The sequence below is a fragment of the Haemaphysalis longicornis genome, unplaced genomic scaffold (genome assembly GCF_048455015.1).
Source record: "Haemaphysalis longicornis isolate Haplotype H1 unplaced genomic scaffold, Haemaphysalis longicornis Haplotype H1 scaffold_7, whole genome shotgun sequence".
NCBI classification, from domain to species: Eukaryota; Metazoa; Arthropoda; class Arachnida; order Ixodida; family Ixodidae; genus Haemaphysalis; species Haemaphysalis longicornis.
Genome location: NW_027526422.1, coordinates 139,215,875 through 139,276,822, shown reverse-complemented (window position 1 = coordinate 139,276,822; position 60,948 = coordinate 139,215,875). Strand labels below are relative to the sequence as shown.

At 48.0% G+C, this 60,948-nt stretch overlaps 1 protein-coding gene across 2 annotated transcripts; it reads left to right on the top strand.

Annotated features, from left to right (window-relative positions):
* The first annotated feature begins 14,877 nt into the window (after positions 1-14,877).
* Mrpl51 (mitochondrial ribosomal protein L51) lies at positions 14,878-34,729 on the top strand. Of its 2 annotated transcripts, none has more exons than XM_077679100.1 (4): positions 14,878-15,065; positions 19,340-19,530; positions 27,360-27,473; positions 34,315-34,729. In XM_077679100.1, the coding sequence occupies exons 2-4, from the start codon at positions 19,401-19,403 to the stop codon at positions 34,527-34,529; spliced, it is 459 nt and encodes a 152-aa protein (XP_077535226.1). In that variant the 5' UTR covers positions 14,878-15,065; positions 19,340-19,400; the 3' UTR covers positions 34,530-34,729. The 2 variants fall into 2 exon arrangements, with proteins under 2 accessions (XP_077535226.1, XP_077535225.1); XM_077679099.1 differs by having other exon boundaries at positions 14,879-15,065; positions 19,354-19,530.
* The last annotated feature ends 26,219 nt before the right edge of the window (positions 34,730-60,948 follow it).

Sequence of the window (60,948 nt, the reverse complement as noted above, 5' to 3'; positions counted from 1 at the left end):
TCCAATCCAGTCGACTGGATTGGAAATCGTTTCCAGTCCAGTCCAGTCCAATCCAATCCAATCCAATCCAGTCCAATCCAATCCAGTCCAGTCTAGTCCAGTCCAGTCACTGCTCCTCACGCATGCGCAGCACGGCTCTCCAGGAGCCACGCGAAACGGCTATCAAGAGGATCCGGTGCACCGTCAGACTTGGCTACTGCGCAACGGAGACGCACACCTGGCCACGCGCTGGCGCCAGTGCGACTGCCGCGGCTATGACGTCACTCCTCTGGAATGCGCAGACCGGCGTATGTGCAGACCCAATTCTCTACTCACCCGTACTCCAATTCCAATTCAATCCAATCTAATTTAATCCAGTCCAATTCAATGTTCCTCGGGCTTGCGCAGTACGGCCCTTCATGGCCCACGCGAAACTGCTCAACCTCGGCCAGTGTAGCTTATGCTACCAAAATTCCTGTGCTGTCTGGCCAGATTTGGTTGGAAGAGCCACTGCGTTGCAGGTACACGGTGCTAACACCCAAACTAAAATTAGCTACTCGGTATTGCCAAATGATGGAAAATGATTTTCGAGGGAATGAAACACACGGGCATAACACTATCCTGACAGGTCAAAAGTTCCGATATATGAATGCGAAAAATAGAGGAAGAGGAAAGGACGGAAATTTTAATCGAGTGAAAGAGGGAGTGAGTGAGTGAGTGCTTTATTGATACGGAAAGTGGAAAAGAAATGGACTGGGGATATTTTGAACTCATTTGGAGCTCACCAGTATACAACCAAGTATAGGTGAAGGGGAGAAAGGGAGAAGGGGAATGAAAGGGGATAGGTGAGAACAAATGAGGAAAGAGAAAGAGGGAGATAGAGAAAAAAAGAGATAAGGAGTGCGCAAGGCTGGCCGGCAGGCATTGGGCTATAGCCATTGTATGAGGTTTGTCCTAGAGGATGGCCAAGAGAAGTCGGAATGCTTCCCGCCGGATGGAGTTGGGGCCCGTCGGGAAAGGCAGGTCCATCAGGGTGCGGCTGGGCAGCCCGAGACGCTGGAGTGCGGCCCGAAGCTCGTCTCGCGGGGCATCGTGCTGGCAGCAGGAGCAGATCAGGTGCTCCAGGGTATCGGGTTCTGGGCAGCCAGCACATGTGGGTTACGACTGGCTCCCTTAATTTGTCGGTGCAAGCGGGCTGCCACGTTGCAGCAATCGAGCCGCATGCGGAGGAGTATGAAGCGGGCTTCCCTGCTGATGCGGCCAGGCAGGACCTGTGGAGCTTGGCCGCTGATAACTCTGGAGTCCAGGTGCATCGTCTCCCCCTGGACATCGAGTCCAGGTGCATCGTCTTGAGGGGTGTTGCCTTCTGCGGGGTTAGTTCCATGGTGCGGTTTGCTGTGGAGCGCGCTCTTGTGTGACTTCCTCATTAGTAGTGTCGCGTGTTTGAGCTTTGCATCGAAAGTCGACATTCTTGAGGACACTTGGTTATATTTGGCTTCTAAGTTATCTAGTCTTGACGTAAGGTTTCCCATTTGCTCGGTAAGAATTCCCACTTGATTGTTGGTCTCAGCTTGTTGATTTGAAATTTGAGACAGCATGTCCATTATGGTTTGCAGGGTAGGTTCTGGTTGCTGTGGTATAGCCGGATGCGTTGCTTGGGACGGAGCCGGTTCTATCCTGTCGGCCTCCATTGCCTCACCTTGCGGTAGTTCAGGGGAATGGGTGTCTCTCTTAGCTACCTTTCTCTTGGTACTATCTTCCGATTTCTCGATTCTGTCGCATGCCTCCATGCGCTCCATGAGCGCTTTAATCTGTTGGTTTCGTTGTGCTATAAGCTTCTTAAGCTCGGCACATTCCTTTCTAAGTTCAGATCATTCTTTGCAATTGCTACTGAGAGGGGAGGGGGTGAGATGGGGGAATTCTTTGTCATTGCTGTGAGCGACAGAAGACCCAGTTGCCCAACCCACCTGTTTTCCGGCGATCCGCTTCGGCGTACTGCTCCTAGTCTTCGACCTCGAGCGTGACTCGCGCCTGCGAGCCTTGGTGTCGGCGCCTGGCGATGACGTCCTCGAACCTGGTCTCGATGCGCAGCTATTGCTCCGTCTTCTTTCTCTCCCCCTGGAGAGTGAGCGCCCGCTCTGGCGCTCTTGGTGAGGGGGCGACGACTTCCGCGCAGCTGGCGTCTCCTCTCGATTTGGCGGTGTTCTGGAACTTTCTTCGTAGGCTGACCTTTGGCGTTCCCATCATCGCTTACGCACGACGTATGGGGTCTTGTATCGGGCCTTGCATACTTTGTCTGCTGTGAGGTGGTCTCCTCCACATAGGTTGCACTTTGGCTTACAGTCGTGGTTGTGGTCTTTTACCGGGTTCTGGATTCCGCAGCCGCGGCAGATACGGTTCGTCGGATTTGGGCAAACGTCCATTCTGTGGCACATTGAAAGCACTTGTCAATTTGCTTTCTGTACAGTAAGCATTCCACCAGTAGGTTGCCGTACTTGACGTAATTTGGCACTTTCCAGCCGCTGAAGGCTATGACGACCGACAACGTTTTGCCGATTCTGTTGGCCTGCAGGGCTGTCGGGTTAAATTCATGGACGATAAAGTCGTTTATCTCTTGGGCCGAATCCGTGAGGGGAACCCCTCTGATGACTCCTTTCACTGTGCCGTGAGGTGCCGATACGTATGCACTAACGTCGTGCTCGGCGCCGTAGACCGTGAGCTTCGACACTGCCGCGTAGCGGTCGGCGTTTTCTTTCTTTGGGTACTGACGATGACGATGTTTTGTTGTTTGTTTGGACATATGACGTCTCTCTTGGCTTCTTCTCTGCTGACGTCAGCGGCAGCGGTGATGGCGTGGCTAATTTCAAAGCGTGATACCACACTGACGTCGAGGCCCCCCCTCGGTCTCATGATGGCCTTGATATCTTCTTTAGGTAGCTCGGGCATTCTCGCGGCCTTGAGGATCTTGCTCTTGAAATTATTAGCCGGCCGACGAGATGAGTCGGCTTCCCTGGTGGGCTTACTTGCTCGGGTGTTGGCCATTAGGCTTCGTTCTCGTTGCTGTTGTTGCAGCGCTTGAAGTTTTTCCCCTGCCACTTGCCAGCCTTGAGCTCTGGTCACTTGGTCCGGTTGAATTTCCTCACCGTCGACTTCAATTCGCATGGCGCCGGCCATGTTTCTTTGGGTCTTGATGAAATAGGTCTACCGTGAAGGTCCGCGCCGGCGACAACTCCGGCGTCAGGCCTAGGCGTCCACGAAGCACGCCTAGGCGAGCGGCTACTTCGGCCGGCAGGCCCAGCTGGCGTTATAAGCTTAGCGCCGGTCGGCGTAGCGATTCCAGAAAAAAGATTCCGTAAATGCATGAAAAATGGTCCCCTACCTTAAAATCGGGCATCCACCTTTTGCTCTCAACTTCCCGGATCACTTGGGGAAAAAAGTTGGGGGATTCAAGTTGAATTATCGGCGTAATCATCGAAAATCGACAGATCCGAAGTGAAGCACGTCCGATCGGCTCCCGCACGTGAGCAGGAGTGGCGGCTTTTTTTGTGATAATGGTGAATAGTAAACCGCATACGGAAGGGCGTTTCAGTTTGGAGGGTGCATAAGGTATGCAACATTGGCGGAGTTACAGTTAACGTTACCTTTTACGTTAACACAACAGTATGAAGACGTGCTGGCGGTGCGCTCTCTGGTGGTCATTGTGGGCATGCCTCAAGTCGTGGTTTGTTGTAGGGCATGCAACCGTTTTTTTTTTTTTTTTTTTTTGCAGGCGACTGATGCTTGATTTAGTGAGGAAGTAGCCCAGAGTTTTGTTCCGTCTGTAAACAGTGCGTGCCGATTAGGGAAATACGCTTCTTTAGGCGTTCACTTCGAACAAGGATGTCGCAGTGTTTTCTCAATATGGCTGACATTTTCGGAGCGGAGGCTAAGTGGGTTAGAAAGAAAAGTAAATGAATAAATGAAAATAACTGAATAAATAAATAAATAGGTTTGTTTGCAAATTAAAATTCGGAGTTTGTTTACGAAGAATTTAGATGTGGCTGAATCGTTTGGCTCGTGTAATCGTGTCGTCAGTTACCTGCTCTTGGTATTTTTTATTCAGGAGAACCGTTTAAAATTATCGGCAGTTTGAGTCGAAATCCGCTTGATTTGTACAGACTCTCCTAAAACGGTAAGCGTGGCTATGACGCATTGCGATCTTGGAGGGCGTGACACGGCTGCTGCGGAAATGCAAAAACTGGCGTGTCTGAAGCCTGCTCCGAAGGACCTGCTGCGTCCTTCTCGGAGCTGTCTGAAGCCTGCTCCGAGAAGCCATGACTGTGACATTAAATAAATCTACACTGTACTAAACCACTCTACGCACAGTGTAAATTTCCTGGATGTTACATTAAACATTAAACACAAAACGAACACGAAGAAACCAGGGGTCATGGTACCAGGATTAACTTTCGAAAATTCGACTGTCTGCATGAAACCAGGGACCCAAGCGGGCCTGGAGGTAAATCAGAGGGCGGTATATAGGCAGACTGGCCTTAGGGGCCCACAGCAAAACTACGAACGAAGTCGTACAGGGGGATATGAGCTGGTCGTCCTTCGAGGCAAGGGAAGCGCAAAGCAAGATAAAGTTTGAGGAATGACTTGGTGACGTGGATGACGAAAAATGGGCCGCGAGGGTGTTTAAGTACCTGTATTTGAGGAGCATGGACGCGCGTTGGAGACGGAGGGCCAGACAGCTGAGCAAGCGGTACGGAAAGTCGGTAGGGGAAAGTGCGGCGACAGAAAAAAGAGCAAGTAAAGGCAGCAAAAACGACGAAGCGGGCACAGAGAATGGAAGCGAAAAAGTACCCTGGAGACTTATAGCACAGCAAAACCAGAAACCAGGAAGGAGGGATTCTATGGCAATACGAGAGGCAGTGCACTGCTTTTAGAAGCACCGGTGGCGTGCCCGAGAACCCGGGCATTCACGGGTATCTACAGGCAGCAGGATGAAACGTGTATGCCGAGGCAGAGATCGGGAAACCATAGATCATATTGTCAGAGACTGCACAGAGATACGACAGCCGCAAAGCGATGGGGAAGCGACGTAGACAGAGGCTTTCGCATTCGGTGGGAGGGGGAGCATCAACTTCGGGGTCATAGAAGTGACGAAGAGGCGGCTGTAATGGTGGTGAAGGAAAAGTATAGGTCAGAGATCGGTGCGCAGGGTGAGTAATCATACGGATGAGAATTTAGAACACCGGGGGTGAGTAAAAAGGGGGCTTAAAACGGGGGTAAGCGGAGCTAGGGGGAGGAAATTTAGTAGCTTGGCTAAGAGTAGGACAAGTAAGTGAAATACAACATGCAAGTCGGTTGCTGACAACCGACGTCTCGATTCAAAGGGAGAGCCTCTACTCATCATCATAATCGTCACGCTTCCGACGCATCGTTCAAACGCACTTATCCGCAGTGGCCCCACGCTTGCCGTGTTGGCGACGCCGCGAATTTAAAAAGTTGTTAATGCGAAAACAAAGTACTATATCCCTCTAAATGCGTGTACGGGGAGTAACCAACCACCAAATACGCTTATTTTCCAGCTAACGAGTTGACAATAGAAAATTAGCCGAAATAGATGCAGCAAAACACGCACATGGCTTGGGAAAAACAAAGGAGAAAAATCCCGGGCCATCTCCACTAACGTGAATTCCGGGGAGGGGCGAAGCATACGGTGTTAGGTGCATACTTGGCGCCTTGGCGTTTTTGCCAACGGAGATAAAACCGTTGGGGTGTAGAGGTATCCAGCTTTGCTGTAAAACTTTTTTGGCTTTGAAGTACGAAACTCTCTAGCGCGAGGCGTAAACTAATGTCCCGGTGTTTTTATTACCGTGACTACATGAGACGACGATTACGACAATGACAGAAGATGCCAAGAGGCCCAGCCCCTAAGACATTTTCCTGCTTCTTTATCACACTGGCTTCACAGTTCAAGGTACTTCAGGATATTCGTTGCTAGGTACATGCACACTGTCTTTCGGTGATTCCTCACAGTTTAAGGTAATTTCTTGTCAATGGTTTTTTGGTGATGAAATGGAAAGCGCAACATGCCTGTCTGTGACCCCGAACGCATAGTCTGCGAGGAGAGGCCTTACAAAACGCACCGCGATCAGCTTCATTAACGTGAGTCGGTGCACTTCATTGCTGCGCGTGCACTTGAGTGGCTTGGGGCTACAAAGAACAGGAACTGCGTCGTCCCCCAGCGTACTAAGGGTTCTTGGCAGTGTAGGGTTCTCCTTGAGTGCGGCTCGGCGAAAACTCGCAATGTGTCGAACGCGAATAGCAACTGGTCTGAGGGGTAAAGGAGTCCATCCCAGTCCTGGGCGCGGGTGAACGTGAACAGGAGTTGGTTCGTTCCAGGATTTGTAGAAATGGCGTCACCACTCTCGAAATTTACCTGCTCGTGTATGACTCTGGCAATGTAACCACAAACATACACTGTCGCTGGTAGCTGCTGTGACGGCAGCTGAGACAGAAAAACATAGCGTTGAGCCTTTAAAGCTTTTGCAGAGCACACCTTTCCAAGTTGAGAATTTGGCTGAGAAGAAGTTGGTGGTTGCGGGGACTCGGAAGGTGGCAACTGAGACTGCAGCTGTTCTTTGGGCGTGAGAGACATTCGAAAGGGCAGTCGATGCTGTGATTCCAGTTTTAAGCATTTTCTGAAGTCCCGAGAGTGCTGCACGGATATCCAAAACGTCGTTGTAACCAGCACACATGCGCAGCGTTCCAAAAAGCGACTCTATCGAATCGCTGTTGAAGTTGTGAGTGAGCACGAACGCGAAGTTCTCGGTTTTCAGGAGGTAGCTTATAGAGGAAACACTAGAGTAGGTGGTGATTATAAATGCCTCGTATGTCTCCTCCGTGAGGAACTCGCTTGGATCGCTACCCTTATATATCTTTCAGGCACACAGGCATGGCAGCATCGAGCCACTCAAGCCAGTCATCGTCAGCATCGTAGTAATGCCGAACATCGGCGAACTTTTGGCGCAGATGCTGGGTTGAATTGCTCGTGTCCGGAAGTATGAACCAGCGATAAAAGCTCCTCATGAATGTGATGGTGTGACCTGCAGTTGCAAACGGCATGCTGAATGTGTGACCGGCTTGTTCTCTTAAGTGTTCCAACGCAGCGGTCGCCGCCGGAGACAGATCTTGGGTGGCCCTTGCCTGTTCATCTTTTCGATTTTATTCGCATTGACGTGCTTTCAGCTGAGATAACGGACCGGTTTCGCCGTCAGATTTTTGCGCAGGTCATATACGTACCCTTCAGATAAGAGACGAAATTACTCCCTTCGGGCCTATGTCATGAGCTAATAACTGAGAGCATACATTCTTCCGCACAAGGGTTGGGTCTAAACTTAGGAACAGAGGTCTTTTAGTGTCGCACGGCTGTTCTATTTTGAACGCTAGAGTACCCTGGCCCAGCATCTTCATGTAATTTACGGTGTCTCGGTGGTTGTCGGTGACAAGTCGTACAATGCGGAAACTACAGGCTTCTACTTTCTTATCGCGAAGATCACCGGCTCATCGCGAAGATCACCTGTTCGACCTTTAATGAAGAAGTAGCCTATACTGCGATCCTGTACGACGAGGCCAAGCCAATTACAACAAACCAGAGGAGGGAGTTGGCTAAAACAACACTGCTGCTGCTGCTGCTGCCGCCCTCTAATGGAACATCCGCTTGCCCAACAAAGCGGTGCCGCTGCTTGTTATACTGAAGCTTTTCCTTAATGCGCATTTCATCAACAATCAGATAGCACACCTTTAACTGTGGCTTGCTTAGGTTTCCTGCCTCAGTCTTAAAAGGGACCCTGCAACACTCTTTGAGCAGTGCAAGTAAACCTGCGCGACATTTAGATTACACTGCCACGAATACCTGAGCCAAATATCACACCGGCACGTGAAGTGGTGAACGCGCAAATCGCTGTGAAAGACGCGGAAAAACCAACCGCGCTCCCTTCAATTTTCCTCATTATGCACCCCTGGCATGCCTTAAACGACGTCGTTGAGGCCATGGCTGCCTATTGGCTGTCGCTGGTAAGCTTCGCGGCTAATTTCTCCCATTTCCTGTGACGATCCGCCGTTGTCGGCACTGTGTACCAACCTCTTCTATGCCTGAGCCTGTACGCACAGTTTTGACGTTTCTTTTGTGTTTTGAGTGCGCGTGGAGTTTGAGCGACAAACTAATACTCCCCTTTAAGCTAGACCACATGACAACAAACGTTTATTGCTTCACAAACGCCCTGCAAGCCTGAGCGCGCCCTTGCGAACAGGCAGCCCTGCCTGCTTTTTTTTTTTTTTTTGGCACCAAACCGGAAATAGACCCCTCCATGCTTCGGAGAAAAGGGGAAAACTCCCCTGCCTGTCATATGTCGAAGGCCGCCGGAAAAGACGCCGCGAGCCGCCCCCCTCTCCGGTAGCGAGCGCGCAGCTTTCGTCGCGTTTTCTGCGGTCGAGTTGAGAGGGAACAATTATGCGGGATTTCTCATCGCGCGTAGTTTCAGTGACAGTGAACGGATTTTCATAATGCTTGCGGGAGTAGATTGCTTCAACAATAGACTTTACCAATACATTCCGAGTAGTCGATGGTAAGTGTTGCAGGGTCCCTTTAAAGGGGCCCTAAACAGGCATCCGAAGGTCGCCATTTCAATCGCGTAATCGCTAGTGTACCCCTTCACGACGACGTATACCAAATATTACTCCTCTGCGTAAAGCAGGGGTCGCCCAAGCACGCAAAAAAGATCCCTTCTTTCTTTCCTTGTTCACCTACCGCTTTCTCCACGCCTTACCGCCGCGCTCTGACGTGCGGCTATTGGCGGTGAGATGGTTTGAGTGGCGCCCCCTGGCTCTGACGTCAGGACTCGCACCGCTGTCGTCTGCTACACTCCGCTTGTGAGGGGCAGCCGTGGCTGTGCTAGAAATGACCCGCTTTGATGCTTGAGTGCATTAAAAAGCGTATTTTTAATAATTCAGTCATTTTTGCAAGCTTATGACTTGAATAAGTTCAAGCTGTATCCCCCACAAGTTTTCAACACACGAGGAGAGAAAGAACAACTTTCTTCAGAGAATCGGTCAGAATCTCGCGTTCAACCCGTCCTTTCTGGCTTATTCGCGAGGTTCAACGCACAGATAAGTTTCAAAAAGCGTTGGCTTCCCTACAGTATTTTTGAGATGCTCTTATGACGACTCAACAATCTAGCGCTACGTACACGCGCATACCACAGCAGAAAATAAAGCGTGTCTTCCATTTTTCTCCATGTTGTTGACTTGTATCCAATTAATGTTTTTTTCTGTGCCCAACGCATTCTTTTATATTAATTATTAACACCACAAACGTCTTATAAGTAGGTTTGGAGATGTTTGGGAGGCTCACAAAGATCGTAAGGATACTTTCTTCAGGCTGTATGCATGGCATACATTCCCTTCTTCACAAATTGGCTTCCTGTATGGCTACTTGCCAGAAAGTGCACACCCGAAGCCATGCGTTGTTTATTCTCATGCAAATACAATGAGAAGGTTTTTGCTACGCCACCGTGATCACGCCCCAGGCAACGTTGCCCAGAGGATTCGAAGGCGGCTTTTATGCTCCGAATTTCTATCGTAACCATTGTTATCGTAACGAACTGACCCTCAACCCGAACAATTATGACACAACGAACGCAATAAATAGTACCCGTGCAGATATTACAAGAATCGAAACCGATGGATATTTCCAAGGAGCTCTCCTCAACTGTTTTCAACTCTTCCAGGCGTATAGAACAAACCCGGCATGGCAATCTATTAAGAATTGGAAAAAAATGCTCTTACTCATTTGTCCTGGACTGAGGACCCGAACCACTAATCAGCTCGATTTTACTGATAAATAGAGTTTTCTCCTCGTCTCCCTCCTCCTCTTGAGTGCACATTTCCTGTAACGCAAATCTGAATACTGGGAAGGCATGGATGTGGGGAATGTACTGAAATGAACAAACATAGTGTTACTGCATCTTTACTATAGACGTGACTCGTTTTGCTCAATAAACCTCCATACTGGTTAGAAGCGTGGTATAAAACCAGCACGCGCCTATACACACAGTGGGCCATTCGGAACTCAACCTACAGTTCTTGCAGCCCCATAATGCATAGTGCAGTATTGGGCGAGTTGGTTATCCATCATTACTAAACAGCGCAACAAAAACACGGACTTTAGCTGAGGTACACAGGACGAGCGCTGACTTTCAACTGAGCTTTTATTGAAAAAACACATATTTATACCCCACACACCTACACACACGTGCTATAAACGCACACAACAAAACAAGCGATTCATCATAGCGGTGCTATGACGCGCCACACACGCTCTACAAATTCCCATTAAGAACACACGCACTTGAAATAATAATAAGCCCTCTCAAGCCATGACACACGTGTTGCGTCCCCAGGTTACTTTCTATGTTGCGTTCCTTCCCCCTTGTAGAAAATCAAGTTCCTTGGCTGACAGAGCAACCGAAGGTACGCTGACGCAATTTTCCCCCAAGTCAGCGCTCGTCCTGTGTACCTCAGCTAAAGTCCGTGTTTTTGTTGCGCTGTTTAGTAATGACCCATAATGCATGCCGGCATACTTTCATGCCATGGCAACGTAAAGGGACGTGATACAATACTTTCGAGCGTTCGGCAAGCGTTCGGCAATACCAGCCCTGAAGGCCTGGCATTTGTTTTGGTCTAGCAATTTCGCTGTTCTCGGTTATTAGCAGCTGACTGTTCCCTTTGTTCGAAAGATTGCTTAATATAGAAGCTGACCCCTAGCTCCGACTCTTCGCGCTCCGCACAGGACCGGCGTCGCAAGGAATGGGGCGACGCCGGCAATGTTTCTTCCGTAGCGGTACCCAAAACTGCGAAACTCACGCCTTGAGCTAGTGTATGCGATTTTATGTCTATTATTATGATAAAAAGTTACGGACATGCCAAATCTGGTGCGGACAAGCGTCCGACGTCAACTGAGCGCAAAGAAACAGCAGGGAGAGCGAGCCCGGGTGAAGCAGGCGACAAAGCGAGAATCCCTAAGCCGACGTCACGGAGGCGCGCTTCGCAGCGCCGCCAGTGGTCGCGCTCACCGCCAATATGCTCTAACGCAGCCTCTATGACATACGAAGCACTGAACAGTGGCGCCGCTATTGGCGGGCCCCTTCAAATGCTGTAGCCAATCAACGTTCCTGGCTCTGAGGCAAACGCGGGTGTGGTCCCGGCCAGCGGCGCTCCGCCATCGGCGGCACGGCTTATCATAGGGGTGACTGTCGATCGTCGCTATTCGTCACACGATCTTCGCTGAGTTTGTAGATTATAGCGCGTGATTTACAATGCATCAATGCCGCTGAAGAACATTGAGAGTCTCTGCAGGCGGAAACGCCGCTACACGCGCGACCGCGGCAAGCATCTGCCTGCACGGTCGACAAGGAGCCCACTCTACCGGCCGCGGGGGCTAAGGCGTTCTGCTTCTGAGCACGAGATGGCGGGTTCGATTCCCGGCCGCGGTGGCCGCTTTTCTGATGGAGGCGAAAAGCAAAAACGCCCGTGTGTACGAGATTTCGGCGCACGTTAAAGATCCCCAGGTGGTCAAAATTAACCCGGAGCCCTCCACAACGGCGCGCCTTATCGCCTGCGTTGCGTCGCTGCGTTAAACCCTACAATCAATAAATTAAGGAGCCCACTCTGCGGTGTATGCACGATACGGCATACACCGCAGCAACTAAAACTTGTCACCGCCCGCCAGAGCGCGACTATTGCTGAAAATCAGTTTATAAATGCGCGTGGGGGGTGATAGTGCAGTGAAAGATTGCAGTGGTGATCGTCGTCGGCGCGGCTTCGTAAAGCGGCGGCTGTATAACTGCGGCGATGCTAAGCCTTTTCTGAGCGTCGGCCTCGCAGGGCGAGCACGGACGCTTGTCAATTCGAGCGGGGCCGAGCCCGTTCGGCAGTTTTAGGATGATATCAAAAAAAGCTGTCGTTTATTTCTCGGCCATAGGAATCGGTAAAACACGAAAGTGAAATGTGCAGTAAAATCTGCAGCTGAGCATGATTGCTGGCGTGCTTGGCGAGCGACGTCCTGCTGGCGGGTCGCTTCGGCAAAGGTGTACTGGCGTCATTTCCGTGACGGATATGTCGTCAGTGAAATCTTGGTGTAACCCGGCATAAAACACTTTCGTGTTAAAAAAAAAACCCGAAAACGGATAAAGTACTCTTTTCCCGCAAGAAGACCCTATGTGCAGGGGTGCACCCTTTACAGGCCGCTTGCTTCGTTGTACTGTCTGGCGTCACTTCCGTGACGGATATGACGTAAGCGAAATCTTCGTGAGTCCCGGAATAAAACACTTTCGTGTTAAAATGCGTGACATAACGCCGAGCGGAGCCATGGGATGTGCGTATCTCGAACCCTCGCCCTGTTTCTCTGGGTGGTCTTGCGCCTGGTTGGTGACGTCACAGCTTCCACAGTGCTTTGGAGGCGTGATGAAAGGGTAAGAGCTCCAGACCTTATTTCTGTCCCTTTTAAGTGCGAATGCACTTCTTAAGCGAGCCTGAATCGTCCGCCGCCGTCGTCCGCATAGCAACAGCTGCGGGTGCGCGCGCTCCGCGTCTTCCTCCTCGTCTTCCCTAGCAACGGGGGGAGATGGGCGCGCGCTACTCTCCTCCTCCTCTCTCCACTCAGTGACTGCGGGTGTTGGGCGCCTCCTCTCCACTTCGGGCGGGAGAGCTCTCGCTCGCGTAGCGGGCGCTCCGCATTCCGACGGGTGAGGGCGCTCGTGTAGCCCTCGCCGTAACGGCGGGCGCTACTCTCCTCCTCCTCTTTCCGCTCAGTGACTGCGGGTGTTGGGCGCCTCCTCTCCACTCCAAGATCACGATATCCACCGTAATCGCGCAATCAACAACCGTGCATTCGCACTTACACACTCTCCCCCTCGGGGAAGTGTGAGGGAATTTTTTTTAAGAAAGATAACTGGGCTAATACTCAACGCTTTTAAAGGGGCCCTAAATAGGCTGCCAAATGTTACGATTTTGCGTGCGCAGTCACTGGAGTACTATCCAAGGAACGTCATCCCGCAAAAATTGTTTAAATGCGTTAAGTATTAGCCGAGTTATCGCTCATTAAAAGGGGCCACCCATAAGGCCTGGGGCTCTCCTCCTCTAGTAGCTCCTCCGAAGCACTGTGGAAGCCGCGACGTCATCGACCCGGCGCAAGACCACCGAGAGAAACAGGGCAATCCATCACCTTCCTTGATGTACGTGCAGTCATTGGCTGCGCCAAGCCCTGCGCGCGCTTTTTTTTTTTTTTTAGCACTCGACGCGCATGCTCCGCCCACCAGATTCCGGTTGCACGGTGAGCGCTGTCGCTGTGGTTCGCGTTCGCGGCGCCGCACTGGGCAGTGTCTCGTGCGTCATAGAGGCGCGTCACAGCCGGAAAGAACTGCGTCAGAGCGCGCAAGTGTGGCGGCAAGGTATGGTTGGTGAGCCAGGGGAGGAAGTGAAATCTTTTTTTCGTGTTTGTGCGGCCCCTGCTTTACGCAGAGGTGTAATATTTGGTACACGTTGTCTTGAAGGGGTACTCTAGCGATTGCGCGATTGAAATGGCGACATTCGGAAGCCTATTTAGGGCCCCTTTAAACCATTTTCGCGGCAGGACGTTCCTTGGATTGTACTCCAGCGATCGCGCACGTAAAATCACAACTTTTGAAACCCTGTTTATGGCCCCTAAGGCGAGCTTCAACCGGTTTTGTGGAGCCCGTATCACCGCTTTAGATGCCGATATACCCGGGCAGAGTATTTCTGCAGGGCAGCTTTAAAAGAGCTTCACCTGGTATATGATATGCCTTGGTAAATAAGTGCCTGAGAACAACACCGCGACTGGTTGTTTCCTCGGACCATGTCGGCTTTATTTTTTTTAAATATTCCTTACTTGTTCAAGTCAGGATAATTCGGAAGGCTCTTTTTCAGCGACCTTTTGTCGCATGTAAGAAAGGTCCGCCGCAAAAGATTTTTCTTTCAGCTGTTTCAGTTATTGTTTGTGTCTGTCAAGTCTGCATGGTTCAGCCACGGAATTTGACTCCTGAGGTCTCTTTCCTTCCTCTCAATTTACTTTTTTCTGTAGTCAACAAGCTTGACGCCGATCTGCTGTCAACCGGAACACCTCGATCATGGTTGTCTTCAAGGTTCACAGCCCCAGGCTGTTCCGAATATCCATCTGCTAGCGCGACGATGGGGATCGTCAGGCAAGGATTCGGTTAATTATAGCAGTACACGGAAGCGGGATCCAGCGAGATGTAATAGCTGATGAAGCGTCTGTGCGCCCTTTGCCCCCAAAAGGAGCCATTTTGTTCGAGCGCTCTTGTTCTTCCGACGAGCTCCGGTCCGGTACAGGCTTCGGCTGCAAACACTAAGAGTAATCATCAAAAATGGAGGGCACAGTTCCGTCCTTCAGCCGCCGCATTTTGCCTTCGATGAAATCATCGTGCTTGAAGTGCCGAGTACACACTTTAGTGTAGCAAGACGAATCGTTCGGTGCCCAGCCATCCCGACGAATCGCGACAAGCCATTTGCTCCTCAAGTCTATGTCGGATGGAATTTCGTGAATGTCGGATGGATTTGCACAGAGGCGCACAAAAATTAGCCATCTTAGCGAACCGCAGCCATTCGCTCACAGAAAATTGCCCGCAGACGACAGCGAACGCGAAAATACGATGAGAATTGCGAACGCGCGCGCCTGTCGTCTGCTCAAGCAGCTCAGCTGCGCCGCTAGAGCCGCTGTTCACCACCATGTTTACGTAACGCCCCCACGCGGTTGAAAAGTGAGGTTGCGGCATGCGGAAAACGATGGCCATCTGACTGCGAACTGACAGGCATACAAAAATTATAGAGGAGGCTCAACCCATCGTCATCATGACCAGCATCATGGCGGCGCACACGACAAAAAAATTAGCGTGCGTGTGATCGCGTTTGGTGCAAAGATATCGGACTTCTTGGAGTCGTGAGTCCCTTGAGCATTTCAGCCACGAATGCTTGCTCACGGCTGTACCTAGGAGAAGCAACAGGTAAGGAATGGAGGGCATTTAACGCCCACAAAACTGTGTTAAAAAGTTTGTTCCAAATTTGTGATGGCCGTGAAGGTGTATGCGTCCTTTGCACTAGAGCCGCGAAACAATCTAGATGTTTCGTGTAGAAAGGCTAGCAGTAGCGAAACAGCAGACGGTAGCTCCGCGCAGCTAGGGATCAGCTGGCCGATGTAAGCTAAACGCGCCAGGTTACCAAATACTCGAAGGGGATCTTCTCTAACACGTGCGGGCGAAAGCAAAAAGAAGCGAGCAATGACTTCGAAATCGCGCTTTAGTGTCGGATTGTCCGTACGCGCAGTCGTGTATGTACGAAACTGTGGACCTTTGGTTGAATAACTGTACGGGGCATATCACAGCACGAGTGTAAGCACACTGCTGTTATAAGCATTCTCTCTGTAACCTTAGCTTTACCGGCCTCGTTTAGAGCAAAGCAGCGTAGTCATATTTGAGTTCTAAGCTATCACGTTTTACGTCGAACTTCTTTCTCTCGTTATGTGACTTCGCGTGGCCCACAAAATTAGGCTCAGGTTACTACTTGCATTGCATGTCAAATGCCCAAGCCAGCTGTTTGGCCGGTAATAATGCGAGTACAACAGCAGTGCCATTCTTTGCGCACTTTCTCTCCCGGCACGTTCTGGCCTCTGAACGACGGCACAACTTTTACAGCGGTGTATTTCTAGTTTTACCTTGATTTATCGGGTTTCGCGCGGGTTGTGCATCTCATTTGGTCAGCTACGGTCACAGAAAAAGTGAGTCTTGAAGTGTGCATTCATTTTTTTGCTCTATAAAATTCAGCTTCCGGCAGTAGGCAGACATGTTGGCATTGTACACCGTAGAGATACAGGTGAACGGGGCTGTGTCTGCAAGTAAAAACACCAGGTCAAAACTGGCCCAAGTGGAAAGAATTGTTTCAGAATCTCATCCTGAATTCAGTTTGCACGTTTGAGCCTACAGAATTTTGAGGGGTGCCTCTGTGGTATCATTTCGTTGCTGCAGCAGATTTTGTTCCTTATGGGTGGTTTCACATACGAACTCAATCTGGGTGAAGCTGAACTATGAATGGGCATGTGATTGTAAAGAATTCGTACAAGCGTGTCCGCTTTATGCAATAGCTTTGATTCAATCTTTATTCATGGTTGCGCAACCATATCAGGGAAACTCCAGTGAGGAAAATGGAGGCAAATGTCCCTTGTGTTTACTTTTTCTGGTCTTTTTTTTTTTTTTTTTACGTAGAACTTGTACAGCTGTAAAGCAGATGAGCTAATAAGCAGAAAATGAATTCATTTTGAGTCTGAGGCTCAAGGGTCTTCTCTTCCTTGCCAGTTTGAAAGTAGAAAAGAAGCAGGAAAGAAACATTGGACTTGTGGCAGTAAGTTGTGCCTCGTGCCAGCTTTCTGGAACTGTGTTGCCATGATTTACGTTCTGTTTACCAGTGCCTTCTTTGGGCTGTCGTATTGCGTCTGGCTCACATTGGGGGCTTCTTGTGTGCTGGGTGCCCAAGTAACGTATTCGTAATCGTTCTAGGTGAATGGCAAACTGGTCTTGCAAAAAACAAAAAATACAACTCTTGTTTTACACAGCGTACCAAAAAACTCATGCACCCCTTCGTCAAACAACGATGATGGTTGATTGCAAAACTATGTCACAAGGGATTCCTTGGTTGTCGTCCGGGTTAGGACTGTGACTGGCAGATGGTTTGGACCTTGACTCGACCTGTCGAAGTTTTATGGACTTTTGATCGCAGTGGCTTTGACTTTTACCCTTTGCCATTTGATTTCACATGAAGAAAGCTTCAAATTGAACTATCGACATCATTACACGGAGGTTTGCATGATTTCTCTAATTTGCACGTCCATGCACCCATCTCCAAATCCCAAACTGCTTCGACCGTGTTAAAAGGGCTCAATCGGATAGATGTTGGCTTCATAGTGCAAGGGACCCAGTTTGGATTCTGGCCATGGGTAGCATCTTTCCTTTCACTTCACCCGCAATACAGTGGCTAGAATAGGAAAGTGTGATTGGCGGCATGCAGCGCCTATGAGGCGCTTTGAAGCCGCTGATAGGGATCCGCGAGGGGGCGCGCGCGATCGTTTACACGTCGCCTGGTGAGGCGCGCGTGGATCGTCTGCAATGCGATTGCTGCTTTGACCAGAGAGAAGCACCGCTTGTTTCCTGTGCCGTAGCAGGTTTAGCTGCCACCAAAGCAGAGCCACAATTTTGTGCCGGGCCGCTCTACGGTGTACAAGTCCTGCAAAAAGAAACTGTCGTTGTTTGGCGTTCCGAAGAACGCGCGTCTATATTGGCGCAGTGGCGATGACGAGCAATACCACGTACTGAGAAGCGGCTCAAGGAAAACACCGCTATGTGCGAGCTACACTTCGACGTAAGGTAAATCTCCCGGCACATTGAACGTACTGTGAACGGAGAAGTTGTCTCAATCTACAGGGGCAGGCCTCGGTTGCCCCCGGAAGCTGTGCCCACGCAATTTCCCAATCTTCCGAAGTACCAGCCAAAACAACTTCCCCGAGCAGGAAGTGTCAAGCGAGAAGCGCACCCGCGGCCCCGCCCAGCAATAAAAACGCTAAGGATGGTGACTCCTCTGTGAGTGCAGAGTTTGAAGAACCCCATGCTCCTTTTCTGTGAAGAACTTGACCTTCGGAAACATGAGGGAAACCACACGCTGAGTGTTTCGCCCTTCACAGTACCTTACAGCGTGTGTCGCACTGCGCAGCATAAAGCCAAAGCCCGTACACGTACCCTCGCAGACATTGGAAGCATTTACGAAACATCTGACATACTGAAGAAGCCTGCCACTCTCCCCGTCCATGACTATCAAATTCGTTTTGGTCCTCTAGCTCCACTTTTACACGAAGGCATTGAAAAAGGAGAAGGCATGCCTTTTCGTGAAAGGAAGAAGCATTTAAAGCTCAATTGCCTCACGTAACAGCAGAATCGAACGTCGAAGTGCTTGAATTCTTCACACACACACACATGCACACACACAAAGAAATAGCAGCAAAAGGCAAGGCCCATTGAGCAAAGAAAATTGATGGCTTCGAGCCTTTCAATTATGAACGAATCATGAGAAATTCACCAAAAGTGAGTAGTTTTTGTCTGTTTGTAACGAGCACTTCGAAAATAAAATGCGTGTTTACCAGTTAACAGTCCACAATTCTCTGATTTGCTTCATAAGTGTCCGAGCCAGCCGGCTATATTCGGCTGTCAAAGTGCGCCCAGTCGGTTGCAAGCTTCGATTGTAGTAGTTTAAAATACGACATTCATTGCATCTCAGTTTGCGCGACCACGTAGAATATCTATGAAAGAAAATATATTCGTACTTCATATTCTGCCGCCGTCGCAGCGAACGTGTAATCGTGCGACAGCGCCACCTGGATTTTCCTCCTACAGCGTCACGCGGGAGAGGGCCCGATCATCACACTTTCCTATTCTAGCCACTGTACCCACGATTACCATCATTGGCGGAGAACGCTGGCTTTCCTGCTGGGTGTTTTCGAACGACGTACCACATCAGGGAGATGTAGAAATCTTCGCTTAAAACGGAATCTTTCTTACTTGCTCATTTCAGGCTTAGGGATACAAAGTTGCCGTTTCATCCCCCTAACAAGCGTGACGTTGCTTTCATCCAGATTCCGCGCTCTTGTTGGTACCAAAGTCTTTGGCCTTGATCTCATCTTGATCTCTCAATGTCTTGATCTCACCTGCCCAGCTAACTTTCTTGCGCCCCCTGCCACGCTTGCCTTCTCTAGGAATCCACTCTGTTACTCTTAATGACCAATGATTATCTTGCCTTCGCATTACATGCCCTGCCCATGCCCATTTCTTCTTAATTTCTACTAGTATGTCTTTAACACGCGTTTGTTCCCTCACCCACTCCGCTCTCTTCTTGTCCCTTAATGTTACACCTATCATTTTCCGCTCCATTGCCCTCTGAGTCATCCTCAATTTAAGTTGAACCCTCTTAGTGAGCCTTGAAGTTTCTGCGTCGCAGGTGAGTACCGGTAAGGTGCAGCTGTCATTCACTTTTTTCTTCAGGGACAACTGTAGGCTTGCCTTATCATCTGGGAATGCCTGCAGAATGAACTCCACCCCGTTCTTATCCTTCTAATTATCTCTGCCTCATGGTTGGGACCCGGGGTCACAACTTGGCCTAAGTAGATATACTAACGCTTACCACTAGTCTTACCATGCATTTTTCTCCCATGGCGTAATACTGTGGCGTGATGCACTGGCAGTCTTTCTATCGCAGGCGTTCGTCTAGCAGCCAAAGACGCGCAAGTAGCAGCACCGGTGGCAATGAGCTCCCTGCTGCAGTGGAGCCTGCAGCGGCTTACCGCCCGCAGCCCCTTGCAGACCTCGGTGCGCTTCTGGGAGCGCAGGAAGTACCTGAGGCGCCACGGCTACCGGAACCCCCTGCACCCCCCTGGTGAGCACCCACAGGGGGCTGGTGGGTAGGGCAAGGTTTCCCGCATTCACCTGGTTATGGAACTTGCGATTTAGGACGTTTTGTTCCAATCATAGTGGTGGTACATGACACCGAAGTGGCTGTAGGGACATTTCAAGGGAAACTAAAATGGCACTGTATAATTGGCACAGCATGGCAGACTCATTTGTTTACACATCGAGGTAAAACAAATCTTTTACTGATTTTTAACGTGGTCGTCACTTGTTTTGAATTGGTGCCGCTGAACGGAAGCGGGATGATATTGCCTGGACTGTCAGGAAGGCGTTGCTGGGGGAACAGTATTTTGTGCGAGCATTAATTGCCTGATAGTTGGGTCAGGTATGTCGCGCCGGCCTAATCAGCGGACTGTACGTGGTTGTTCACACTGTTTTGTAAAGAATTTGAGATTCGGGGAAAAAAATGTTTCTTGGGTTCTTTAAATGACCAATCCATGTTCTTCATTTTTTTTTTTTTAAGGAGGTTGGAGAGGTTATTGATTGATTGATTGTGGTGTTTAATGCGCCGACACAACGCAGGTGATGAGGCGTGCCGTTGTGGAGGGCTCCGGATTAATTTTGACCACCTGGGGATCTTTAACGTGCGCCGAAATCTCGTACACACGGGCATTATCGCTTTTCGCCTCCATCAGAAAAGCGGCCGCCACGGGCAGGAATCGAACCCGTGACCTCGTGCTCAGCAGCAAGGTCGGAGAGTTCTGTTTCAGATTGAGATGTACTGTCAATAGGCGAGAAACAGCAGTTTCCTAAGGATGATGTGTGAATGTCTGAAAGGATGAAATTTTCAGCACCCAAGGTAGTGAAAGGAATCCTCACTGTACATTGACAGAAGTCATCTGCCGCGGTGGCTCAGTGGCTGAGGAGTTGTGCTGCTGAACACGAAGACGCGGGTTCGATTCCCGGCTGCAGTGGCCGCTTTTCTGATGGAGGCGAAAAGCAAAAACACCTGTGTGTTTGAGATTTCGGTGGGCGTTAAAGATCCCCAGGTGGTCAAAATTAATTTTGAGCCCTCCATTACGGCACGCCTCATCGCCTGCATTGCGTCGGCATGTTAAACCCTACAAACAACAAACATTGACAGAGGTTACCCCACTCTGTAAAGGGGGTGTGTTTTTAGAGTAGCGTGTGCCATGGTAATTTTTTAGCATGCGTTGCTAGCCTCTTGCCACATAATAGGGAAAGAATTGGGATGGGAATTTTTTTTAATTCTGCAAGTTGTTATCCTCAGTACAGGACTAAAAGGTCATGCTAGATAAGCTTTCACATTCCGACGGATGGGAATCTATGGTATACGGACCCCCACACCAAACTATTTACAATGCCTTTAGAAAAATCGAGTGGTGACGAAGAAAATATGTGCCTTGCAGGGGTGATGCGAAGGGCTGTCTGCTCCACACTTGCCCTCGATAACTCCCAGCACAGTTATGCATGCATTTGCATTTTGTTTTCCCTCTCTTTCTGGCAAAAATTACCCTCCACCCTCACCACTAGGGTTGCCACCTGGCCGGTTTTTGACTGGCCCGACCGGTTTTTTAGACAGCGGGCCGGTTGCCGGTCCATACCTAAAACCGGCCGTCATTGGCTGGTTTTTTGGCCATTGTGCCACGATTATGATCGTTTTGGCGTTTCATAAGCATCAATTTCAGCGACTACGACAATGAATATGTGCCAACGAGCTGTGCAAGGACACGTGAGCAAAGAAAATATGTCATGTGTTTCCAGAAAGTCACGTTTAGGTTTCCTTTTTAGACACTCTTAAGCAATTTCTGCGCAAATTTTATGTTGATTTCTCACTAGGAAAACGCTACAATAACCGGCATTGCATGGCAAAAAACACGTGGCTTCTGTTTTCCAACACAAATTCAACTTTCTATACGCCCCCCTGCCCCCCCCCACCCCCTTCCCCTTGAGGGCCAGTTTTCTTTTGGGGGAAAGGTGGCAACCCAACTCACCACATCCCACTCCATGTCCTCAGTGAGCTGAATCTTGAGCTGGAAAGGAATCGGGCAGTCTGAACAGCATGGATTGAAGTCGGTGCACTGGAGGCCTACTGAAATTGCTCACCTTGGATGGCAGGAATTCGTTTTGTGCTTTTTTTTTCATTTCAGCCTGTTCTTTTGTTATGGTGCTCAGCTAGGGTTTTTTATTTTCATTTAGTGTTTTCTGTGCGTTTCACATTTTTTCATGTTAATTTTCCCGCCCTGCTTAGTCTATTCTCTAATGGTGTGCGAATAACAAATACAGTGGAATCTCGGTGATACAAACCTCAAAGGGTGGCCAAAATATTCGTATCACCCGAAAATTTGTATCGTTTGAAAATGAGAAAAAAAAGTTCTCTGCGGGTGGATCAACAATTTCTCATGCGAGAAAGGAGCTGAGACGTGTGTGAAAGTTGCACTATAAATGTCATCTCCGCCAAATGTCCGTCGCGGAGGTGGCCCAGCCAGCTGCTGCGAGCGTTTCCAAATTGCCGCCATGACACGCTCGTCTCCCCATTGGCCAAAGTTGGGAGGCTCCTCCCACTGCGGCGATTTGACGGGTGCAATCGCCGGGGCACTGTCTGCCGTCTTTTTGTCAGCAGGGCGACAGCTGTTCAATTTGTCACAGCGCATTTTTCTCTTGTTTGCTACTTCCTTCACGTGTTCGTGCTTCGAACATCTGGGTTTTATGGACTGCAGAAGCATGGAGGCTTGCAAGAAATGCGACCTAAACGTTGCCAAGTCTGGTTAATGTATTATTTCTGACCCTTGAAATAATCAGTTGCATCATATGAAAGGCGCATTGAAAAGGTACATGCCACAAAAGGGGTGTGCCTGCAAAGCCGCATTTCCGCTTTTCTTGTCTTTGAAGAAATTTTTGTTTGCAGTGTTCATCACAAAGATTGACTCTATGGATTAGAGGGACAGTATTTGGAAACAACAGAACAGCTTGTGGTGCATAAACTTTAATTACTATTAATCCACAACTTATGGTGTATAACTTGTTTAAGTACTAGTATTAGGAAATGTAGAGAAAAAAAAAAAAAACAAGCAGCTGTCAGGTCATTTTAATCCCATCCAGAACAGAAGTTACAGTAACAATGAACACAGCTGATACAGCCAGGCATATTGGTCGAAACTATTTTTTTTTTCACCCATACAGAATGTGAACCTATTGTGCCATATATGGATGTTATCGAACGGCACCACCATTATGGAAAACAATCAGTGGTAGCACAAATTTTTTAACAAAATGGAGGGGGGGCTCGGAATAATTTTAAAACACTAGTTTGCATTTTGAAAAACAGGAAACGTCCAGCTTATTTAATTTTTTGAGCTGCAGTGATCCATGCTTTTCGTCTTTCCATTTTGTTCACTTTTGCAAGGAATCTGTAGAATTTGATGGGTGGATTCTTCTCTTCTGCCTTCTTTTTACTATTGTGGCAGCCAACCGCGCAACAATAGTGGAGGTTTGGCTTTCAGCTTTACTACCTTGATTTATTGAAAGGTTTAATGCGCCGATGCAACGCAGGTGATGAGGCGCGCCGTAGTGGAGGGCTCCGGATTAATTTCGACCATCTGGGAATCTTTTAACGCGCACCGAAATCTCGCATACACACGAGCGTTTTTTTTTTTTTTTTTTCCCCGACTCTTTTAGAAAAGCGGCCGCCGCGGCCAGGACTCGACCCACATTCTCGTGCTCAGCAGCACAACGCCTTAGCCACTGAGCCACGGCAGGTAGTTTTACCACCTAAGACATCGTGAAAGGACGTCCGCTCTTTCACGCGCTTCCAAACCAAGGGAGACGTTCGGCGGCCCACCCGGCCCGTCTGACAACCGCACGTGCAACTTGGTGTGCACGCTGTTGCACTCCCCGATCCATTTCTGTCTTCCCGCACCACCTGAGGCACCCGTCCACGAATGCGAACAAAGTGGCCACCGACTGTACGAGCCACTCAACCCAGCCCGTAGAAGGCGCGGTGGAAACCCCTCTGATGCCCGGGAAAGTACAAGGCCGTCACTTCACGATAAAATCAGACAGCAAAGCGATGACAGGACAGCTAGAGCGCCGGGCATAGAGGGAAGTGAGGAATGTGGAGACCACGAAATGGTTTGAGTACTCACCATCAGAAACGAGAGGGAACGCCTGATTTCCGCGCTGGCCATGGTTTATTCAAAAAGTGTAACCCAAAAGGGAAGCTAGAGGCACCCGAGCTGCAGCCAGCAAAAATGAAAGGGACAGCGAAAAGAGGAATTAGCAGGAGATGGAAGATGGTAACGGACGGGAGAAAGAAGGGAGGGTGAAAAGTTCTGTTCGTTCGGAGCAGCACCTCCCCCGCTGTATTGTAAACACCCCACAATACTGTCGGTGGAGGAGGAGTGACGCGCAACCAAGGCCGCATGGCAGCCCCAAAACTCCCGCCTCTTGTCCGTTTATGCCACGGTCAGCTGCTCGCGGCTCGCGCATTTGTATCACCCGCACCACAGTGATGAATGTGTATGGGTCATTCGAATGTTTTAAATGCGAATGCATTTATTAGCCGGGGTTTGTCTTGCTCCGTTGGCCGGCGCGCGCCTGCATTCCTCCAGCGCGAGCGCACGTGAGCGTGCGCCTCGTAGTTCTGCCTTCGTCGTCGTCGTAAATGCGAATGCATTTCTTAGTCGGGGGTTCACACAATGCAACGTGAGCATTACGCCTCTCCCTGGCGGTGACGTCACTGCAGTTGCTTCCACGTCATCATCATCGGTTGGAGAAGAAGAAGAAGACAAGTGTGCGAAGCGAAGAGCGCGTAATGCCGACCGCGTTACGTGCTCGGGAACATCAAGAAGGAGTCTAGTCGTTTGAACGCGCTTGGGGTTCTTTGGAACGAGTTTGGAAGAGGAGGTGATGACAACGGTGACGCCATCATCGCGGTCTGTGACGACAACCCTCGTCTGGCGCCGTTCAGGTCGTACCTGGTGTGTGCCTCGTGCTGCGAGTCTCTGGTCAACGGGCGCGTTCCTTCAATGAGCGTGAGTTTCGGCTACCGGTACCCTCCTCGTCCGGCGCACCTTCCCATTACTGCTTGCCGACTGGTGCCTTGATAACGATGGAAGTCAGTGAAGTGGAATCCCTTGCAGCAACGATACCACCAGAAAGAAGTGTGACACACGTATGCTTCTCAAAGACCCTTTGACCGTGCACTTTAGCGATCACAAGGCAGTGATTGTGGCCGTCAGGTACAACGATAACACAAACAGGTGCTGATGAATAAATTATTACGTTCACACTCTCGTCATTAATTACGGCATTACTCGCAACACACTCATCGGTGCACCCAATGCATTCGCATTTCTGCACGATTCCCTTCGGGGAGGTGCGGGGGAATTTTTTTACTTTATGTACTCTGCATTTTGGTCGAGGAATTTCGAAAAGTTCATATCACAATGAAATTCGTATCAAGCGACTTCGTATCACTGAGATTCCACTAAGTAGTTTTCTAATAGAATGGAATTAGGAAAAAAGAGGAATACCAAATCAAGTATCAAAGGTAATCTTTTTTTTGTTGTTGTTGTTACAGGCCTCGAATTTTTACAGGTTTTTGCACAAAAAGAGAAGCAGCTTTGCACTTTTAGGAGTCCTGACATTTTTTATGACTCGGAGGATGCATTTTTCAACTGTCATTCAGCAGCAGTCCAGGTTACGTTGCAGACTAACAGCTTGCATTTAGTCACACTATGAGGCGGTACTTTAGGAATCTCGAACGGGCGCGATACGCGCTGAAGAACAACTTGCGCTGCTGTTGCTGCACTGCAATCACAGGAAACGACCAGGTGACAGCACCTTGTAACTCCGAACACAGCACTTTATGAGCATGATCAATGGGCGCGAAAACACGGCAGAGCCATGAAATTTGCACTTTTGGAAGCACAGGACCAGCACTGGTCCTGCGTCTTCCTCCCTTGTGTCCTGTCTCTAGCAGCGCTGTTTTTACCACGTTTCATTGCTCCAACCAACTCGCCCACATTCAAGCATTAGCATTGACAAGGAGGATGGAGGGATGACTTGCACTGACCGCTCGAATGTTCGACAAAGACTATTAATTAATAGTCTTTGTTGAACTGCTAAGACTATTGCATAGTCGTAGCGGTTGTCTTAGTCTTAGTGTAGTCTTAGTGTTGTGTCAGTGTTGCCTTAGTGTTGTCTTATTGTTGCAGTCTTAGCGGTTCAACAGAGAGTAAGTCTATTGCGCCAATGTGTCCCCTGTGGTCTAGAATGTAAACAAAACAAAAAACGTGCAACGAGCATACACCAACTGCATGCGTAAAACTACCAGAACCTCTTTTGTATTTAAATTAATGGAGGCCCAGTGAAAAACACAAAAATGTCTGAAAAGTTGTCACGATTGCTTTACCGAAGTTGCCATAACATGTAAACATCTGGTCGCAGAAGTCAAAATCGTGGCCAGAGTCGACGGCATGTAGGAGAGGTCGATGGGGGTGTCATTGACCCAATTGAAAATTACTGTATTTACTCGCGTAATGAACCCACTTTTTTTTTTTTTCGGAAAATTCGGCATGAATTTGGGGGCAGGGTTCATTATGCGGGAAAAAAATTAAAACAGATTTTTAAAAGTTGAAATTTCATACAATAAAGCTGCTAAGAGAAGTGCTATCGGAGCCTTACCATTTTTGTAAAAACATGTAGGTAATTATGCAATCAATTTTTTTTTTATTTCCGACATACCCCCTACTTGCCATGGATGAGCTGTCCTCACTCAAGTCGCTTGCAGCTTCACATTCGATGTCAGCCCGCACCGTGTTCCGTACCGTCAGGGCACTCGAACACTTTTTTTCCCACACCGGGAAACTTCACTTCTTTGGGGCCATGAAACACACGGGGATCCCTGTACATTCATCGCCCAAATGTCTTGCACGCACTGGGTCAACACTGAAGTGCCGCCAAGCCACGCGGCTTCCATGGGCATCAACGCATGCTCCACAACCTTCAGTTTAACCCTTTGAGGGTTTTTGCCGTACGTGTACTGCGGCAGTTTTCCGTCCCGCAAGGTCTTTGCCGTTCGGGTACGATTTCGAGCATCCGTTTGAAATTCTGCGCCATATTCATTTGAAATTCCGCGCCCGCAGTCGCTATCTATTATAACTTCAGCAAACACGCAGTGCTTCAGTCAGCTGTGAAACGACGACGAGAAGCCCTGCCAATAGAAATGCAACGTGCAGAGCACGACTGCGCATGTGGGATTCTGCGCAAGCCAAGAGTATTGGGAGTGTGCAGTAGGCTCTCCCAATCGCGTCGCTCTAATCAAGAAGCATCGCAGATGTTGAACCCTGCAAGCCTGATGAATAGCCCGAGCACACAGCGGAAGAAAGCCTGTGCTCTGACTATTCATCAAGCTTGTGAACTTGACATCCACGATTCATCTCCTGCGAACAATGAAAGAAGAGAAAGTTTGTAGAAGCTGTTGTAAAACATAGTGTAAACACAATCATGGAGCAAAAACAAGGATTCAGAACCACTTCGTAAATTCTGGGGCAACACACGAGTTAACCCTTTTTCAGCATGCTGTAGCATTATTTTGCACTTAGGTATTCTAGTTGTACAGTGCCCGCTTTGATGTATGGGTTGATCAGCTAGTGAGAACATAATTCCCTGCTTGTAAGAGACATCTGATTTCATATAAGAGACAGGAACTGCTCCCGAGTACGTGTCTCTTATAAAGGGGTTCAACTGTAGTGGTTCTGTTATTGATGGGAGCCTGGCACGTGGGATCACGGAGCACCGCACATACTTGTCCTGTGTCCCGTTCGTGCCCAGGTTTCCTGCCCCGGCTGCCCGATGAGAAGGAGAAGCTGCGCAGCCAGCCCGTCTACACTCCCAAGGACGTCTGGTGTGAGCGCCGGGCCCTGTTCGGACAGAACGACTACATCGGTGAGGGTGGGATGAGGCGTTCAAGCTGCCCCCTTATCTCGTACGAACGAGGGGCAGGGCAAGCTCTCTGTGGCTTAATTCTGAGATGTGTCCGCTCAAACAACGTCCACTCCGCGTCCACTTCAGTCATGACGTAGTTGCATGTGCGAAGCCGCTGGCCAATGATGTGCAGAGAAAGCAACGTCTGGCTTGCACGTTGTGGGATATGTGAGGGGTTCCTCGGGGCGACCTAGCCAGTACTCCGGCGTCGGCCACCACGCTAGCTCCCGGCGTGTCAACCACGCGGGCTCCCATGCCTACGGCAGCCCAGCGAGGTTCACCGATACGAGAACACAGTAGACAGTAGTGCCGAAGCACTGCCGTTTATTTGGGGAATCCCAAAGCATGCAGCACAAGGCTCGACGGCATTCACGAATCACGCCGTCCGGGTCGTGACCGCGAACGGGAGGTAGGCACTCACGGCGCGCGACAAAGTTCCCACCTGAAAGACATGTATCCGCCACCACCGCGATGTTCCGCCAAACCAGCCCCGACCGGGTCTCCGACGAGACTCTCCCGACTCCTGCGCGCACACGTTCGTGCCGCCCGCGCCTGCGCGCCTATGCCCGCACAGATTGGTGGTGCCATCTCTCGGGGGACGCCGACGAACCAGCGCAGCGCCGGACCGGTTTCAGAAGCGCACAAGTCTCTCCCGAAGCGCGCGCCGGCTTGGGATCGCGGGTCGCGGTTCTCCACAATTCCCACAACGTCTGGCTCCAATTGAAAACCTGATGCATCACGATGCACCAGCATATTCACCACCTGCTCCCAAAGGACAGATTACAAGCGTCCCTTGGGCAGAACAAACAGGCAGATTGGTATTATTCAATGTATGAAAAACAGCCGGGATATGTCCTGGTCTGTGAGCCTCCATTTAGAACAAATTTATCCTGTGATTTAAACATTTGCCTCAGTATGTTCAGGTAGTGCTGTGCTGTAGGTATGAACCTTGCAACCGATTTGTGGAATACTGTATTTACTCGAATCTAGTCCGGCTTTGATTCTAGGCCGTCCCCCGAAATTCAGAAGGTCAGAAAATAAAAAAAAGCCTACCTTGACTGTAAGCCGAACGCAAGAAGGCACTGGACTGGAACTAGAACATGCACTTTATTACGCTTGTGGTACTTGTCGTAACATGTTCAATGTAGTCATCGTCGGCATCGCTGTCCTCTTTCCACATTGCACTGTCCTTACGTCCGTGCAGCACGTTCGAAACGTTGCACTTACGAAGGCCCGCGCAATTACGTCGGCCGGAATTTCGGCCCACGCTGCGGCGACCCAGCTCGCCAGTTCTTCATGCGCCTGGTCAGTGTCAGTTGGTGATCTTGCAGCGTCAGCCAGTCATTGTAATGCTTCCGCAGCCTGTCCCTAAATGGCTTGTTGATGGCCACGTCGAGCGGTTTTAGCTTGCCCGTCATAACACCGGGTGTCACCGCAATGTCCGTACCACCCTCTGAAACCACGGACCTAACGGAATGTGTCAAGTGGCTGCGATAGGAATGCAGTCCTAAACAGCTGAGCTCCCGCACAGTAAACAGTCTTAACCCAACCTTCGACGACGGCACGACTCATCCACCCATTCTCGTGGGCTGGTACGCCAACATTTTTAGGGAAAACTTCCCTGGCTGGAAGAGTCTTCCTCTTAAAATGCACACCGGCAGCTTTTGCCCATCGGCCATGCAACACAACATCATGGGGGTGCGCTGCTTCTTGTAGCCCGTAGTTTTGACTTTCACTTCTTTCGCACTCCTGTCGTTCATGGTGTAGGTCACAGGCATGTCAAATATACCGTATTTACTGGAATCTAACGTGCGCCTTTTTTTCGGAAAAATACGTCCCAAAATCACATGCGCGTTACAGTCAAGTACGACATAAAACTGCGGTGCGGTTCACCATCGACGTTTCAAGATGGCCGCTTGACTACTGAACGCGTAGCTAGCGCTTCGTAGTCGGCGCATGTTTTCCTTTGATGTCTGTGTAGTCTTTTTTGCATTCCCCTGTTCTTTCTGCCATGGAATTTCCCACTGCGAAGACACTGTGGGTTCACCACGATGCTGCGTTTAGAGAAAAGTAATGTGCGCAGAAAGCGATGGAAATTGGGCTGCATCACGTGCGTTCAGTGTTCTGGACACTCGTGTGCGGGACTAGCGCAAACAGAAAGAGAAAATTTTCGCAAGCAAGGTGACACAGAACGGGTTCAGCGGACCAAAGAGGGGGTGATATCCCCAAATAGAAGACTCGCTGGCGGAGTACGTGCAGCAGCAGCGAGCGGCGCAGAGACCCGTAACGACAGAGCTGCCGGGGCAGCGACGCTGCTGCCTTGGACCGTTGTCGTGGTGGCTGTCTTGCTAGCAATAACCGGCACATTTCATTTTGTGCCACCTGAGGAATATACATTGCTTGCTCTAAGGGAGAGAAGGTTGCATTTTAATATTAATTAATGAAAGTCTAGTGCGCGTTACAATCGAGTACATAGCGTTTTTTTCTTCTTTGGACCGCAAAAAATGGGTGCGCGTTGCAATCGGGGGTGCATTAGATTCGAGTAAATGCGGTACACCAGGGTTTGATCGCCATCACCGAGCTAGCCCAGCTGTACTCCTTTTTCAGCCGCTTCTTGCTGACAATGTGCTGGAATGCGACTGGCTTCTCCTCTAAGTCAGGGGGCAGCTTTTGGCACACAGATGTCCACGTCGCAGGCTGAACCCGATCCGCTTCATAAAACGAGTGACCCAGCCCCTGCTGGCCTTGAACTGAGTCTGCGCGACGCCTCGAATGTTTGCAATTTCCCTCGCCTTCGCCTGTGTTATCTCCCTCATCACAGGCATTCCATCCTCTCTTTGCTACTGGATAAAGTCAGCGACTTCCATCTCCACCTCTTGGTGTCAACATTCCTTGGGTACTGTGTAGGCCAGTCGCTTGGAAGCGCAGTTAAAAAGTTCGTTCCGCCGCTTCCAACATCGATGCGTGTTCTTCTAATCAGCACTGAAGTCATGCTGTGCTTGGAGGTTTGAAGTTCTCTCAGTGTCCAAGACTACCCTCCGCTTAATAGCCGCAGTGTAGTGGCACCGCTTGGTGGGCACCATTGTGCCGCAAACATGGGTGCTTCTTGAGGTCACACAGGGATGTAAGCAAGCAAGCACAGAATGCTGAGAGATGGGTTCGCAACATTCAAACAAGTGAAATGGAGCCTGTAAACCTGCAAGCTGCAAGCCTGTGGCTGCAAGATGGTGTTGAGTGTCAGTAGCGTCAGGGAAGCCGCATCTTCGAGTGTAAGCCTACCACCTACTTTGTAAGCGACTTTAGATTCGAGTAAATATGGTATCATCCGCCACATTATGAGAATCTACTATTACCCACGATGCGGACAGCGTAGTCACTGTACCATAGCCACCGTTACTTTTGTCAAAGGGCCCTCAGTAACGTGAACACCCCAAATGATTTCCTTGTGGACAGTCAGTGTCGCTGCTGACATCCAAGAAGTCTTCTACCTTCAGTTTTTTTCGAGAGTTGCTCTTTCAACAAAGAACTCCGGTGGTGACTGCAGCTCCTCCGTACAGCTCCTGTTTTTCGGAGTTTATTTTTGCTAAAATTCGGAGGACGATCGAATCGTGTGAAACGCATCCAAAACATCCCGTAGTTTCACCTCCTCTGCATGTTTTTCTACTGGGTCCTCTGCACTGAGTATGTGCGAAGAGCATGCAAGTGAAGTCCAGCTTTTTCTGTTAACAAACTTGACCAGACTGTGGCACCTTGTTGTTCCAATGCTGGCCACAAAACTAAGTGAGCACCGCTTTGTTGGCACCCTGAAAGGCCACGGCGGTCAGTGTATTGTATTGCGCACGTGGGCCATTAAAGAGTGACGTCTTTGCTTTTCAGAATGGTAGAGCGATCTGCAGGCGGTTCCAAACTCGTCAGCGCTACCCTCCCACCTTCTATTTGGGTCACTGACTTGGTCAATGGTGGCTGCCTTATCTTGTAGCCATAAAAACTTCCACTCTTGATTAAGAGGAAACATGCTGATTGCTGCACATGCAACAAACGCATGCCCACTGTTCAGCCGGAGCCGGCTAGCGTAGCCCAAGCCAAAGACGTGCTGTGAGTCACCATCTGTCGCCCCCTGGTGGCATTGCTGTGAGGCTGCTCCATGGCCGCCAGTTGCACGTTTTTTAATGTAGACAAATATGGCGGTAGCCATGCAAGTGCTCTGTTGCAGAAGTTTACGAACTGTGAGTCTGAAAAAAATGCATTTGGGCACTTTTTGGACACTGTTAGCCTCAAATTGGTAGATCAAACACTGACTAGGCTTCCTGCGAATTTCGTTAATGCAGGATCGCTTTCCAAAAAACATTTCGTTGCCAGGAGATATGAAATACACGGGCTTCTACGGATGTTCGCGGGAATTTCCTACTTGCGGGATTTCGTTATCGCGTGGTTTGACTGCATTCAAAGGTTCTGAATATTGATGGGAATAACTTGATATCCGATTCGGCATCAAATTGAATGCACTAGTATTCGAAAACTGGGAATAGTTCCAAAATGCAGAGGGATGGTTGCTTCAGTGAAGTCGGATAGCTGAAATTATCTCTTGTTGAAAATGGGAAGGTCCCCTCTTAAAACAAAAAGTATATTCTTTATTGATCTAGTTGGGCACCGGGTTTAACGCACTTTGAGCGCTAACGATGAGCCATTGCAAACATCCACCGGCTCGCTCTACTAGCAGTGACAGGCTTTCCTGCAACACATCGGTGTCGTGCGGTTAAACAGTAAGACGTGGGTAGTTGCGGAGTGCACCTTGTGCTTCTCTTATGTCATCCTGGTAACACGGTTAAAGTGAGCTAGCAGCTTCACAGTGGCCAGAGAGAGTACTGACCAACTTTATTTTTCTGCCGAGGACCGTTTTGTGTTAGACAAAGGAGAAAAAAAAATCGCTCGCGTATCATTTCACTTTGCTGCAAACGTCGTCACTAGACAACAGTTTTCTGCAGCCCATGTCACGTAAATGACTCTCTCCTTCCCTTCCCCACCCGCCTCTCACGCTCTGCCCCTTCCTGTCTCGCTCTTCCCAAGATAAACACAGTGAAGGTTTTCTCAAGTGATTTTAATTTTCTCACATTCTACTGCTCGCATGCCATCTACTGGAGCCTTTCGTTGCTGTTGCACTTGGAACACCACCACGAGGTGTGTGCTCAGGTCCAAGTGCTTTTATGTTTTTGGGTCGAAAAATGCATACCGTCTACGCCCGTTACAACGGACCCTCATAATCCGGAAAAAAACGTCCGCTGTAGCCGAAGTATGCAGTATCCGTCCGAAGAGGGGGTACTTTCACTGATATTGCGTATACATAGTACAAACACTTTGTTCTTTCTACACGCCTGCAGCACCTCTGTGCAGTGTTTGCGCAAGGGCAAAGAATCGCCTAAACACCATTTCCAAAGCTTAGCACTGGCACTTGGAAAAGGCTTTGCTCATGCGGTCTAGCGTGTAACGACGCATGATAAGCTGAGCAAATAAAGCAAGACTATAACTAGGAGCAGTTATTAACCAGCTATAAAAATCAGTCGTATCCATCAGAATTAGGCTCTCTTAAATCCCTTCCTGACGAGGCAGGTTTTCCCGAAACAGTTTGTCAAACAAATCGGATCGCTGCCTGATGTCCCCCAAGGCAGCCTCCACATTTTTTGTGATTTTAGTCTGGGCATTGAAACAGCTGATACGAAATAATCTGACGAAGGACAGCCGTGAAATCTGAAATTAGACCAGTTGCACTGCGCACGGTTACTGGCAGATTGCACGCAATGGATGGAAACCAACCCCCTACTCGAGGCATTTCTTACCTTTTTCACCTAATGGAACGGGAACGATGCATGCGTGGGAATAATAAAGACCGAACTTTACTAAACCCGAGTTCTTTATTACATAAAAAAAAACTGTGACGAGGGCAGACTCAACTTCGGGTGCACCACTTCGCGTATTCGACAGCGCTGTTGTTCAATCTCACCAGAGTCGCGTTTATTGGCAGCGGCCTTGTTCTTGACGGGAGAGCAGACCGTCTGCTTAGACAGGCCTGTACTTCTGGCAATGTCAGCCTGTTTTTCCCCATGTTCGACAGCGTTAATTACGCTTAATTTACCCGACTATTAATTTATCAGCTACCTTGCCACTTTGCCGGTGGTCGCACAACAAAAAAAAAAAAGGCCACTGGCACTGGTTTGGCTTGGCTGTGCCAATGACCCGGCTGCCAACAATGTTGCCAGACATAAGAGTTTTCTTGCCAAAATAAATAAATAAAAAGCATATTGGGTGCTGGCCCTGCGGAAGTCTGCAATAAACATTCAGTCAAAACAATTGTCGCCTAAAATTTAGTGTGCTGTAGCCGATAGTCTGCTCTAGCCGGGTCCGTTGTAAGCGGAGCGGACTCCATTTAGAATGCATGGGGACCAGACAAACCAACAGAAATGGTCTGTTGTAACCGAAAGTCCGTTGTTGCCGGGTCTGCTGTAACGAGCATAGACTGTACATGGATGGAAGTTGCTCCCATGGGAAATACGCTATCATCAACGAGCCATTGTTCGGCCTCAGCTGGAATCAGGGCTCTGGATTCGATCCCAGCTGTGCTGGCTCCTTTTCAGATACAAGCAAAAATTGAAAACACCCGTGTGCTGAGATTTGGTTGCACCATCTTAAACGTGCCCAGGTAATCAAAATTAATCAGGAGCTCCCCACAATTATTAGAACTGATTCGTGTAACATCCTGCCGATGGTCTGGCAGTGTGCTGAGTCTTCCTTCTTACCCACCGCGCAGACATCCTGGGCAACGGGACCATGAAGCCGATCCACATCATGCGCGGTGTCCCGGGCTGGCTGCAGGGCTTCCAGGGCAACGAGTTCCAGATGCTGCTGCGCAAACGGCCCCAGGTCTACCACTGGCGGGAGACGCGCCCCACCGACTTCCACAAGCTCAACAAGCGCATCCGCTTCCTCTACAAAGTGCTCAACCACCGCACACGGTCGTGGTGACCGGTCATCACGCACCAAGGGAGCGCCCACATTACTACTGTTTTCTTGAAAGCCGGGCTAACAAAGGTGCAGGCAGGAAAAATGAAAATGGCGACCGCGGTCTTGAAGTCTTTGCTTGCACTCAGCATAGTTCAGTCATACCTCTCGCAATGTCAAGATGTATAGTTATGGTCAAATAAAAAGCAAGTGTGAAAATATTAGCCGGAATGCAAACATTTTGCAGTGGTTCATATTTTTGTGTTCAGTTTCCATTTGTCCACGACTGTACAGCTCATGTTGTTTCGTGACATGCAGTGCCAGTCAACAACATGGAGAGAGAGAGAGAACAAACTTTATTCGCCGTGGGATCTAGGTCCAGGTCCTAATTGCAGGCTCCAATGCGCCAAGTCCACGTAGTGGTGAAGAATGTTTGTGTGGATCTGGCACACATGTTCACAGAGAGCTTCCTGGGCAGTCCGTATGTTCAATGTCAGTGGGGGAGACAGCCAGAGCTCTCAGGAAGGAGATTTAGAATGGCGTTGTGCATTGCAAGTGGATTGCATGTCAGGTTAGTGAACAGTGTCAGACTCACAGGAGGGGGTTCAGGCTTTATTAATGTGCATCTCGTGAAGGCCCTGTGGTCAGTCAGGTTTTTCCAAACTAGCCGGGTAGTTCCTGTGGCCTCCATTGGTCCTGACATTGCCGCCACTACAGATAATGGGTGACACTGCCAATGTTTTTTTTCTTTTTTGATGAGACAAGCTTTTTTCTTCTCTTGGCAAGAGGAGGTTGATACTTATTATTCTTGGCGAGTGGAATACTTCAACTAATGGCAGTTGTTAAAAACAGTCGACACCTGTTACAACGGACCCTCTTAATTTGAAAAAAAAAAGTCCTTTCTATCTGAAGTGTGCAGAATCCGAACAGGCAAAGGGGGGGGTATATACACGTAAATTGAAAACTTTGACCAGTATTGCATATACAATTTGTTCTTTCTACATGCCTCCAGCATCTCTGCTCAGCGTTCACACGAGGGGAAAAAGAATTGCCTAACGCTGTGTTTGAAGCTTAGCACAGGCATTTGGAAAAAGCCTAGCACAAGGAGAAGTGCGTGCTAAGCTAAGCAAATAAAGCAAGCATATAACTAGGAGCAATTACTAACCAGCTATAAAAATCAGTCAAGGCCAGCAGACTTAGCCAGACTTTTTTCAAACCTTTTGTGATGAGGCAGGTTTACCTGAAACTGTTTGTCAAACAGTTTGGATGGCTGCCTGACGTTCCCCTATGGCAGCTTCCACAGTTTTAATGACCTTAGTCTGGTCAGTAAAACAGCTGATACGAAATAATCTGATGAAGGACAACTGTGACATCAAAAGTTAGAGCAGTTGGACTTTGCACAGCCAGCGGCAGATGGCACATAGTAGATGGGAACGATCTCTCTGCTTGAGGCATTTCTTACCTTTTTGAACAAACGAAACGGGAACGATGCGTGCATGGGAATAATAAATGCCGTACTTCACCAAACCTCAGTCTTTTATTACATAAAAAAAAGTGTGTCAAGGGCAGAATCGGCCTCCGGGTGTGCTGCTTTGCGTATTCCAAAGCACTGTTCTTTAATCTCCCTGGAGTCGCGTTTTTCAGCTGTGGCCTTGTTCTTGACGGTCAAGCAGACCGTCTCCTTAGGCCTTTACTTGTGGCGATGTCAGCCTGTTTTATCATGGGACAGCATTAATTGTGCTTACTTTATCCGAGAGTGAAACCGGCTATCCTGCCACTGGTCACACACACACAAAAAAAGGCCACTGGCACTGGCTTGGCTTGGCTTGGCCGCATCAACGACTTGTCCTACGCTGACAGTTTTGCCAGACATAGTAGTTTCCTCACCAAAATAAACAAAAAAAAACATCACGTGCCGGCACTGCGGAAGTCCGCTATTAACATTGAGTCAAAACAATTTTCGCCTAAACTTTAGTCTGTTTTAGCCGATAGTCTGCTATAGCTGGATCTGTTATGAGCAGAGGAGACTCCACTTATAATGCATGGAGACAAAATAAACCAACAGAAATGGACTTTTGCAACCGGAAGTCTGTTGTTACTGGATCCACTGTAACGAGCATAGGCTGTACTCAAAATATAAATATAAGCAGCTCTAGCATGGTTTAGATGCCGCACTTATTTGAACATTGGTTCAGAACCACTTTAAATCCATCAGACCATAGGAGACTTTTCGTCGATTACATTGTAGTGTATACATGGGATTTAAATGTGGTGCACTTGCAACTAACTGCAACGTTTTTCAGCTACAACAGCAAACGAGGAGAAATTAGATTGTTTTGAAGTGAAGTTATAAGCACAAAACATTAAACGAAGACCACGAGCTTGTTTTGGATAGTTTTTGGGCACTACAATGCAATAACATGCTAAAAGACTCAACAAAAAGCTAAATTTGATTTTTACCTGTTCCTAATTTAAATGTCCTTTTTGTCACGTACGAACAGCATCATTACGAATATTTTGGTGTAACATGTACACCATATTCAAGTTCACTGCCATGTGCCAAAAAGTGCTGTGAGAGCGTAATGCAAAGCAAGACCGAAAAATAGGATTAATATATGACTAACTGGCTGACCATTTCTGGATGCCACTATAAGGATAATTAGAAAGGTTGTATTGTGCCGGCAGGTGTCTGCAGTTGATGCCTTTAAAAATAATAAGTTAGGAAGAAAGATTTTCCCCTCAAAAACGACTTTTAATTCTTTAAAATCCATTAGAAGCAGTCCTTCACACACTACGCTGAAATCCGAAGGGGTCGGTACTATTTATTATATTTCGCAGGAAACGATGCGACCATGTTGAACTATTGCGCTTATCCTAAATTTGAGGGCATGTTGCTCTGCATTCATACAAAAGTATCACCACAAAATTACTTGAATTTTTTTCATGAACCAGTTCGCGTCAATCCTGACCCATTTACTTTTTGCTACCGCGCATAAAGTATTTATTGGGGGATTAATACGTCTAGATTAGTGAAACATGTTATTTTGATTGTCTTTGTGACTTCTCGGCAAGCAACCTTTTTTTTTTTTTGCAGCGAAACATCCTAATGATGCCAGGTCTCTTTTAAAAGCATGCAGATTGATCACTACAAATGCATTTATGATTGCTTTAAATGGATTTATTGCACTAAACAAACACTACTGCTGCTGTGAACACAGTCACTCACTTGCTCAGCATTTTAAGCTTTATTTCTTTTGTTTTTGCGCTAGCGTCCGCGATCTTGTCATTCAGTCGGCAACAAAAGTTCTTAAGCAGAATGTTTGTACTGCACCAGGGGCGGTATTCTTGAGTTTTGTCCCTTTTGTGTCCCTTTCAAAAGTGTCCCTTTTGGCGAGCCCTGATTGGCTAAAAGCAAACAACCGGAAGTGACGTAATGCAAGCGCGCCAAACGTCCTGCCAACCTTCCTCCATGCTGCCAACGTCCACTTCTTAACGTGAAGTTTGTCACAATGAAAGGGACGCAAAAGGGACGTTTTCAAAAGGGACAGTTACGAGAATACCGCCCCAGAGCACATGCTTCAGCAGGAGCTCACCCTGGAGTTCTGTGTAGGTTGAAAGTCTTCTCGGCGTATCGCACGTATCCGTTTTCGCCGCAATTCGTCCTCTTGAGGAAACCGAAACACCGGCACTTTACACTCTGGTGTGTAATTTCCGCAACACCGCGGAAATGAACACGTACTCGTAATCAAAAATTTTGCGCGGCACCATCCTGGCAGAATGACAAATGACAGGAACGAAAAGAAGCGTGGTCAGGATCATGCGTCCAGTACCATGCACGTGGGCGCAGCGAGGAAAAAAAAAGCTGACCGAGAACACGGCAGTTTCAGCTTATAGGCGCTGTCGAAAATAGTGCGGGGTAGGTATTATTCAACCTCCGCCGAACTTGCTTGCAAATAAAGGTTGTAACTTATAAATATAACTTTACGTTATCTTTGTCCACGATTTACCGAACAATCTGTTCTCATTGTACCGCAAAAAGTGCATCGATATTTGTTGTCACTGCGTGAAGTGACACAAACACAGGCATGCTGTGTGGCACTACTTGAACATCTTTACCTTGAAGGAAACATGTTGTAAGATGTGGCTTTGAAACTTGTGGCAAGTTGTTAGTGAACTGGCCCCATCGGGAGGCAATTAGTGTGTCTCGCGACAATGGTTGTCTTTCTGCTCCTGCACGTACCTACCTGTGCCGGGACGGGGGACAGTGGAAGGGGGGGGGGCAGGGCCCCGGGAAAGCTTGCAGGCGACGCCAGCAGAAAAGGATTTGAGCTTTGCAGGGAAGACGACCCTGTGCTCTGCCATGAAGCCCACTTTTAAATGCAAAGCATTTGTCAGTCGCACAATGTCCGGCGTGGGCGTCGGCGCCGTCCACACGCTCACTGCGCATGCGCGTCAAGTCGAGGCGATAGCGAACACTCTCTCGCGAGGGGCATTAGGTTGGATTCGATTGGATTGGATTGGATTTGGATTAAAGTGGATTGTGTTGCGTCATAGCCGCGGCAGACGCGCTGGGGCCGGCGCATGTGCAGTACTCTCTCTTCCACGGTTTCCTCTCCTTCGGGCACGCTGCGCATATAACCGGTGTGCTGTTCTCCGGCGAAGCAACATCCGCGCTTGGCTCAAACACCTAGAGTCCACGCCGCTTTACAAGTACGCCAACGTCATCATCGACTGGGACCGGCTTACGCAGTCCCCTCATTGTATATAAGCGGCGGAGCGCGCGTTCGGAATTCAGTCAAGGGCGTCTTTGCTTGGCTTTCGCTTGACGTGACGCTTTGCTTGACTCGACTAGATGCGACGCATTTACTCGAGTTCCCCCCGAGGGAAGATGCGGGCGGGTTTTTTCAATCAGCCCCAACCAGCCCCAGCCCGATGATGTAGGCTGCGTCGCGCAAAAGAGAATTTCGGCTTTATAGTCTAGGTGGTGTCCTGCGCCCCCTCCACCACTTGCACCCACTTGCGCTCTCGTTCACTACTTGCTGTCACGTCACCACCCGCACTCATTCACACTCACGCTCACCACTCATTGTCTCCCCTTGCATGCAAGTGTATGCAGCAGACCCTCCACGAGTCATGAAACTGAACAGTATTAGTATTGCATCATGGCATCAAAAGGCCATTCAAATCATATTCCCAATTTAACAAGCCACCAGAGAACTAAATCTAGGGTACCCCATAGCAGGATCTCAGTGACGACATATTTCCAAAGCTAAAAGCGATCCCGCAATTAACAACCATCACAGCGCGTGGCTCCTGCGACGAATAGCCAACAGCGAGTACTAGCGCAATAGTGTGCACTCACCGCGGTAAGCGCCGCAAATGGCACGAATAGCGAGGGTGCACTAGGGTTGCCACCTTTCCGCGAGAAAAAAACTGGCCCTTCGAAGGGGGGGGGGGGGGGGGGGGGGAGGTGAAATATATGGACTATTTAATTTGTGTTGAAAAAAAAAACGCCATGTTTTTGACATGCGGCGCCATTTATTGTAGCATTTTCTTAGAGAGAAATGAACATAACCTTTGTACTGAAAGTGATTTAGAGCTTGGTTATTGCTCTGTATGTGCTTCAAAGTAACTGCAATTTCTTACCGCGGCCGCAGCATTTCGTTGTTTTGTTCCTACCTTAGCTCCCCCTCCATCTCAGGCAGCGCACTCGCCCGCGTATTTTCTCTGCTCGCGTGTCTGCGCAGCTTGTCGACACGTATTTATCGTCTTAGTTGTTGAATTGACGCTTATAAAACGCCAAAACGGACATAACCACGGCACAAGAACCAAAAAACCGGCCAGTGACGGCCGGTTTTAAGTATGGACCGGTAACCGGCCCGCTGTTTAAAAAAACCGGTCGGGTCGGTCCAAAACCGGGCAGGTGGCAACCCTAGGGTGCACTCGCGAGTGGTGAGCAGGGCTCACTGCGCGTGGGGCTCGCACTCGCTTGCACTCGCACTTGCTAGTCCAAAACGATGGCAAGGATCACTCACCACTCACTCATGAGTGGTGAGGGGGGTGGAGGTGTGAGTGCACTTGTGATTGATCCTGCCAACCTGTGATAATACCAGAATATTGCTTTGATCTTCACATGGGAAGTGTTTTGTTAACGGGTTACCCTTTCAACCTCCAAAAGTATATAGCTTTTAGTATACCATGTTAAGTGTAATTTTACCACAGAATTAAGGGAAGCAAAGGTCAGCTTCTTTTTTGCTGAAGTGATTTGTAAACATTGCGGGATTACGAACGCAAATTGTAATCTGAGTCTGTTGTTTGGACCGCTCTTGCTGTCTTTACGCGACTTTATTCTCTAGAAAAATTTGAAAATGCTGTCCCCCCTTTGCATCCCCACCCATTTTCTGCGGCATTTCTTATGACATCAAAAAAAGGTGGCTTGGCTTGACTGCGCACGGCTCGCCGACCCTCCGACAGAGTCAGTCGGCCGAGCGTTTAGTCTGCTGGCTGCCGAAGGGTCGTCGCAATTCGCTCACTCAGTTGAAACTAAGCCACAACACGTTTGTGAATGGAAGAATGTGCCTTTGTTTACTTCGTTAGTTTGTATACTCTGTATCTAGCTCCAAGTCAAGGTCGCTGAAGCGCTGCACAAGCGCACATGCGACGCTTCGCTGACTGGTACGCCAGTGGGAACATATAAGGCCTCTTGAAGGGGTAGAAGAGTCAGCGAAGTCAATATAGGTACTAAGAAAATAAAATAAACTGGAACTTTTACCATAGAGCGTAGGACACGGTGCAGGAAGCACTTTTTTGCTCTGGGTGAACAAGCACAGCGGTCAGCAGCGCGACCTCACATCTGCGAATGCTTTTCCGTCTAAGAAATGCAATTGCCAGACGTGAGATATTGTGAAAATTGGGGGCACGCTTACTGCGCGAGTGCTATACAAGAAATAGTCATCTAAGTTTCTTAAAATGTGAAGCTTAAACAAAAATTTCAACTGGCTATACGTTACATACTTTACATTACCGTCGCTAACATCGCTGGCCTTTGGCCGAGTGGTCTCGAGCTTCATGTGGATTGTTTTGTGAGTCACAAGTTCGCATCCCCGATAGTGCTCGTTTTCTTTTTTTTTTTTGAAGTTGATTTATTTGTTTTCGGGAAATGTTTTCTATACTAATTCAAAATTTTTGTGCGGCAACGTTTATTGCTTCACGAGCGAGTTCACAGAATGTGTGCAGACTGACACTGACACGTTGGCGAGTTCTCGTTGGCATGGTGTTGCCATAAGCACCGACTGCTTGCGGGCAGTGGGCACAGTTTAGAATCGGCTGACCCATGGCCTGGTGTGAACACGCCTCTTACGATACAGGCACAAACCAGGCTAGCAACAAAGGTGGGGGAAAAGCGCATTGCATTTGAGCATCCCCAGTGCCGCGGAGGGCATTCATCTACTGCGTAAGCCTTGGCAAGTGATCATTTCGATTCGAAGTCATGCTGATTAGCTTATGTGATGCATGTTACAGTCGGCTACATGGCAGAATCACGGCATGCCGATTAGTGAGATATCAAGAATGTCCCTTCAAGGATAACTTTGGATGCCAAGGATGTTTTGTCACAGAACTGAAACCGAAACTGGTTTGAATGATAATCTTGGATATCGTCCAATCACGTAGCACCTTGTTAAAGGGAAGGTGAAGCGGTTTTAGAATTAAAAGAAAAGTTGACTAGCAGCAAGTACACATTGAATAGTTCATGTGTACGAAATATTTTCGCAATACATGCAATAGAAGCGGCGCAATGAGCAAACAAAAGTGGCCCGATGCCCCGCCCCCATCTCGCCGGGCGATGCCGGAAGACCGTAGAGCGCGGGCGAAAACCGGCTGAAAAACGTCATACCTGGACTTCCGGCCGGATCGGCCGCCTCGGCCATGCTCTTTTCGCCGTGTTTCCTTGTGAATGATACTTGTTGTTGTTCTGGTTGATAGCACTCATTTGTACAATTTTCGTGTTCAAAAAGTATGCACGAACGCCAAACGAGGCATACGTTATCTTGCCGTATTCCTAAGCAGAATAATGCCTCGCCGGCATGCTTGATAACTACGGAAGCGACAGCCGAGGTGGCTGTGCTTGATGACAGAGAATATACTACACTACGTTAAATACTTTGTAAACCGCTCCAATACGGTTTTTTCTTTTTGATGCGACGGACGTGAATGTTCACATTAGATTCTAGATTTAGGAAGGATGGGGACTACTGCTGTACTTTGGCCGGGGTTGTTTCGTTCCATTCCAGAAACCAAGTCACATTTGTTCAGGAAATACTTGTTTCGTTAAACGCGTTGGTTTTCTTTCCCTATGGGCTCAGGACAGTGTTCAAAAAAACAATTTTTTGGCGAAACTACAACAAGGGGCCAATCCTGATAGAAGTTCTCTCCCGGCTAAGAGGAAACAGTATTCCTACAAAGTAAAAGAACCAAGACAACCAGATTACTTATTTTGCAAGTATACATGTCACGATAAGGTGATGTTTGTCTGTAATTAAAAAAAAACACCACAGTGCCATAATTCGTGTTGACGGCGGGGGCCTAATTTTTGCCCAAGATTCCGTGTGGCTGCATATTATAACCTGACAAGCACTTGTTGTCACTGAACCTCAAGTGTGCTCCAGTGATAGTCAGTGATATATATAATGATGATACTAAAAAAATTAGGAGCGAAGAGTAAATATACGGCCTCTGTCCGACTAGCGCGGTAAATGCTTAAATCTAGAAATGCTGAAACAGACCAACGATTCATTATCACAAACGTTTGGAGATTGTTACCTAAAGTAACGTAACTACAACGTAACTGCCTTGTACGACTGGTCTGTAATTATAACGAGGTGGCCGTAATATTGTAGCAGAATGCGCAACGCACAAGCGAAAATCAAGCCCTACTACAGCCAATAATGCTGAGCAGGCACTAGTATGCTGCAGTGTTTTCAGAATAAATGCATGTGAAGCAGTAAGACGCCACTCATCGAAGTGCAGCTAGCAATCACGGAGGCGCCGTAGCGCCGCTGCCGAAATCGCGCGCGCGTGTGGGTCTGTGTACGGGGATGAGTAACGGGGCTGGGGTGGGCGACAACGAACAAAGGAAATGCGGAAGCAGAGTCTGCTTGTTGGTTTATGCGTGTACCGGGAAGATGTGTCTCGCATATACGTTTACAGCGCATGAACGCTGTTTTTTCGCGCAGTGCACGTACGTGCTTTTCGCTGGTAGATTGTTCATAAAACGCCCATTAATCTTCGGCATAAATGGTTTTGTGTATAATAAGAAACCGTTAAGGCAGTACCTAATATTAACATAAGGTATAAAATCCCCCTATGCTGGTTGCCTAATTCAAAAATATGTTGATGGAACCCACTAGTCGACGTCACAGTCACTGCTTTGGGGTTCTCTGTCGTGTAAAGCAAATTTAAGCTCCAAGATCATTGAACCAACAGCACGGGAAATTATAAAACAAACTTCCAGTCATGTACAAAAATTAAACTGCAAGCTAAATTGCCGCAAAGGCAGCCGTGCGATCGTTCGCAATGCTTCCGACAACCCGCGCGGCCGAAGGGTGTCCTCCTTTGACGTCATGACGGGCGCAACCAATCGGGGGCGTCAAAAGACGAAAAGCGCGCGTGTTTCAAACGGGGCCGCGCTTTTTGCAAGATAAATGCCACTTGGACTCATGTACGATAAATTTCAATGTGATATTCGGAATCAGCGCGCAAGAAACTATATAACTGTTAATCTAACTCATTTTTTTTGGAAAGCGCTTCAGCTTCCCTTTAATTCGTCACTGCTGTTGGTGCGGCCGCCGCAAATCGCGCATTGTAGTTTTTTTTTCTTTCAGGCTCATATTCTGCTCTTAAATGACCTTGAATTTTTTTCAATGTTACCAGTCTTACCCGCAAGTGCAGCTTACAACTCCAGTGGTGAAAAGTCAGAGAAGCGTTGTAAGCCAAAATAAGAATCGCATATGCATACGCCCTATGGACTAACAAAATGGAACTTCATGAGCGAGTTGGTTAATACGTGAACCAAAAAAACAAAAAACGTGGCGCTACAGAGATGTGGACGAAGACAAGAAGCCTGTTTCTGTCGTATCTTGTTTTTATTCACGTCTGTTCAGCGCCACATTTTCTTTTTAACAAAAAGTAGCCGCATTGTTCGGGGCACAAATATTGTGAGGACCCAGTTTTTACTACGCTATTGATTTCCGACGACCCATCAGTGCATCGGACAGCCACACCTTCAAGTTCTACCTTCCCACACTCCATACACCTGGGAGAGCCGGGCCACTCCTCCACAGGATCTGCGCTCGATCCTCTGTCCTCGCCTGGCCTTACCCTGCATATTGTCCACTTGCGGGACCCCGAATCCCGTGCAGAACCTGTTTTAAACACATTTCCGGCCCACTAGAACCCCATTTTCCGTAGCTTGGACAGAGGTCGCCAAGTTTTATAGCCCTCTCTCTCCTGAGCGAGGAAAGGCCGAGCTAGCACAAAAGAGGGCGATGCATCTCTGTTGCTAGGCGACGCCCAAGCACGTTGACCATGCGCAGAGCGGCTGGTGTGCTCAGCGAAAAAAATTCCTAACCAGCAAAAAAAAAAAAAAAAAAAAACAAAAAAAAAACCATCAGGACGCATCATCCTTGCTCTCAGAAGTGTTCCTGGCGCTGCAATGGACCACGCCGCCGCCTCGTTCGGTTATCGCTGCTCAGTGCTGTATGTGTGCGTATATGTGCGGGTGTCACTGTAAATGTGAATGAGGCATAGCATTTGGCAGAGGGAGAGAGAGAGAGAGAGAGAGAGCTTTATTGTTCGCTGCAGGGTTCAGGGGTTGGGGTGGCTTCAGGCGCCAGCCTGGCGGTCACTAGTGTGTCCCTATGCACCAGGGGGAGTTGTGTCCCCATGTGAGATCTACGCAGCTCCCCCTACTACTTGTTGGAGGAAATAAGAGGGAAAACGTCAATAGCGCAGCCCAACAGTGGAGCACGTGCCACATGAGGGACAAATGGGAGAAAGGTAGAGGTAGGGGTGCACGCAGTGAAGTACCACCTGGCAAAAGAGAGGGTGAGTACGTGTATGTACATAAGTGAAGGATTGCTTGGTGGAATGCCGTGCAAAACCTGGGTTAAACTTGAAAATTTAGCGCGTTTACCTTATAGGCAATTTGTGTTGTCGGCATTGTTTACTTGTCATGATTTAGCCACGGGAAATAACGCCATACATCCTAACCTGGAATAAACTCTGTGCTGTGTGAATGTCTTTTCTAATTCGGGAATGGATAACCACCCTTGAGACAGCTATAACTGAGGTAGAGCTAACAATTACCAATAAGCACGAGATCACTCTCTCGCTGAATTCGAATTACCAGGTAAAATGATGTTCAGCTATTTTTGAAGTCCCTGTTACTCTCTTGATTGTGAGTGGTCAAATTTCGGTAGCACTTCGGCTGGCGTACCCGCAAATTTTCCTGCCATTTTTTCGCGGGGCTACCATTGTTGCCAGACCAGGACTGCCCTCCGCTTTACGGACTGCCTTTACGGGCCACATACGTTTGTAGTACCTCCCCTTGGGACGAAGCGAAAATAAAAAAAACAAACCCGGGGCCGAGCCCGAGCCGCGGCGCGAGCGCGCAGGGGGTTTGTAACCAGAGCGGGCTGACAGATCCGCGGCCTTTACGGGCCCCAATATTTTGTAGTAACTCCCGTGGGGACGAAGCGAAAAAAAAAACCCTGGCTCGAGCCCGAGCCCGCGGCGCGAGAGCGCAGGGGTTTGTAACCAGAGCGGGCTGACAGATCCGGGGCGTTTACGGGCCCTAATACGTATGTAGTACCCGCGAATGTATGATGCGAGCTAATCAGCTGAGGGCAGTCCTGGTCTGGCAACCATGGCAGCCCCGCGAAAAATTGGCGGGAAAAGTTGCGGGTACGCCAGCCGAAATGCTAAATTTTTTTCATGCGTAGTTTGGTCGCAAATTCTCGAAGGGCCACCTGGTAGATGGTAATATGGTCCGTTGCACTTAACTTCCTTCTTTTTGCTTCGAATAATTAATTCACCCATTGTAAGGACTGTGCAGACAACACAGTCAAGCTTTTAGTAGAACTTTGGTAAGAACACCTTGTGATTTGTGTTCATAGACAGATCAATACGCTTTGCGGTAAAGCCAACTTTGCAAAAGCTCTGTCGCTTTCAACTAAATGTAGACATCTTGGACGAAATCATACAACCCAGATGACGACCACAAATTTAAGTTACATGTCGTTTGCAACGGAGTTACACCGTTTCAGAATTCCTACCCGCTGTCAGTGCATGGGCCTGTAAGAATGTAGTGTGGTCGCAGGAAACAGCTCAACTCGTCTTTAACTGCTACTATTCCGAAAAATTTGAAGTTTGCCTGCTCGGATGGCTGAATTACCGTTAATATCTTATGCCAGCCAAGATAGTGGAAAGTAACAGAAGCAATTAAAAAACATTTAGCCCTATGCCCTGTGGATATGGCTGGCTGGTGAAGTTCGAAAGGGGCGGCCACGGTTTATCACGTAAACGGTGATGTTAAAGTGTATATTAACTGTGTCACGCAGTCATGTGTCAGTTTCCACGCCCCTTTATGTTGAAGAGTGAAAGTACGGGCACAATTGGCCTTGGGTCAAATAAATAAAATCCACCAAAGTGACCAAAGCCACCAAGGCATTGCTGGCGTCGTCGGGACGTTATGCCGTTATTTCAGCCTCCTCGGGGGCCGGCGGCCCCATAAACAACAGGTGCGGGCGCGCATGCGCGTGCTCCTACGCTGAAAAAAACATCCCCCTCGCGAGGGGCACGATCAAATGCAGAGCATTTCTGCGGGGGGGGGGGGGGCGCCTGCAAGTCGTATGGATTACGTATTGGTTGTTGTTGTTGTAATTGTTGTCTTCCAGCGTAGACATTGTCGATGAAGTCGATGGTGAAACGTGCCGTGAACCCCCTGCCGCGGCTATGACGCAACGTGGAGCGGCTATGACGCAACGTGGCGCGGCTATGACGCAACACAATCCAACATAATCCACTTTAATCCAATCCAATCCAAATCCAAGCCAATCCAAGCCAATCCAATCGAATCCAATCCAATGCCCCTCGCGAGAGAGTGTTATAGCGCCGAAATCGCCACCACGCGAACGCGTGATGCTGACGTCATGATCACGCCACAGCTGTTAGCGACCGCAGCGCGCGCGAACATGAATCCAGCGTAGCCGCCGTAAGGCGCCGCCGACCGAAGCGCCCCCACCGCGCGTCGGCCGCCGTCGGAAGCGTGGCGGCGAGGCTCCTTCACTCGCGACGGGCGGCTTTCCCGCAGCAATCCGGATAACAAAGATGGCGGTCGGTCGTGCGACTCTTAGCTCCCTGCGGGAGCTATATACAGGAACTCTAGATGGAATGACTCCCAGCGCTTTTTCCTGCTCCGTTTTTTGTGCGTGACGTTCTCTCTCCCCTTGCTCTCTCACACTTGGTGCGTGTGCATTACCTGCAGGCAGCGCTACAGCGCTACCTGAACCAGACTTTCCCTTCCCTCTCCTTCCCTCACAGTTGGTGCGTGTGCATTACCTGCAGGCAGCGCTACGTGAACCAGATTTCCCTTCTGTCTCCTTCCCTCACACTTGGTGCGTGTGCATTCCCTGCAGGCACCGCTACGTGAACCAGATTTCCTTTCCCTCTCCTTCCCTCACACTTGGTGCGTGTGCATTACCTGCAGGCAGCGCTACAGCGCTACCTGAACCAGACTTTCCCTTCCCCCTCCTTCCCTCACACTTGGTGCGTGTGCATCACCTACAAGCAGCGCTACGTGAACCAGATTTCCCTTCTGTCTCCTTCCCTCACAGTTGGTGCGTGTGCATTCCCTGCAGGCAGCGCTACGTGAACCAGATTTCCCTTCCCTCTCCTTCCCTCACACTTGGTGCGTGTGCATTACCTGCAGGCAGCGCTACAGCGCTACCTGAACCAGACTTTCCCTTCCCCCTCCTTCCCTCACAGTTGGTGCGTGTGCATTACCTGCAGGCAGCGCTACGTGAACCAGATTTCCCTTCTGTCTCCTTCCCTCACAGTTGGTGCGTGTGCATTCCCTGCAGGCAGCGCTACGTGAACCAGATTTCCCTTCCCTCTCCTTCCCTCACACTTGGTGCGTGTGCATTACCTGCAGGCAGCGCTACAGCGCTACCTGAACCAGACTTTCCCTTCCCCCTCCTTCCCTCACACTTGGTGCGTGTGCATTACCTACAAGCAGCGCTACGTGAACCAGACTTTCCCTTCCAAATCCTTCCCTCACACTTGGTGCGTGTGCATTCCCTGCAGGCAGCGCTTCGTGAACCAGATTTCCCTTCCCCCTCCTTCCCTCACACTTGGTGCGTGTGTATTCCCTGCAGGCAGCGCTACGTGAACCAGATTTTTCCTTCCCTCTGCCTCACACTTGGTGCGTGTGCATTCCCTGCAGGCAGCGCTACGCGAACCAGACCTTCCCTTCCCGCTCCTTCCGTCACACTTGGTGCATGCCCATGCGAACATTGTGAGAGCGTATGTACGTCACCAACACATGCTACTCCCAGGTGAAAAAACCAGACATTTACTCTTTGGCTCCCAACTTCTCTCCAACTCACGCTTTAGCAATGTTCCTGCTGGGGACCTTCGTGAGTACGGATAGGCATTCTGCCTAAACATGCACAGCTTTGTCGTAAAACAGGCCGCCATTTTGGGGGTGGTGTGTTCGGGGGCTATGCATCGTTTTACACTAGGGTTATTACTCGCCGAAGCTAGTCTTTTGCTCGCGCCATATCTGCACAAGCTGATATTTGTTTTTCGGCATGAGAGAAGTGGATGGTGCATATGCCAGAAAAAAACGCCTAGGACTGCAGTTTATTGCCATGAGCGTGCCACTTCTGGGTGGCAGGAGCAGCGGTAAACAGTTTTTTCCCCTGTGAAACCAAGGGCATGCACGCCTTCAGGTTTATTGCTGACTATTGTGACACTGACTAATGTATTTGTGCGTTTACTTTAGGCGCCATCCTTACACAACAGCTATAATTGAACATTTACTCATGTTTTGTGCCTGTGGTTTTCTAAGCGAATTTTTGTTATCAGATAAGTACAAGCCGGGTGTTACGTGTGCGCACCTAGCACCATCTACTGGTTCACTTGGAATAGTACCTGTGTTTATTTGAGCAACTGTCAAAAAAACGTAGTTGTACGCCCTTAAGGAATCACGGTTTTTGGAGCCAACAGCCAGGGTTCAAGCTCCAGCAATGTCAAGATTTTTTCCAAAGACCTGTATTTGTTTCTGTAATCTATTTCATAGGTCTTTAGGTTGGTTTAGACGTCTAGAGCCCCATATAAACACGTTTAACTTACGATGTGCATCACAACAGTAGTGCCAGGCTTCTACCAACCTCGGGACACATACAACGTCTGCAGTTAACATTTGTGCCTGAACCCGGTTTATGTTGCGTTTGTAAATATTCCACCAGTCTCCAGTGAGAGGATTATCCAATGCAGCAAAATGTCTTGCTACGAGTCGCAAACATTTATGGTGGCCAGAGCCTACAGATAGGCATATACAAGATCCCCGGAACTGCAGCACTAAGAAAGTGCTGCAAGAACACACTTCGGAGATAAAACTGCCACGAAAGGGGAAGCCGATTTGAAAATATATCTAGAAAAATTCTGCACAAGGTGGTGCGCTATAAAAATGTTGTTGGTGTAAGTTAGTGAGACAATCTGCAGAAAAATTTGAACAGCACATTTCGTAAAAAGAAATATGCAAACGCTGTGGCACAAAAATACACAGGCATGTTTTCTTGTGACCTCGGTGTTCATGCACGCCAAAAGGTATTGCACAAAATGCATTCACGGTAGAAATTCACAAAGATTTCGCAATATAGGCAGTTTACAAGTACATCTAACCACGTCAGAATAGCATGCACATGTCTTTTCCGATATTGTGCCCACATGAGGTCATAATCGGGTATATAATATCCTCTACACAATGGTCCATGTTGTAAGGACAGTATGCAAACAAGCGAGAGAAGTATTTTACAGCAAGCAATTGTTGGCCGAGGGAAGATTATGCCGTGCGCTAAAACAACGTGCATTTCTCTGGCGGATTGAGGGGCGTTCCGATGTTGCACTTGAAAGCCCGGCTAAACTCCGGAATGTGTCGAACAATGCTGTCACATCCATCACTGAGTGCTTGCAAGCGGCCGGGACACCGGAGAAAGCACCACGAGACAAACAGTAGCTTCATTGGCGTCAAATGAATTGCATCTTTGATGACGTGCTGAGAACCTTGGTCACGGAAAGCGGCCACGGCAACGTCGAGGGCAGCAATGCTGGTCACAATCTCAGCTGCCTCCCTTTGCGGGCTCGACCTGTTTACGCACGTCATAGAATCTTCCACAGCTGACGAGGTCACGTTTGTGGTCCTATAGTGGCCAAAAGCTAGGTTCGACGACACTGTGGCCACCAGCCCTCCGAAAGCCCCGTACTTCACAGCGTCCACGAGGCCTACATCGTAAATTGGGAAGGTCAGAACATGGGGTGCAAGCACGAAATCCCCCCGCGATGCCGAGTAGAAGGCGAAGGAGAACTCCTCCCCCCGCCTAAATGTTCGGGAGAAGATGCGTTCATTGCGGGAGCCGATCGTCTTCCACAAGGCCTGCCAATTTGCCACCAGTGAATTCGTCATACTGGGAATCGTGTGCTCTAAAGCGGTGCTGTGTTTGCTTCCCGGCGCCCCTATACTCAACGCACTCAATAGTGTGTCCAAAGAACTCCACTCTATGGTCAACGACGAGTCGTCAGCGTATGGCGCTCTCGTGGAGAGGCGCTCCGCTAATTTACTTCGGACAGACAGCACCAGCCTCTCTACATCTTGGCGAACGGTCGCCGTGTAGACGTGGGCGTTGTACGGTGCGAGGAGAAGGTCGCCGATAAATTTATACGTGAGCATGTAGCACCAGTGCCCGTGCCTATATCGTATCATGTTGCCGTCACCAGAGTCGTAGTGGTTGGAGATGAGCTCCGGGTTGGCAAACATGCCCGCATACCTTACGGCCATCCAGGAGATGAATAGGTGCGTCTCCACCTCGCCATAATGTTCACACAGATCAAGAAACGCTTCCACAAAGCCGAGGTTTCTAGTTGTAAACTCTGGTACCTCTGTAACGTTGAAATCGGCCAGCGTGTGGATCCATTTGCTTTCTCGCAAACTGCCAGAAGGAAACTGCTCCACGCTACCGTCTTGTTTGTTGTAAGCAAAGGCCAGAGCGGGGAAGAAAGCCTGTTCCAGAGTGTCTGTGTCGTTAAACTCAACGCTGGGTTCGCTGGTGCCGCTGGAAAAATGGGCCTTCAGAAGCTCGAAGCTCTGGCGCCTGCGTGTAGTTTGCGACCTCTTCTCTTGCTCTTGCATTGACAGCCAGAAGGACATAGCTGGGTCGATCTGGACGCGGTGTCTCAGAGGGGTCACTCTGACCACCACGCTCCAGTCCAATTCCAGGCTGAGGTAGATGAGCGTGCGAATCACGTTGGGCTTCCTTGATCGGCGAGGCCACACGATTCCAGCAGCTCGTAGTTGCTCGCGAATCATGGGTACCTGGTCGTGGCCTTCGCGCAGCACGTCGTAGCAGGAGAGGAAGAAGAGGCCCACCTTCTGGTGAAAGCTCTGGTTATCAGGTGGAAGGTCAGTGCCCTTGCTGACGCTTATTATCATGTCTTGCAACGCCGTGGATATCACTTTAACCCTAACCGGAAATCTGTGAGTGGCGTGCCAGCCAGTGCAGACATAAGCGTCAAAGCTGTGACACGGGTCGGCTGTGTTGTCGATCGTATCCGAGAGGACCTTTGCAAACTCCGTGCAGACGCGGCTTGTACAAGGTCCTGCGTTGTGATCGCCAGTCCTGCGGAGGACAGCGGCGATCACGATAATACAGGCGCCGAGGGCGATGGCTACAGCCACTGCGACCGAGGCCCAGGTAAGCAGCGCTGAATGTTCTTGCTCTTTTTTCGGTGATTTCAGCCGGTTGTACAGTGCCATTGGAGACTGCAATAGAGAGACATCGACAAACACTGGAGCTATTTGTGGCTAATTGCTCAGGATTTCTAAAAAAACAGTCGTAATTTATCCAGAAACTTTCACAACATACGCTTTTTGGTCATACAATGCTCATGCGGCGGTGAAATTTAATTAGCCTGAAATTAAGTGAATGATAGAGCAGCTCAACGGGCTTCCGCTGTGAATTACCGTTAATACACGGTGGAGGTAATGTTTTTTTGTTTTGTGACTGTTTCTTCAAGAATACGCGACCTAACATCGGCAATTAAAACAGTCCCCGGAACGTAAGCTACGTTTCGTACATAGCATGCAACGTACTATAGTAATTCTAGTACACTATAAATGTAGTGAGACCTATGCAAATAGCCCGCGGCAACAAATAAACAAAATGTACCACTCCGCGTCACGTCGTTCCCAAGAAGGACATAAAGGTTTTAATATCCTTGTTGGTCGTGCCTCAGATCAGGGCGCCGGTGAATCGGTGAAGTGAAAATAGCACACATCCGAAAGACCGAGGCTCGGAACACAGCCTAGGATCTTTTTGCGGAAAGATTACTTTAGTAACAATTTTAATGTAAGGAAATAAGTTAAGGCAAATTATACTGCCTATATGGCTGACATGAAAGGCATGAGTGGCGGAACCGTTCGAATAGTCTGCTCAAAAGTTAGACGCACTCTTCTAGCAACTTTCCGTTCGGACATGTGGCGCCATCTTTGAGTTTCTCTGTGCCATCATTGACATGCGGAGAGCAGCAGAGACACCGACGACGAAAGCGGATACGCGTTTAAATTTTGTTATTATGTTTTCAGGTTGGAAATGCGTTAGAGAAAACCGATGTTGTTTTAGGCACTAAGGGTAGCTGGAAACAAGCAGGAGTGGTCAGTGCCGTTGCTGGGTAAACTTGCACGAGGGGCCCACAAAATTTGTCACACCCTCACTTATACGAAACAATTAATGATAATAATACAGAAATAAAGGATAACAGAATGGACACCGAAAGACGGGACTACACTCCGTTACAACTTTAGAACGGGCCGCTGTGCTTCGGCACCCCAGTCGTATTGTACTCCGTGCGGCGTAAGTAGTGCGTTACTGGGAATATTTTGAACATGACACGAGCTGTTACCGTGACTTTTTGGACTCAGTATGATTGTAATTCACTGCAGCGATGACAAACAAACCAGCTGAGAAAAGGCAGACGATATCACGCATTCATAGCAACTCCTTTCAAAGCGCGCGCGCCCGTTGACATCCGGGTCCATCACTTAGGCGGAGTGATACCGTACATGAGCTATTGCCGTTCTTAACTTGTTTCTGAGTGTAGAAGAAGAAGTTCATTAACTCGATGGAGTGATGAAATAAGAAAATTCGGAGGCAAAGAATGGACTCGGGCAGCACAAGACAGAAACGGGTAGAGGTCCATCGGGGAGGCCTTCGTCCTGACTCCTGCAGTGGACCTAAATAGGCGGTTGATTATTAGTATATTATTATTATTATTATTACTATTGTTAATATTATTACTATTACACTATGGTATTTTTATTCTTCTTTGAAGTTGTAGTTTCTTCTTATTTTTTGCTCACTCACTGTTCTTTTGCCAGCTGTTGATGCATTTCATTGCTGTCTTATACCTTGTCTGTGCGCCAGCACGACTTGATTGTGTAAAGTCGGTTGGATTGCACTATTTTATTTCTAATCTTCTTTGCCGTTCTTGTAGGTCTTTCTTTCTCTTTTTTTTTTTGCTCACTGAGTGTTCATTAGCAAATTGTTGATGTACTACAGTGCTGCATTTTCCCCTCTGAGTGCTCCAGCACGAAGGCCTCCGCTGTTCCTGGGCACTATAATAAACATTGATTGATTGATTGATTGATTGATTGATTGATTATTATTATTATATCGCTTTCTTGTGGGCCAGATAGTATTCCTGCTGCCATTCTAAAATCATGAAAATATATTCGTTCCTGTGTTCAATTCAATATTTAATAGCTGTCTCCGGTCTGGCACGTTCCCTCGCTCATGGAAAATCTCTCGCGTATTCCCTGTATTCAAGTCAGGCCCAAAAATGACACCATAAACTATAGGCCAGTCTCGCTCCTTTGTTCTGCCTCTAAAATATTCGAGTTATCTCTTCATATGGTCTTGCTTTTCTCACTTAAACACGTCCTCATTCCTAATCAACATAGCTTGATGCGTGGTCGTTCAACTACCACAAACCTCGCGTGCTTCATGGAGCAGGCTGTCCCAGCAATCGTTGGTAGAAGCCAGCTTGATGTGGTCTACTGTGACATGAGCAAGGCCTTTGATGTAGTCAACCAGTCGTTATTGCTTGCCAAGCTCATCCTGTTAGATGTACACGCTTCTTTGGTGGGTGATTATACGTTGCTATCTTCAGGAGCGATATTGCTATGTAAGTGTTAACGGTCAAACTTCATTTAGATACAAAGCAAACAGTGGTGTACCCCAGGGCTCCGTTCTGGGTCCCCTTCTTTTTTCCATTTCCATTAAGACTTTGCTTCGGCAATTCAAAATTCTTTTTTGTTGTATGCTGATGATATGAAAATCTTTATAGAAGTGCGTAATGTTCATGACTGTAATTATCTTCAGGCTGACATCATGTCATTCCATCGTTGGTCCACCATAAACGACCTAATTTTGAACCTTTCAAAAACGAAAGTTGTCGCCTATAGTTGAAAAACTCAACAGCTGCAATACACGATCTTATGAAATTGCAAGCACTGCATTGCCGAGGGTGACCGAAATTCGGGACTTGGGAGTACTATTTGATTATTCTCTGACTTTCTCTTCCCACGTTACACAAATTACCCGTCGCTCTCTTCGATGTCTGGGTGCTGTTTGCAGGTATTCTAGAGAGTTTAAAGGTCGTATTCGGCTCTCTGCTTACCTCTTCTCGAATACGGTTCTGTTGCTTGGAATGGAACTTGCAAGTCCAATAGTGACCATATCGAAAGGGCTCAAAATCGGTTTCTTTCTATCTTTAAGCACCGTTTCCGTCATGTGCCAGAAGACGCAAACGGCAGGGTGCCTTATCTGAAAAGTCTTCCTTCCCTTTGGTGTCGACGAATGCGAGCTGATATTATCTTTCTTTATGAACTTCTTCATTGTGATATTTTGTGTGACGACTTCGTTACACTTATCAATGCCAACTTGCCAAACAAACTTTTTAGAACATTTCGAACTTTTAGAACAGATGCTTTAAGTAGAAGACTCTCCTCCATGTGCAGAATACGATGTGCATAAAATGAATATTCCGATCGTCTTGATATACTCCAGAGCTCTTTTTCTTTGTTCTCTAATGACTTGAAAACTGTTGTAGCTTAAGTGTCTTCATGTCATTCCAAATTTATTTGCAGTATTTATTTTAGGCAAATCATGTTCTTGCTTGTTTGTTTTTCACTTTTCCTGGTTTTGCGTTGCTTCAATTTCTGTAGGTTTGAGTGCCAGTGCTTGTAACTCTGAACTACTTCTTTCCATTTTGAAACTTCCTAACATTTTGTTATAAAACCTTCGTTTTCTGCGTATAACATATCTCTGTCATGTTCATTGAGTATTTGCTTGTATATTTTCTATTTTTCACGCGCCTTGAACGTTTCGCTGTCCGAGTGTCATGGCTTCCAACACTAGGCCTCTTGTTTCTTTTTCTTTTTGCTGTTTTGCTTTCTGAGATTTCTTTAACTATTTTTCTTTATTGTTTCTGTCGTGCATATAATTTTGTGTGTTGTGTCGTCTCGATTTTAGTTTTTTTTTTGAAGGTTTTGTATATGGTTTTTCAGTACAAAGACCCTAGGGTTGTTCCTGCAGTGTCCTTCGACAGCGTTGGCACGCACAGCACAGCGAGCAGAGACAAGAAAAAGAAAAGTCCAGTCACCTTTTTCCCCTCATCTCCTATGGGGGCACCGAAAATAAAGGTTTATTGATTGTAGGATTGTTTTATTATTATTATTATTATTATCTTGTAAATTTTATGCTGCAATCTTCGGAAGCTGTGCTGTGAAGAGGACAACTCGATGGCATTTATTTTGATTTGAGCAAGACTTTTGATGTCGTCTTTTGATATATTAATGACGTTTCCTCAGTAATTCATAATTGTCACTTTCTCTTATATGCTGATGATGTCAAAATATTTAGGCTGTTTCAAACACCGCAAGCTGTTCCGCTCTCCAGTGAGCGATCAGGTCTTTTTCAGATTGGTGCTCACGCAACAAACTCCTTATTAATGCATCAAAAACTAAGGTAATGACCTACACTAGAAAAACTGACAGCATATTGTCCTCCTATAACATTAACGGTAAAGCACTACCACGTGTTGTGGAGGTTAAGGATCTTGGTGTTAATTTCGACAGTAAATTGAGCTTCTCCCCGCACATCCGGAGGTCACTCTGCGGGCCATCCGATCTCTTGGAATTATATGTGGCCTATCAAAGGAGTTCAAGGAGCCGGGCTCTTGTCTCAAGCTGTACACAACTATTGGTCGTCCGCAGCTCGAGTATGCTTCAGTGGTATGGAATAGCGCTTGCAAAACACTCTGTATGCATATTGAAAGTGTCCAGAAAAAGTTTATCTCTATCTTCAATCATCGCTTTGCTAGCCACAACAAATTTGGGTCATTCTCTGTACCGATGCTAGAGTGCTTAAACTTCAGACGTATTGAGGCTTATCTTCTTTTCCTGTTCAACATCATTCACGGCGCAGTGTCTTGTGGTGAAATTCTGCAACATGTTGCACTCCATGTGCCGCAAAACGCCACCAGAAGAGACGACACATGTTTTAATCCGAGCCTTCTGCGTGGCTTGTGCGCCATGGTTCGCCTCCAGTGTACGTACAATCAGTACAACGAATATTCAGACATATTTAATAATTCCTCGACACATTTCCTCAAGCATGTCTGTGAGCTTGTCATGTAAGTGACTTTTTTTATCCTCTGTTCACACGCGGTCGCTTGAGCATGAAGTGATGACAACACAGGACTTTCTTTTTTATACATTCCCCTTATTCAATGTCTGGTTTTCTCTACATGTACATTTCTTCCATGCTCCTTTTCTTACATATAAGCTATCTTGATTCACTCTGTTTCCGTGCAACTAAATTTTGTTAACATTTATGCATATTTTTGAAATTATCTGTGTATGACGACCACTGGCGTGGCGTCACATGCCTTGCTACAAGGCACTGTACTTGTTTTTGTGTGTATGTGCGTGTTTGTGTTTTCCGTGGGTGCATGTATATTCTGGTGTACGACAGTGTGTAATTTTTGTATGCGTGTGTGTCAGTAACGCAGTCCTTTAATTGCATTACTTGTGAGGTGTGGGAATCTTACATTGCTTGTTTTTTTTCTACGTGCGCCAGCACAAAGGCCCTCCGTCTGTTTCTGGGCACGTTAATAAACGATTGCTTGATTGATTGATTATTATTGTCTCTGTCTCGGTCGCTGCCCAGCATCGCGATGGCGGTGTTGACGATTGTGAACTCGCGGGATATGCATTCGAACGTGGAGATTATGCTGGGCTGTATCACTTATATGTATTCACCCGCTTTATTGTCAGGTGTTTTTGATGTCAGTGATGATGAACAGGTTCGACGTTTTACCGAAATTGTCAGGAGTGGCATGGAAAAGTACACCCCTCTTAATAAGCCTGTTCATTCCAAATTTCCACACTGGTTCTCTAAAGAACGTCGAAGTTCGCTTTAACTTAAGGACAGCGCCCTCAAAAAGGCAAAGCCTTATGGGCTTCACAAGCGGAAAGCTGAGTTTAGTCGGTATTGCTCACTTTGTAAAAGCCTATACTGGCGTGACCACCAGCTCTATATATAGTCCTTAGAGGCTTCTGCGTCTCAGAAACCTGCTGACGTCTGGAGGTATGTACGTGGCCGTTCTAAGGCATCTAAAGAACACATTAGCCTGCTCAATTCCGATGATGAACACGTTGAGGATGTTGCCACCAGCTTTGCTCAGTACTTTTACTCTGTCTTTCAACTGCCTGGTGCAAACGACGAACGCCTATCATTCAATAGAATGTCTAATTTTAATACACCCATGTTCGATGAAAAAACTTCTATGATAGCCTTAAACTGTTGAAACCATCATTTTCCTGTGGTGCAGATGGAATTCCTGCAGCCCTCATGAAGGCTTACGGCAACATTTTTGTGCCTGTTTTAACTTCCATTTATGATAACTGTTTACTTTATGGCAAATTTCCTCGTGCATGGAAGATCGCTCGAATTTTTCCTGTATTCAAGTGTGAGGATAAGTCAGCTGTTACTATCACCCAATCTCACTCCTTTGTGTTGCCTCAAAACTCTTTGAGTCAGCTCTGCACAAAGTTCTTGCGGCCTGCGTCAAGAACGTTCTGATACCGAATCAGAACGGTTTTTTTCTCGGATCGATCGACGGTTACAAGTCTTGCCAGCTTTATGACACACGCTTCGGCTGCAGTTTGCAAAAACGGCCAGTTGGACGTCATTTATTGACCTCAGTAAGGCGTTTGATGTGGTTAACCATCAACTATAAGCTCAACCATCAACCATCAGCTCGCTGCGTCCGGTGTAGACGCAGCCCTTGTTGCCTTGTCCAACTATCTCCTTGACCGGTCATTTTACGTAGATGTAAATAACAAAAAAGTCTGGTGTTTACACTGCAACAAGTGGTGTACCTTAAGGTTCCGTGCTGGGTCCACTGTTGTTTTTTATATTTATCAACGATGTGTCAACAGCCATAAAAATTTTTTTATTTCTTCTCTATGCTGATGATGTCAAACTATTTGGGCGCATTAGTGGTGTTCAGGGCTGCCGTGCCCTGCAGAGTGATGTGTCAGAATTATCGGGCTGGTGCAGCAAAAACTCTGATTTTGAACCCTGCTAAAACAAAGGTTATCACGTAAAGCCGGAAAACCCATCGTCTGCTGTTTTCCTACAGCATTGAGGGAGCTCCTTTGCAAAGGGTTGAGGAGATTAGGGACCTAGGGGTGCTTTTCGGCAGTATCCTCTCTTTTTCAACTCATATTAGGCTAATCACCCGGCGAGTGCTACGCAGTCTTGGAAATGTTTGTCGGAGTTCAAAGGAATTCTCTTCTCCCGATTCATTTCTAATCCTATTTAATACAATATGTATCCCTCAGTTAGAATATGCTTTTGTTGCCTGGAACGGCATCTCCAAATCTAGTAGTGATTTATTAGAACGGGTGCATAAGAAGTTTTTATCCATATTTAAGCACCGCCATCACATTCACAGTCCGCGTCCTGATTCTGACTTACCCACAGTTCCTTCCATCCCTCCCTTTAACTGCAGACGTATGCGTGCAGATCTTATATTCCTTTACAAAATTGCTCATGGTGACCTTTCTTGCGCAGACCTGCTTAACGGTTTAGAGTTTAGTGCTCCGCAAAGGCCAACCAGATCGCATCGCCCGTTCTTGACCACGGCGCGCAACTCGAATCATTCTCCTGTGCGCAGAATACAAAATTCTTACAACTGATTCTTTGAACGCCTTGACATCTTTCAAAGTTCCTTTAAAACTTACCGTACTGCGCTGTTGAATAAAGCATGTTAAACATCTATGATGTCTCTGTCTTCGTTTTTTTCTTTTCTTTTTCTTTCCCCATTGCTGGATTTGGTTTCTCCGCGGTTCTGTTTAACCAACTGATAGTCACCTATTTTTGAAACTGTTTACTGTGATTTGTTCATCTTACTATTTGTTTCGATACTCTTGTCATTGTTTTTGTCGTTTTTCTGTCAAGCTTTGTTGCTCTGCTTGTTGTGTGGTCTTTACAACAAACAGAGCCACAAAGGCATCTTCTCTTTTTCCCTTTTTTACCTGTACCCAGCTCCGCCTGTGTTTTATTTATGTAAGTTTCACTACTTCAATTTGTGTGTCTTGTCGCTTGTTTGTTTCTTGCCATATGTTTCTTGTATTTTGTTTTTATGTAACTATCCGTGCGCCAGCAGCCTTTGGCTGTAACTGGGCGCGTAAATAAACGTGATTGATTGATTGTATATTATTATTATTATTATTATTATTATTATTATTATTATTATTATTATTATTATTATTATTATTATTATTATTATTATTGTCTTCCATCGTTACATAGTAAGGCTCGTTACACTTTCGACTGGAGATACCAAAAGCGATTTCTGTCACTCTTGTCGCTCAGCATCGCTCTCTTCGCGCGACAAGAGCTATTGGTCTCGACCATTTTTGTACCTTTCATTTGGATACCAATGTAAAAAACGTTTCACGGATACTGAATGCGTGGGCGACAAAATGTCAATGCAAGTATGCACAACGTGCAATGCGAAATGATCGAAGCCACAGGAT

Excerpts from the sequence above, each read along its gene's own strand:
- Mrpl51 (XM_077679100.1), top strand. The coding sequence starts at position 19,401 with ATGAGCTCCCTGCTGCAGTGGAGCCTGCAGCGGCTTACCGCCCGCAGC. Across the intron at positions 19,531-27,359 it reads GAACCCCCTGCACCCCCCTG|GTTTCCTGCCCCGGCTGCCC; the intron begins GTGAGCACCCAC and ends GTTCGTGCCCAG. Across the intron at positions 27,474-34,314 it reads CGGACAGAACGACTACATCG|ACATCCTGGGCAACGGGACC; the intron begins GTGAGGGTGGGA and ends CCCACCGCGCAG.